The sequence below is a fragment of the Nannobrachium achirus genome (genome assembly GCF_963921795.1).
Source record: "Nannobrachium achirus genome assembly, chromosome: 6".
Classification (NCBI taxonomy): domain Eukaryota; kingdom Metazoa; phylum Chordata; class Actinopteri; order Myctophiformes; family Myctophidae; genus Nannobrachium; species Nannobrachium achirus.
The window spans coordinates 22,850,767-22,922,482 of NC_137815.1; the positions used below are offsets into that span (position 1 = coordinate 22,850,767).

At 42.3% G+C, this 71,716-nt stretch overlaps 4 protein-coding genes across 6 annotated transcripts; 2 read left to right on the forward strand and 2 right to left on the reverse strand.

The window, feature by feature from the left end:
* Positions 1-4,666: 4,666 nt before the first annotated feature.
* Positions 4,667-15,397, forward strand: pck1 (phosphoenolpyruvate carboxykinase 1 (soluble); the record flags this gene model as incomplete). The annotated part of the gene is made up of 10 exons (XM_080728421.1): positions 4,667-4,757; positions 6,212-6,497; positions 7,794-7,978; positions 8,913-9,116; positions 10,048-10,235; positions 10,763-10,925; positions 12,702-12,926; positions 14,220-14,351; positions 14,500-14,595; positions 14,940-15,397. The coding sequence occupies exons 2-10, from the start codon at positions 6,274-6,276 to the stop codon at positions 15,395-15,397; spliced, it is 1,875 nt and encodes a 624-aa protein (XP_080584547.1). The 5' UTR covers positions 4,667-4,757; positions 6,212-6,273.
* Positions 15,398-18,609: 3,212 nt separating this feature from the next.
* On the forward strand, positions 18,610-27,149 carry ccndbp1 (cyclin D-type binding-protein 1). Of its 2 annotated transcripts, XM_080729092.1 has the most exons (11): positions 18,610-18,772; positions 20,108-20,167; positions 21,172-21,251; positions 22,113-22,194; positions 22,302-22,398; positions 22,642-22,715; positions 22,980-23,056; positions 23,560-23,822; positions 25,792-25,852; positions 25,995-26,041; positions 26,832-27,149. In XM_080729092.1, the coding sequence occupies exons 1-11, from the start codon at positions 18,673-18,675 to the stop codon at positions 26,941-26,943; spliced, it is 1,053 nt and encodes a 350-aa protein (XP_080585218.1). In that variant the 5' UTR covers positions 18,610-18,672; the 3' UTR covers positions 26,944-27,149. The 2 variants fall into 2 exon arrangements, with proteins under 2 accessions (XP_080585218.1, XP_080585217.1); XM_080729091.1 differs by lacking the exons at positions 18,610-18,772; positions 20,108-20,167 and having other exon boundaries at positions 20,776-21,251.
* A 559-nt stretch (positions 27,150-27,708) lies between these two features.
* On the reverse strand, positions 27,709-50,797 carry LOC308287807 (nectin-4-like). 2 transcript variants are annotated; one of them, XM_080729090.1, is made up of 9 exons: positions 50,570-50,797; positions 40,227-40,292; positions 37,750-38,094; positions 35,982-36,290; positions 34,760-34,853; positions 32,714-32,868; positions 31,731-31,845; positions 31,517-31,626; positions 27,709-31,359 (listed from the first exon to the last, which is right to left on the reverse strand). In XM_080729090.1, coding segments are annotated over exons 2-9 (1,185 nt in total). In that variant the 5' UTR covers positions 40,282-40,292; positions 50,570-50,797; the 3' UTR covers positions 27,709-31,357. The 2 variants fall into 2 exon arrangements, with proteins under 2 accessions (XP_080585216.1, XP_080585215.1); XM_080729089.1 differs by having other exon boundaries at positions 40,227-40,297.
* A 16,569-nt stretch (positions 50,798-67,366) lies between these two features.
* LOC308286467 (uncharacterized protein) lies at positions 67,367-70,824 on the reverse strand. The gene is made up of 4 exons (XM_080727498.1): positions 70,694-70,824; positions 69,247-69,429; positions 68,453-68,606; positions 67,367-67,890 (listed from the first exon to the last, which is right to left on the reverse strand). The coding sequence occupies exons 1-4, from the start codon at positions 70,808-70,810 to the stop codon at positions 67,448-67,450; spliced, it is 897 nt and encodes a 298-aa protein (XP_080583624.1). The 5' UTR covers positions 70,811-70,824; the 3' UTR covers positions 67,367-67,447.
* Between the last annotated feature and the right edge of the window lie 892 nt (positions 70,825-71,716).

Genomic DNA, 71,716 nt, shown 5'->3' on the forward strand with positions numbered 1-71,716 from the left:
ACAAACTAGTTCACATGGACCTTATCAATGTAACTAAGAGTTACGATTGGGTACATATATTTTAAATGGGCAGAATTACGAAAGCCAGCCTATTATGTGAGGAGAACTATAATCTGGCTGTCATCTTCCTACCCAAGATGCACTGCGCTTTCTCTTTCTATTTCTATTCTCTCTCTGATCCAGAGGATTAAACTAATTAAAACATATATTTTTGGGGGAAAACATATATTTTAGGGGAAACACCCTGTTTTGCAATGTAACTACTGTACCTTTGTCTTCCCTTTTTATTAATATCACCTAGATGTTTTTCCTTTGGTACTTTAAATTGCAATAATGAGGCAATGAAAATACCCTCTCCCCCCATTCACTGCCACTATAAAAACAATCTGCCCAGGGTCATCTGTACCACCATAGTAACAGGGCAGAATGGGCGGGATTTGCAAAGGGGAGAATTACATAAAGGCTTTAATTATTGTTTTAATACACCAGTAAGACTCCCTAAATCGGGAAATAAGTGACCGCCAGGTCGCATACACAAACTTTATAAGGCAATATGGGAAATGGGACAGATCCATGTTGATGACATGACTTTAGAGATACTGTGTACCGCTTTGCGTGATTTTAGAGCAAAATCTGTAGGAGCAGTGTCCAAAAATGTGTGTTGCAAGAATCAGCCTGATGGTGGCGCTAGATGGAACAGATGTATGTTGATGACATGACTCTAGACATAGTGTGTGTACTGCTTTGCGTGATTTTAGGGCAAAATGTGTAGCAGTGTCCAAAAATGTATTTTGCAAGAATCGGCCTCATGGTGGCGCTAGAAGAGGGCCATGAGAGAAATGATCGGTGGTTTGGCAGCCAAGGAGTGTGTGTGCAACGTTTTGCATGGATAGGGGCTACGGTGTGGCAACATGACTATTGCATGCGCGCCTTGACACCAGTCATGTTGCCATACCTTAGCAACAGGCATGATGAATTTATTTTAAGAAGTACATTTAAATGTTTTCCCCTGTAGCCAAGGTATGGCAGCTGCCATACCTTGCCATACCACTAATAGAGCATCTTGTTTTGGGATTTGCACTCTTTGCCAAAAAGACACGCTCCTTTCTTTTGTTTTTCCCCAGTGTTGTGACATGAACCAGTTCAGCTTGTATTGGCTCTTATGGACGATTACCTGTGTTTCTGTGTCTGTGAGCGCTGGCTACTCTGGGGGTTGGGATTGGGAAGAACGTGTTCTGTCACCAAAAGGTCCCACAAGTTCAATCTCCACTGCAGGACATTGTGTCCATCAACAGTCATGTGTCAAAGGTCAAAGGTGTCTCACAGTTGTCTTTGAGCGAGACTCTCTGACTTCTGCCTGCCTATACCTGCACAGTAAACGCCCCACTGTTGTTTAAACCCGCATTATGCTCTGTTTTCTTATTTGTCGTTTGGAGTCACACTGTTTTGCACAGATCTACATCTACAAGCTCACATTTGGGATTTTTCTGTATCTTGTTTGTGCACATGTCACTGCACTGGGCTAATGTAGAATCCCACTAGTTTTTGTTTGCATAATATTCTATTCTTTTTTAAATGTTTTACTTTAACTTGTCAAAATACAGTCATACATCATATTGTAGATAGCCGTTAGAGCCAGTATTGTTTAAAAACAGACAGTTCCATAATATCATCATGATAATTGTAGGCTCTGATTTGATATCTCCTGATAAAGAACTGAAGACAAAGATAACTGCAGATCACTACTACGAGCATCTCTAGATTCTCCATTATCTATACTATAATTTTGCGAATGTCTGTCTGTCTGACTGAGTGAGTGAGTGAGTGAGTGAGTGAGTGTCTGTCTGTCTGTCTGTCTGTCTGTCTGTCTGTCTGAAACAGCGTTTCTCCTCAGTGGCTGGAGCAATTGATCTGAAATCGCATCACAATTAGCATATGAACACACCTAACATAACTGTGAAGCCCGTTTGTCACTTTCACAAATCGTATGCTGTATATTAGCATTTTTATGGTGTATCTACTATCTATTCTGCATCTAGCTTGAGGCTAATCAATTCTGCATCTAGCATGAGGCAACATGTTTAACCAGCTCTGTGTGTGTGTGTGTGTGTGTGCAGGCGGGTGGGCGGGCGGGGGGGGTGTGTGGGGGGGGGAGGTGTGGGGGGGGTTGGAACACAGTATCTATAGCCATTATACGAAGCGGGTATTTCTTACATTGATGCGCCTACATATTATCATGCAAACACCAGTTAAAGTTACTTTCCATCCCTCATATACCCACACACATCCCATAACCCACACACTGCACATCATTTCGGAGCTCATATCTTTGAACGGGTAAGGGCTAGTCAACAGAAATGCATCAAATGTTCCAGACAGATTTGAGTCCTAGTTCAAACCAAAAAGATAAATGATGAGACAAACACGTTTTAATCCCGCTTTACTTCATTGGTGTTACATGTTGAAAATAGTAGACAGAGTTCTACTATTTGCCAGATATAATGCCAGATATAATGGCAGATATCATTTCAAAGTTGTTTGGAGAAAAATGGCAGCAGCCTGAATTAGCCGAGCCATTAAGACTATTACAGTAGGCTATGTACTATTCCTGTAAGTTACTTTAACATCCGTCTCCAAAACATCTATCATCAAAATGAACATTCTATTGGATGTTGTATACAGTTTTTGTCCTTGTTCTATAGGGGTTTTCAACAGTTGTCTGTGAAGATTGCATGTTGTGGTCCCTGACCATGCAATTAGTAAGTGATTCTTTTTTTAATTCCATTTTTATTTTCTTCCATGGAACACTGCACTAAATGACATGGTGACCTATGATGCCGTGTCATGTTGTCAGTTGGGGGATGTGGGATGTCAGAGGTCAAGAATTATTTATCTAATTCGTTGCTCGTAGTATCGTGCAACGATTTAAATCAGACTTAACAGTCTTAATTTAGTTTCAAGCTTTTTCTCCCACACCATGCCTATTAATTCAAATATATTTTTACATTTGATGGACTTGTGAAATATGATTTAAACATATTTTAAGCTGATTTACAAGTTCAAAACGCCTTGCAACAGCTATTTTCACAGTATTTTATCTGTGGTCAATCTGTAATGCCTCAACTTCAACATTCAAGTGCTTGTCAGATATTATGATCATTTTGGGGGTCACTGCCTGAAAAGGTTGAGAACCACTGCTCAATACGATTGTCTTATGCATATACGCTTGGTTTAATTTCAATAATGTCCATATGTGTCCATGACCATGAAGGATTGTTACAAAGGTTTTTGAAGCAGAAAGATTACCGACACAGTGTCATCACATCAGGTATTGTAGCCTACATGTCATACATACAACATTTGTTATATCATTCAAGAATCCCATTAATTATGTAATGTCATCACATCACCTGTAGACTCATTAACATGAAACATTCCATGTGAGAGAGAAAGATCAAAGTCAATATAAACAAAATCCACCCAATAGACAAAAATATATAAGGTAGGAGGCTAAAGAGGATATTACACTTATACTTCCACTCGTTTCTTTTTCTTCTGTTTCTTTGATTGGTTGCAGTATTAATTCTACTGAACTCAAGACAATAAAATACTCCTACAGCCAGCCACAAAACACACACACACACACACACACACACACGCACACGCACACGCACACGCACACGCACACACACACACACACACACACACACACACACACACACACGCATGCACTTGTGCGACCTTTGTCCATGTGGCGGAACGAGCCCCCTTGAGCCAGCCAATGAGTGGGCGGCCGGCCAAGGATGGTCATTACGTCAGTGTGCAGCAGGAGGATGCAATGCATGATGCAGCTGCAGTCCAGATTACATCATATTCACCCTGCCAGTCTACACTCTGCACCATGTGGAACAAAGTTCACTAAACCTGCTGCTAGCCTAATACAGGAGAGACAGTGAATCCCCGATTTATTATAGGCTAATAAAAGCATCAATTAATTAAAACCACATCAAAACTTACAGTTGTAGGCCTGTTCAAGTTCAGATAAGACCTTTTGGTTGGTTGGTTGATTGATTGAAGACTATAAGAAGTTTGCGTAGGAAAAGTTACAGTTTCGTGACAGTATAAAGTAAACTGACAACTTCATCCCTCACACGCCGCGCGCACCCACACACATGCACAGAGAAAGAGTGAGACAGAATTGAAAGACTTCTGCAAAGTAGATGGACAAGTTCTTTGACGATGGGTTCCCAGATTGGGAAAAACTTGACAATGCATTTCAGAGACAATGGAGGGAGGGGGAGAGAGAGGGAGACTGACCAACTATCGTGCACGCGCAGCGAGCCAGCCCGTGTCAGTCAGTCAGGACAGGACAGGACAGTAGAACAGGACAGCTTGCAACACACGGCGTGCTCGCCGCTGCGCTGCTGCTCGATGATTAACCCTTAACGACGCAAATTTGACCGATTAATGATTAACAAAGTTTTTTCCTCCGTATTATTAACGTAAAAGGACGGCAAGTTCATGCAAATAACACGCAGGACGATGTGCACGACGAGTGGAGTGGACGGAGTGGACTCCCCCCCCCGGGGCCCCCCTCCTCTTCTTCAGGGAGATCCCAGCCTATAAAAGCAGAGCGTCTCCCAGAGCTGTTAACATCTCAACTCAAGCATCAAGCAAGCTTGAACAATCCTCCACAAAACAAGCCAAAGAAGGACCTCGACTGATGAGGCACTAATACTACCTCAAACACCAAAAAGGTAATTGTATATTTGTGCATTTATTTGTATTTTTAGGCCTATATATGCATTTCTGTTGCACTTGCACGATATGCACTTGTTGCTTATGTTTTATTGTTCTGCTCTTGAAAGATGCGCGGGAATCTGAGAAGTAGGTTCTCTGAACAGTGATGCTATTTATATTTATTACATTATTATATTGTATTATATTATATTATATTCAGTATGATAACAAATCTCATCATTGCAGCCTCGAGACTGAGGGAGAATAATGCATTCATGTTTGCCATATTAGTCTCTCAATTGAATGAATTAAATCAATTAGAGATGAATGGTCTGTGCAGGGGGGGGGGGGGGTGTTATTGCATCACCCACCTGATGGAACATAATGAACTGTAACGTGAAGATAACTTTAAATTAAAGTCTTCAAAGACACACATGCACAATTGCACACTCATGCACAGACAGACTTGAGACTTCTGCAAAGTAGATGGACAATAGTTGGAATGGAAGAACATTGACAATGCATTGCAGAGACATAATGAACTGTAACGTGTAGATACCTTTACATTAAAGTCCTCAAGGACACAAATGTAAAAATCTTTATTCATTTCTGGTCCTCCTTTACTATACTGTATATGGTTGTCAATGTGGGGTCCAGACAAGCTCCCTGAGGGTCCGGGAGATTCCAAATGGACCCTTTCTGGGTCCACTTGGTTAATTTGTTTATTTTTGTTTATGTGCAATTAGCTGAAGGCAGATAGTCTTCCTGGGGTACAAGACAACAATATATATATTAACAATTCTATGAATACAAAAATGAATGAATGAATGAATGAAATTAATCACATAAGAAAATAGATTAAGCATTTGTGGAGGCTACTCCCAGAGTTATGGGGATCCTTGAAATAAAAAAATAAAATAAAAAAAAGTTTGCGAACCACTAACCTAAAGTATTTGTTTTCGCTCTCATCTCATCAAGGGCTGTCACGATTATGACATGACGATTAATTCTCACCCAAATAATTGCGATTAACGTTTTTTTGTCGTTGACAATTACATTTCTGTTTGGCTTGTAGGCTTTGAAGTTGCACGTGGCAGATATGACACATATAAATAAATAAATATACAAAGAAATGAAGAACATATTTGACAACGTTACACTTTAAAAAGAACATTGATAGTGGAAATAGCCGATCTACAAGCTCACAACGCGTCGCATCGCGACGCGTTGTGAGCTTGTAGATCTGCTATTTCCACTATTTTTTAAATGTTTTAACATAATACAGTATAAACATCTTTCGATTATGACGATGACGATTATCACAAAACAATTACGATTATGTCAAATAATTGCGATTAGACGATTATGTAATAATTGTGACAGCCCTGATCTCATCTACTTCTCTCCCTTGTCCTTTCCTTTCCTTTCCTTTCCCCCTTTCTCAAACCCTCTTCATTCCCCGCCCCCACAGTCTTATCCACTCCAAGCTCTCCTCTCCTCTTTCACACACTCTCTACACCACACAGCTCCAGAATGCCTCCCCAGCTGCAGTCTCAGAACCAGGGCAGTGTCCGGGTGGCACAGGGGGACCTGGGCTCACTGAGCCCGGCCGTGCGGGACTTTGTGGAGGCCAACGTGGCGCTGTGTCAGCCCGACGCCCTGCACATCTGTGACGGCACCGAGGAGGAGAACCGAGCCATCCTGTCCCAGCTGGAGGAGCAGGGCATGATCAAGAAGCTACGCAAATATGAGAACTGGTAAGATTATACATTAGAGTCAACGGACAGTCGAATACAATGAAGCGTTATTCATAGAACCGAATAGAATTAAGCACTTAGCCTCATAGCATAGTTTCCTACTTAATTTGTTTTGCCTAGCTCTACTCTTCTAACACTCAGGGTTCCCACGGTCATGAAATTCCTGGAAATATTTTGAAATTAGAAAAATATTTTTCCAGTACTGGAAAAGCTTTGGAATTGATCAAGGGTCCTGGAAGGTCCTGGATAAAATAGCTATGCACTGTCTTTGGTTATTGATTTTGTTAATACCTCTGAAATGACAAATTAAACATTGGCCAAATTGTCAAATATTAGAGGCAGAAATAGCAGATCTACATGCTCACAACGCCTCGCAACACAATAGAATTCTTAATGTTCGTCAGGGTTGGGGGTCCCCAGTTCAAATATGATTATTTCGGGGGTCACGGCCTGAAAAGGTTGAGAACCACTCTGGCATACACTACCTGTCTTTGGGCATTGCGCATAGGAGTAAGCGACTCGTTATTGAGCTGAATTATTGTTATATCGTCCTGGAAATCGGGTTAAATATTCTGGAAACGTTTTGGAAAAGTTTTGGAAATTAATTGGTAAAGATGTGTGGGAACCCTGAACACTGCGGCATCATGGTGCCTTATTGCCTATGTCCTAAGCCATTCAGAATTCAGAATGCTTGTTACGTTCAAAAAACGACTTAGACAGAAAGTGTTTTAAGTCAACTTCTTGACTTAAGCAGAAAGTGTTTTTGTAACAAGCATTCTGGTAGGCTGAGAACATTGGCAATAAGGCAGGATGAATCAGAAGTGTTAGAAGAGTAGAGTTAGACAGATATAAAGGCAGATAAACATGACTTAGAAAAAACATGTTTTACTTTCTGTTTAACTCATCTACAGTAGGTGACATAGGCAGAAAGTGACACAAGGCTAACGATGCATTTAGCATTTAGAACCAGCTGTTTCAGAAGCTACATTTGAATATATACCCAGTCAGTAGCAGGTTGAAGAAGAATGTACCCCAACCACAAAAACAACATACCTGCAAAGGCCATGCTCAGTGGTTTGTCTGGTTCTGAACGATAATGGTACAATTATGTAACGTTTGCAGCAAGAGGCCGGCGTGTTTTCACTGTACACATGTTATTAAAAAGAAATGTGTCATATGAAAATATTTGACACAGTAAATGAGCACACCTCCTCCTTCCCTCCTTTTTCTCCCTGCTGTTTATTTGTCCCCTTAACTCATTTTTCCCCCCTCCTTCTCTCCTCTCCTCTCCTGCAGTTGGCTGGCGAGGACAGACCCCAGGGACGTGGCGCGGGTGGAGAGCAAAACGGTGATCATCACCCAGGACCAGAGGGATACAGTGCCCCGCCCCCAGGGGGGCGGAGTCAGCCAGCTGGGCCGCTGGATGTCCCAGGAGGAGTTTGACAAAGCCATGGCGGAGAGGTTCCCCGGGTGCATGCGTGGTAAGCATAGTCGGGCATACTGTGGGTGCCCGAGCCCTCGTGCACTGCACCCAATTACAATGGCCAGCACACACTCAGTCGGCTTTAGCACCCAGGGTGGCATAGCTGAATGGTTAGGGAGCCTGCTTGGGGAACCAGTGCTCCTGGTTGTCCTTGGTTCAATTCCAGGCCAGTGTAGCAATGTCGATGTGTGTCCCTGAGCGACTCTTAACCCCTAATTGCTCACACGCTCCTTGTGGGCAGCAAATCAGCTGGGTTGGGCTGAAAATACTGAATTTCCCCCTCAGGAGGAAGTAGGTGACTATTATTATTAAGACTTATGCGAGCACATTCCGTCTTCACACTGACATGCATTTAAGTTCACTGTACGCTTTCTTTTGTTTCTAGAAACCAATGTTTTATTGGTTCGACCACTTTCAACATGGCGTCCCTATTTTGGGCATGTCAATATAGCAGGAGAAACTCTCGCACATTGTCTTCAGATGCAAAACAATTGGAGATTCTTCATTGGGAAAATACAATATCTCAGTCCTGAGAACTTCATCAGATTACATAGTTTGGTCCTCTCTTACGCACCTGTCGCTTTATAGGTGTGCTAAAGCAAACCTTTTTGTTTAAATAGGCATGTCACTATAAAATATTCAAACATAATATAATAATGTTTGGGATACCAATTTTGTCCAATTAGGAGAGAGAACTCAATCATACAAAACAGGATACAGGATAAACAAGTGAAATTGGAAATGAGCAGACAAACTGGAACTGGAACAATACAAAATTGATGATAAATGGCATCCATGGCATGGATGAAACTCCATCAATGATTACTATCAGAACATTATAGAGCCTTAGCTTTTACTACAACAAAGATCACGCACAGCACCTTCAAGGGACATCAAAAGTCTTTATCTCTCTTTCTCTCACCCTCTCTCAGGTCGTACCATGTACGTGATTCCCTACAGCATGGGTCCGGTGGGTTCTCCCCTCTCTAAGATCGGTGTGGAGCTGACGGACTCTCCGTACGTGGTGGCCAGCATGCGGGTCATGACCCGCATGGGGAAAGCCGTGCTCGGCGCCCTGGGAACCGGGGAGTTCGTCCGCTGTCTGCACTCTGTGGGATGCCCGCTGCCTCTCAAGAGTAAGCCAAGGCCTCGTAATGTCTCTTTCCAACCGCTGTTCAATGCCGGACACAAACAGAATGATATCACTTTACAGTTATGTGCATTAGTTGTGTCGGCTCAGAGTCTCGGATTGAGGGATTTTTTACACAATTTTCAGTTATGTATACAACAGACAGAGAAATTAGTTAGTGATTCACAAAATTGTGTTAAGAAAGTTGTAAGTGTTATGCAAGCTGTTATAAAACCTCTTAGCTGGCTGATTCAGGATCTGTCTACAGCTACCACGGGCATCCGGTTAGAGATAAAGACCTAAGATAATATTTACGTTCAGAGTTACATAACTGTATCTTTATGTGTGAGTACAGTATGTGGGGTGTCGTCTGGAAAGAACAAAACAGGCATAACAGTGATTTGTAACATACACATACATATATAATATGTATACATTCTGCATAATTACATTTGACATGAAGCTTGATACAATATTACATTGTGAATTAGTAATCTACATAATTATAAGCTGTAAATATACAGTGTCTAAAATACTGAAGTAAACGATTATATATGGCTCGACACCAGCTTAGCTGAACCAGGTGTGATGCTGAAACAAAGAAATTGGTCTCCATTATAATTAAATTAAGCTACTACTTAGAGATTAGTAGCACTAATTGAGCATTGTTCATTAATTGGACTCAAAGCTACAAATACAGCACTCACTAGAACAGTGGTTGTATTGGGCTGCGGAAACCCATGTCAAACTTATTTTGTCATATGAACATTTGAACATTTGTCCCTGGAAAAAAGACTTGCACAAATGTTCATGTTTTTTGAATAGCAGATTAAAAGGATTGTGATGCTATATTAAACTAATTTAGCTTAGAAATATAAAGATTCTATGAACTGATGAGTTGTTCTGACCCCCATGCCTCTCTCTCTGTGTTCTCTCAGAGCCTCTGGTGAACAACTGGCCGTGTAACCCTGAGCAGACTCTGATCGCTCACATCCCAGACCGCCGGCAGATCGTGTCGTTCGGCAGCGGCTACGGCGGGAACTCGCTGCTGGGGAAGAAGTGCTTCGCTCTGCGCATCGCCTCGCGCATCGCCAAGGAGGAGGGCTGGCTCGCCGAACACATGCTGGTAGGAATGGCTTTATTTCTGTCTGTCTGTCTGTCTGTCTGCCTGTCTATCTACTGCAGTGGTTCGGGGACCACCAGTGGTCCTTGAAGGGATTCCAGGTGGTCCCCAGCTAAATGAAGGAGAGTTCGTAACCGAATGGACCCTTATAGATATTTAACTCTTGAGAAAGTAAAATGAAACCAAATGGTTTCGTTTTACGCTCGCAAGAGTTAAATTATAGTTAAAAATTTACAAGAAGTCTACACAATTAGAGCATGGAATTGTCTTGTGGACAAAATCTTATCCATGGCTCAAATGGTCCATGGCTCAAATGTCGAATAAATAATGGACCTCATATGAAAAAGGTTGAAAACCACCAATCTACTGTCTATCTATATCCATGATTATCTGTCTACGTATTCTCTCCTTCCCTCATTGATCTATCCACCGTTTTATCCGTCTGTCCGCATGTTAATCCTGTCTGCCAATACAATGTCAGAATACTCAGTGAAGGATCACATCTCTCTCTCTCTCTGTGTGTGTTTCAGATCCTGGGCATCACCAACCCAGCCGGTGTAAAGAAGTACATGGCAGCGGCGTTCCCCAGTGCCTGTGGGAAGACCAACCTGGCCATGCTGAGCCCCACCCTGCCCGGGTGGAAGGTGGAGTGTGTGGGAGACGACATCGCCTGGATGAAGTTTGACGAACAGGGTGAGGATCTTTTAACGATTAGAACACTGATTCCCTTTGCGCCGTGAGGATAATTGCAAGTGGGCTTCTAAATCATTTACAAAACACTACAATTTTATTTATCAACATTAAGGCCACATTCTCATAATATAATTCGGTTTAGTCGTGCGAATGGGAGGGGTGAAGTTGCTACATTCTTGCATATTTAATTGATACGTTTGCGCTCGCACTGCACATTGTCATCCGAAACAAGGAATCGTCCACGTCTGTCCATTGGACATGTATGTATCCAAGCTGCATAATATAATGCCTCCTCCATCTCCCTGTGTTTATTAATTCTTCAAGTTGAAGTTCAACTCACAATGTAACTGCAGGACCGCCGCAAAATTGCAGCGCAGGCGTTAGCCTATTTATCTGCGGTTGACGGTCGTAAACGGGCGATCAAAAAATAAAACCAGCGGCGACCGGAGGGACTCTCAAAATCTACCAGCAATAAAGCAGACAGCAAATACTTTAGCAAGATATGAATATTTACGAAGAGGAGAACGTCTCTCTCTCTCTCTCTCTCTCTCTCTCTCTCTCTCTCTCTCGTCTTGGCTGCCCTCCGCTGGCTCCCTCTCTGCGCTCCGCGCAAAGCGTTTCCATTTGGACACGATTTGGCACAGAGAGCGACAGAGAGAGCGCGCGCGCGAGCAAGGGCGAGAGACCCACACATCGGCCTATATTATATTAGGCCTATAGCCTATAATATACAAGTGACTCCAGTGGCACTTTCCTTTTATCTAACTGTGAGCAACTCCTCACAAATAATACACCATGTGCGATCGAGGGAGCGGTGAGCAGAAATTAAATCAATGAGGGGAGGAGGCGGCCAGAATGGTCAGAAATCTAATGAGAGCGGACGGTCTGGAGGGGGATTTAACCTTTTATAAATAACTATGGATTTAACCCGCACATGGCTCTATATTGCCTGTATTTGAGACGGATGGATTCACACCAACAGTGAAGCGTTTGCTGTAGCGAATCGAAACCACCGTTTTTTTGTGGATTTGCATTCGTTTCTTTGTTTCGAAAAAGAATACGGATGCATCTTCACACATGCCCAAACGTTGTGTATTTTCCGACAATACGTTAGAGGATTCGTTTTAATCGCAATAAAACGTGCCTGTGTGAATGCCGCCTAAGAAATGGATGTTTCTTTACAACGTTGGAAAATTTGTTTTCATTATCGTACCGATAAATAGGAACTTAATCACTTTAGTTCCATTGATCCAAGACGAAACACAATTGACCAATAGATCATTAAAACAAACATGCTCTGAAAATGCACACGGCCCAACCATCTGAGCACTTAACAAATGGCCAAATGGCTGCTGTGTTAAGTGGCCAGATGGGTGAGCCTTGAACGCTTTTGAGATTTTCAAGTGGGCTTATCCTGTCCTTTAAAGGGTTGGCTTTGAGTTCAAAACAACACACGTGGTACAATATATATATATATATATATATATATATATATATATATATATATATATATATTTATATATACTAGAAGCTCGGCCGGCCGAGCGTCTAGCGGCGCCCTGGCCAACTCGGGAACAATGTAAATAGGGAATGAATGCCCCGCCCTTTAATGCAAACCCCATTATACCTGTTGTCATAGGATCTGTTTTGACCATCTGTTTGCGTGTGTCCATTTATGCCCATATATGGAGATATCAAAACGAGAAAAAAAATGAAACAAAGGAAATAATAAATTAACTTTGTCTCTCGTTCTTGCTCTTCCTGTTTCGTTGCTAGGCAACCTGCGGGCCATCAACCCAGAGAACGGCTTTTTCGGCGTGGCCCCCGGCACCTCGGCCAAGACCAACCCCAACGCCATGGCCACCATCATCAAGAACACCGTGTTCACCAACGTGGCCGAGACCAGCGACGGGGGCGTGTACTGGGAGGGCATGGACCAATCACTGCCCGAGGGAGTCACCGTCACTTCCTGGAAGAACAAGCCCTGGAGCGCCGAGGATGGTAGGTCCACCTGTCAATCAAACGGGACTCACCGTTTAATATTTTAGACATGATTACATTTGACACAACATCACACATGTAACACTGGCATAGGTTTCAATTCCTGCATCGCAACATCACTGGACATCATGTTAACTCTCCCCACGCTTTGAACGTTAACGTTCGCCCCATTTTTTACAGAACCTCGATGCCAATACGGCGCTCGTTCGGTTCGTTCGTCTGATGACTGTAAGCTGATGAGGGGTCGCGCGGCCGTGTACTATAAACACATTTTCCGCGGTGATGGTGTAAAAAATCCATTATGCGTTAGATCAACGGAGAACAATTCACTTCCTTGTTGATTTCCTCTGGCTGTAAGGCTCTGTGGCCAGTGACTGGTCTTCTTCTTCTTCAACACATAACAGGCAAATTCACATTCATTCTCGCATGACGCCGCCCTCTGCTGCCTGGCAGACCAAAGTGCACTATTGCACAATAAAAAAATAAATAAATAAAAAATAAATAAATGTCTGTCTATCTGCTATAACGTCGCAAAGGTAAGCCGCTTTTTGATGGCACCAGACCCAATAAATAAATAAATAATCTGGCAGTAGGAGAGTTAATGGTCAGATTTGACCATTTCTACTTTGTTCCATTGTGAGACAGACAATTCCTCCACAATCTTTGAATGCTACAGTCTGTAACTCAGCCTAGCAAATGTTGTCAATTGCGTTCAGTCACTTCAATATAGTTTAGATTCTAAACTTTATTTCCATTTCTGCTCAACATTTCACAATATGAAAAACGTGTGAGCCAGCAGTCTGTCTCGAACACTTTTCACTGTGGTTACTCCTCACACTAGGTTTATCTTTATGATTATGGTTATGATTGGAGATATGGATATGGTTACGGTTATGATCGTCCTTTAAGAAGCACACAGAGCCTCAATAACTTAATCACAGCCCATTTTCAAATGTAGCTAAAATAGCCAATCCACAATCTTGGTTTGTGAGCTCATAGATCGACTATTTTAGCTATTTTCGAGAAATATTTGAATTTCTTTTAAATGTCTTTGCCTATAATGCCTAAATACCCAAAATAGGGATGCCAGGTTAAAAACTGATTAATGTCCAGGCAGAATGTGTGTGATCATGAATAGATCAGATACTCTCTCCCTGAAAACTCCAATGAATAAACAAACTATTACTGAAAGCGTCATTCTATCAGCATACCTGTCAATAAAGTGCAGTCAATTGAAGTTCATTATTTCACAAAGCTTAACTCCCCCCACCCCCCTCTCTCTCTCCCCTCCAGGTGAGCCCAGTGCCCACCCCAACTCTCGGTTCTGCACCCCTGCTGGCCAGTGTCCCATCATCGACCCCCTGTGGGAGTCCCCAGAGGGCGTCCCCATCGAGGCCATCATCTTTGGAGGCCGCAGGCCCGAGGGTGAGTAGAGACAAGACAATAGAATATTCAGAACAGTATAGAATAGGATTTTGGGGGGACTGAGGTGTAATTATAGTGGAACGCAGCAGCTTATTCTCAGGTGATATCACAGTCTGACGTGTCCTTATCTCTGTGTATGTGCGTTCAGGAGTTCCTCTGGTGTATGAATCCTTCAGCTGGCAGCATGGAGTGTTCGTGGGAGCAGCAATGAGATCTGAAGCCACCGCTGCAGCAGAACACCAAGGTCAGTACCTGACGCTGAGTCTTCAAATGAGTCTGTAATTCTGACTAGTAAAAGTTCTGCACAGGAAGGTGTCATCGGTTTGTCTATTCCAAAGAATATTTTAAACTAACGGTATGGAATTGTTTCCTTGTTAGAACCAAAACATTGAATCACGAGATACTCAGACTTATTGCTTCTTGAATTCAGATTGGAAGCAGATCTAAACAGAGCCTCAACCGAAGAATATATCGCACAAATCTCAACAAAAACCCATAGGCTAATCTATAGAAATATGATGATAAGAGACCAAAACATGGTCAAACATATCCCAGTATTAACGACCTCTCTCCCTCCGCTCCTCCCAGGCAAGGTCATCATGCACGACCCCTTCGCCATGCGCCCGTTCTTCGGCTACAACTTCGGCCACTACCTCTCCCACTGGCTCAGCATGGCCGAGCGGCCTGGCGCCAAGCTGCCCAAGATCTTCCACGTCAACTGGTTCCGCAAGAGCCCCACCGCCGGCTTCCTGTGGCCGGGCTTCGGCGACAACATCCGCGTCCTGGACTGGATGTTCCGCCGGCTGAGCGGCGAGGCCGGCGCCATGCCCTCCGCCGTGGGCTACCTGCCCGCCGCCCAGTCCCTTAACCTGGAGGGCATGAGGGACGCTGTGGACCTGGAGCAGCTGTTCTCGCTGGACCAGGAGTTCTGGCAGAGGGAGGTGGCGGACGTGAGGAAGTACTTCGACACGCAGGTCAACGACGACCTGCCCAACGAGGTGGCCAGGCAGCTGGACCTGCTGGAGCACCGGGTCGACCAGATGTAGAGAGAGAGAGAGAGAGAGAGAGAGAGAGAGAGAGAGAGAGAGAGAGAGAGAGAGTTTGGATTAGGGCCACTGACCTCCAAGACTCTTGAGAGTGTGCAAATGGAACCAAAGGGACCCTTATGGTTCCATTTGTACAATCTCAGAGTTACAGTAGAGAGCTGTAAAGGTCCATTTGGTTCCTAACTATCAATAATTTAGCTGGGGCCCCAACCGTAACTCCTTCAAGGACGGGTCCTCGAACCCGTCTTTTAGCACCAGGGGTGTAGGAAACATATGACAAATCAGAAAGCCGTCAGCTCTTCTGTGTTGAAGGACAGTAATCTAACTGAAGAAGATTATGTTAACCTATATACAAAATAAAAACGCTGATCTACAGGCTTGTAGATCAGTAGGAAAAGCTTTGGGGGAAAAAAGTGGGCCTAATTAAAAAAGAAAATGCCTGTAATGACAGATAGAATTCTAGGATAGAATGTTGAAAGTTCTAGATGGAATTCAACATTGATAATTGTAGAATATAATGTTCTTGAATCTTGTTAATATTGCTGATATGTTTTTGTTTTGTTTGTTTTGAAAAAAAGGGCTCTATTTTTCAGAGATTCAACTTTCAAACCTTTACTGTGAAAATTAAATGTTTAATATTCACTGACAGAAAACAACATTTTGGCTGCTCTGATAGTGTTTTAATGTAGTGAGTTAGTAAAGGGCTATACATGTTCCTGTCTGATAATCTGAGGGAAAGTGTGTGTCTTACATGAAAAGAGCGTAGAGACAAATCGTCAACTAATGTAGGAACTTAGACGTCTTCTACGGGGTCCATTTTGAGACTGTTCACTGATTCAAACAGATCTGCAGTCAGTGACATGTTTCTGGAACCAAATGAACCTGTTAGGGTTCATTTGGTTTCATTTACACTGTCTGAGTTACAGACTTGTATGGGTCAATTTAGACCCCCCTAAAGGAACCCACAGAGTCCCTGGAATCCACTTTGAGAACCACTGAGGCCTACTTTCTCCAGATGATTTAAGTCTCTCTTTTAGTTATTGTTCCGATGCATTGCTTCACAGTTCAGACCTCAAGCCTGCCGCTATTTAAACATAAACTATTGAAACGCACAGTATTTCTATATCACAACCACATGGATTTATATGGTTGTCAGAGAAATAATAATGCCAAGGGGATCTGGGTTTAAATGTCGAACCTGGAACATTTTTGGTTTTCTTCCTGTTTTCCTGTTGTTGTTATTTTATGTTAATTTATTTTTATATTGCATTGTTTTATTTTGTGTTTCTGTATATGGTTGTAATCGCTAATCTCCAAAGAGGGGGAAGAAAACAAGAATAAACCTTATTTAAATGTATTTGTGACTCTGTTGCGTTTGTCAGTGCCCTTGACTGTGGTTGTGCTTTTGTTGTGTGTACCATGACATGATAGCAAGAGTATTTAAAAGGCCTTATAGGTGGTTATTGGTGTATATTTAGCCTGTTTATGGTCATGTCACTATGCAGGACAATGTGTGACCTACAAAGCTCCTGCCGGCTATGGAACAGCATACACAATTGCTTGTGATTGCAAGTAACCATTTAGAGCAGCCCAGCCAACCTGTTGAACAATATCGTTAGCACTCTGGTCTGCGATTCATACACACACACACACACACACACACATTACTATAACTGTGACATGTCATGTCTTTATGACAACATGTAGGCTATTTTGTCTAAGACTATATTCCCAAGGACCCCCCGGTTTCGTACTGCATTAAAACAGAGTGTACAATATAGAACCATTAGCTATCCATTTGGTTCCATCTTACACTTTCAGAGTCACATACCTGCAAGGATCCATTTGGTTACATACTAGGGGTGTAACGATATAGTAACTGCACCGAAATATTGTTTTTAATTAACAAAATTGATGTATATTGAATTGAAAACAGCTAAAATTGAATCGTATCGTTTGATTTTGTATCGTATCGAATCGGTAGTGCAAATAATTGATTGTATCGATACTTCCTACTTGTGCATTATATTTAGCATTTTTAAGAAGACATTTTTAAAAAGAGGGGTTTCATTACTTTTCCTTTCCATATAGCTACACTGGTCTATCAATAAATGTGTGTAATCTCTGGGTTCATGTCAAGGTGCAGGTTTGTCCACTTGTGTTCAAATACAATGTCCATATATTTGCCAGATAATCACTGTGTTTACTTATTTACCGTATATCCATAATAATACATGTTTCCCTTAAACACCTGCACTATCCACACTTTTCACATAGATTTAATTTCTTTGCTAAATAGTTACTATATCGATTTTAAATCATTGAATCGAATCATTTCGTAGGCCTATCGCCATGAATGAGCCAATATCGTCCATGTATCGTATCGTCAACCATGTATCGTGATATGTATTGAATCGCTATTAAAATGTATCATTACACCCCTATTACATACTAACTATCAATCATTTAGCTGGGGACCCAATGGAACCCTCTCAAGGACCCCGTGGGGACCCTACTTTGAGAAGAATCACTGGCACTGCAGTAGATCATTGGTTGTCAAAGTGGGGTCTGGGGACCTTTAGGGGTCCTTAAGGAGTTCCAGATCGAGGGTCCCCAGCTAAATGATAGTTTGGAACAAAATGGACCCTTGTGGGTATGTAACTCTCTCAGAGATAGTAATACCATTAAATGGGGGGTCGTAGCCAATGCATGTCAAACTGGGGGTCCTTGAAATTAAAATGGTTGAGAATCACTGCTAGAGAGCTGCAATAATATCCTCTTATGTGGGGGTCCCTGGCATCTTTACAAATGGGGGGTCCATGGGCTAATAAGTGTGTTATTATAGTGTGTTATAGTTTGAGAACCACTGCAGTAGGCCTAGATGGTCTCCAAAAGCAAGCAGCTTTAACATAAACCTCTTTCAAATGGCAGTGCCTGAGTTTTACCACACAGTTTGACAGTGTACACATGGAACCAAATGGACCCATTTGAACACTTCCCAAGTTAATGGGAGACCTTAAAATGTCAAAGTTTGAGAACCACTGCTTCAAGCAGCTTTAACTTGAACCTCTTTCAAATGTCAGTGCCTCAGTTTTGACGGCCACACGATGGCAGCAGTGTAGCGCAGTCAAGAATGCCTACGTGTCGCTTTTATTTCCTTCCGACTAGCTGGAGTGTGTAACGCCTGTAACGGTCCCCAATGCGCACAGTTCCACAACAACAACATCCAGCAACACGCAGACACTCATCGTGTGTCTAATGGTTTAACAGTGAGGATGAGTGCTGCTGCTGACGATGAGAATATCCGTGGAGATGTTCGTGTTCCCCTGAGGAACCTGCTCAACTCCATCCAGTGTATCAGAGACACAGTCAGAGGTAGGAGGATACGTTTAGTCACATAGAAACAGCATGGCGTTCATATGCATGCTAATGCTAACCTGCTAACTAACTAACATGGAGGTTTTAGTTCATTTAACAGGGACTGAAATGTCAGTGTGTCTGTTTTTTTTTAGCTGTAGTCTAGCTCAGGGGTCTTCAACGTTTTCAGGCCAAGGACCGCTTAGTTGAGAGAGAGAGAGAGAGAGAGAGAGAGAGATGAAACAGCCACTGCCTTTTGATTCCATATTGTTTGACAGCACAGTCATCAGTGTATTTTGGATTCATGTCAATTTGTGACAGTCAACAAGTAATAAACCTGACCTTTCACTCTGTACTTCTTAAGGCCTGTCTATAGTATAGACAGGCCTTAAAGGAGCTATAGTCAACTTTTTCTTGAAAAACGGAGGCTAAAATAAAAATAATGTTTCGAAAATATTTTATAAAAAAATAAGCTTCATACATGTGTTTCTATTCAAAAATGACCACAAAAAGCGTAAAATAATGATAAAATAATCATTTTGGCCATTGTCAGACCAACACTTTGTTTACATTCTAGTCTATAGACTAGGATGTAAACAAAGTGTCGGCCCTACAATGAAAAAGTTGAATATAGCTCCTTTAAGTCTGCTCTTTTTCCCCTCTACATCAAACCTCTTTGCCGAAAATAGCCGATCTACAAGCTCACAACGCCTTGCTGCTCGAGGGTGTGAGCTTGTAGATGAGATCTGCTATTTTTGGCTAAAGTTCTCAGAATAAGGACACTATGGTTCAAGTGGTTAATATAAAAAAGTAGAAAAAAGGTTTCTATCACACAAAGATTTGGTGCTCGAGGTTGTGAGCTTGTAGATGAGATCTGCTATTTTTGGCTAAAGTTCTCAGAATAAGGACACTATGGTTCAAGTGGTTAATATAAAAAAGGTTTCTATCACACAAAGATTTGGAGGACCCCCCGTAGTAAATTCTGAGGACCCCCTGTTGAAGACCCTTGGTCTAGCTGTCAAAGTATATGTCAATGCTGCTGAATCAAATCTGTAGTAGACCTGTCTTGTCTGTCTGTCTGTCTGTCTGTCTGTCTGTCTGTCTGTCTGTCTGTCTGTCTTAGTTATTTTGTATATTAGTCCCTCCCTCCATAGCAGCAGCATATGACATGATAGTAGCCTATTTAAACAGTTTTTTATCTTTTATTTGTCATGTTGATTCTTGATTTCATTGTTAAAGTATATCCACTCATCCAGGTATAGGACCCATTAAAGTGTTCAAACACTGTGGTTCTCATAACAGTCCTTAATATAATGCCTAGTGTTTTTGTTTTCTGTGTGTCTTTGTCCACAGATGGCGAGTCCAACGAGTCTGATGGAGCGTTCAACCTCTCCAACTTCTGGGACACGCTGAGTTGAGTTGTTCTCCTACCAACATGATCAACCATTACAGTGGTTTTGCTTTGATAATTTGGGCATTTCATTATTGCGACCGGAGGTCGCACTTACTACAGAAAGCTGCTCGAGGTGTCCGTCTGTCCGTCACACACGTCACACGTCACACTTTTGCCCTGCTCATATCTACGCAACCGTTGCCCCGATCCATGCCAGATTTTGCACACACACTCCTTACCTGCCAAACTACAACCTCCAAGGACCCCCGGAGCGACCCCCAAGTGTAAAAAATGAGCACATGTGCAAAAATTACCAAATGACCACCCCAACGGAGCTGCTCACGGGGAATTCCTGGGGACCACCCACTCCTGGTGCTCCAGAACGGATGCAAAAGTGGTGGCGCCCCCAGTGGAGGACCCCCTGCCACTGCAGCTCACATAAAATGCCGTAACTCTGGCTAGGAGCGTCCGGGAGAGCCGGGGCCAGTACCTATTCGTCCGCCAAGGCAACGCGGACACCCCACCCCTCATTTCTCACATGGCCCTCTTCTAGCGCCACCTACAGGCCGATTTTTAAAACACATTTTTGGCCACTGCTCCTACAGTTTTGGCCCTCAAATCACGAAAATCACTACACAGTATGTCTACACTCATCTCATCAACATGGATCAGGAAGTTTTTGGAAGAAAAAATGTTTGCCCTATTTGTGGAGATAAGTGACCTACGGTCGCTTGTCTCCCGATTAGGGAGTCTTACTGGTAGGAGAAAACTGTCCAAAATTGTCAATTTAAACTTTTGCAAACACTTTCGAAATGTTTGCAAGTGCTTTGCGTTGTGATGCGCTGTAGATCTGCGATGTTCGCTACTTGGTCGGCAAAGTATAGGATTTTTTTTTTAATAGAATGTCAACCTGTCATTGTGTTTCTCTATTTTAGTCAGTCGGCTGACAGCCTCGTCCTTTTCTCTGTGTGTCTGTGTTATGTCCTTGTGTACGTCAAAGTAAACGTCTCTCTTCTGTTGTCAGACCAGGCAGTGAAGGCTGTGTCCCAGGAAGCTACTAAACTCAGCCTGGCCTTCTCCAAACCCCCAGTGCCGTCACAAGAGGTCAGAGCAGCAGTATTAATTGTAGTATTAGTTGTTGTTGTACAGGGTTCCCACGGTCATGAAATTCCTGGAAATATTTTGAAATTAGAAAAATATTTTTCCTGTACTGGAAAAGTTTTGGAATTGATCAAGGGTCCTGGAAGGTCCTGGAAGAATAGCTATGCATTGTCTTTGGTTATTGATTTTGTTAATACCTCTGAAATGACATTGGCCAAATTGTCAAATATTAGAGGCAGAAATTGTGAAAATAGCAGATCTACATGCTCACAACGCCTCGCTGTGAGCATGTAGATCGGCTATTTTCACAATAAAACCGTGTTATACAAAATTCCTCTACTCTTAGTGCTCGTCAGGGTGCCGGGGTCCCCAGTTCACATATGATTATTTCGGGGGTCATGGCCTGAAAAGGTTGAGAACCACTGGCATACACTACCTGTCTTTGGGCATTGCACATAGGAGTAAGCAACTCGTTATTGAGCTGAATTATTGTTATATAGTCCTGGAAAAGTTTTGGAAAAGTTTTGAAAATTAATTGGTAAAGATGTGTGGGAACCCTGGTTGTAGTAGTAGTATTGTTTAAATGTAATTTGTGATCGCAGTTAGTAATACAAGTTAAATTATCCAGTACAATTTGCCATTGTCTTTGGCTGGCACCAGATTGTTCGATCATTGATTGTGCTGAGTGTGGCTTGATACCGCTGTAGTACAGTACTAGAGCATTGAGTTCAGCAACGAGTGATTACTATTCAAATTAAATGTCCAATTTTCCTTGTTTTCATTCTCTCTACCTCCCTCATCCCCCCTACATCCATCTCTTCCTTTCCTCCCTCCCTCCATCTCTCTCTCTCTCTCTCGCTCCAGGATGGAGAGAGGTTGTCAGAGTCCATTCAGAAGAGCATTCTAACTTTGTCCACTGTTTACTATTGGCTTCCCAAAAGTCAAGGTACAGTGACAGCTCTGTATACAGTACTTATCTGTAGCTATACAACCCAGTGTTCATCACAATAAGTTGATTCCACGCGCACGCGCGCGCGTTTGTGTTTATTTCAGGTATTAGTCTGCGCCGAGCGATCAGAAACGCCACGGTAAACGTACTGCGGGGAGTCATACAGCTAGTAGAGGTCATACTGAGTTCACCCCTACAGAGGTACACACACACACACACACACACACACACACACACACACACACACACACACACACACACACACACACACACACACACACACACACACACACACACACACACACACACACACACACACACACAGAATTCATGTGGTGGAATGACATGCTTTAATTTACTCATCTCTTATCATTGTGTTAGTTAGTTGGAAAGCACTTAAACTTTGTTTTCAAAATTGCTTTCTATCTGCCTGCCTGCCTCCAGTCTGTCTCAGGAGCAGTTGAATACAACAGGAACTGTGTGGTCAGCATGTGACCGCATTGGTCACCTACCCCAAGGTAAGTACATCCAACACAAGGTCGTACATCCAACAGACCAGAACATGTTGTTATTTAGTTAATTCTTCCATGAAAGTCATTGTATATAATATAATATTACGTTGACATTAAATATGCTTTAGTCCAGGGTCTACTTCTGTTGTTGGTACCATCAAATAAACATTTGTGTGTGTGTGTGTGTGTGTGTGTGTGTGTGTGTGTGTGTGTGTGTGTGTGTGTGTGTGTGTGTGTGTGTGTGTGTGTGTGTGTGTTCGTTTTCTCCAGATAACAAGGCAGCAGTGTTGCTGGTCCTTTCTTCTCACATAGGAGTGGTCAAAGATGCCATAGAGGAGATTGAACAGGTGTGTGTATACTGTATGTAAAAAAGAAAGAAAGAGAGAAAAGATATATTCACTGTTTTTAAAAATGTAGACTACAGCAGTGGTTCTCAACCTTTTCAGGCAGAGAACCCCAAATAATCATATTTTAACTGGGGACCCCCTCACCCTGACGAGCACTAAGAGTTGAGGCATTATATTTTGTGTAACACGGTTCTATTGTGAAAATAGCAGATCTACATGCTCACAACGCCTTGCGTTTTGTGAGCATGTAGATCGGCTATAATAATGCCTCTAATATTTGACAATTTGACCAATGTTTAATTCAAATTGTCACTTTTGAAAAGTACAGATACCCTCTATACACTTACTTAAACATTATGTTGGTTTGTTTATTGTTGAGTGCGAAAACCCCCAAAATATCCCTGCTGGGGGTCCCGACCCACAGGTTGAGAACCACTGGACTACAGTTAGAGAAAACCAATGGGTCTTGGTCGATAAAAATAACGGCCACTCTTCCTCCCCAGGCTCTACTAGAGGTCAACGACCCCTTCGGCAACGTCATGGACGACGACATCCAGGAGGGGGCGGAGCCCCGAGACAACCAGGACACCTATTGGTCGGAGCAGGACCGGCGTGTCATTGGTCCGTGCCAGGGCCTGATGAAGGCGTCGGCCGCCTGTCTGAGGAAGCTGACGGCGGCGGTGAGGAGTAACGGTGACGTCACCACCGCCCAGAACATAGAGCAGCTGGACGACCTCGCCGATGTCACCAACGACATCAGTCCTGCGTGGGTGCCACACACACGTGCGCGCGCGCACACACACACACACACACACACACACACACACACTAGGCATTCACCAAATATTCGAATATCAAAGTCACTATTCGACGTTGTTCACCAAAGTCCAATATTCGCTTATTATTATTATTATTATTTTTTTATTGTTTTCTCTTTAAAAATATATAGGGGTCCATTCGGTTCCATTTGTACAATGTCAGAGTTACAGACTTGTATGGGTCAATTTAGACCCCTCTAAAGGAAATGGTTAATGGTGCATTTATGTGGCGCCTTTATCCAAGGCGCTTTACAGAGATTGTGCATTACATTCACCAATTCACACACCCATTCATACTAGAGATGTTACCGATCAATCGGCAATGGATCGGATCGGGCCGATCAAAGCGTGATCGGCGATAATCGGTGGTTTAGATCAAAAGGTAAATTCTCCGATCCGATCGGTGCATCCGATCAACCAGCCGTTCAGTATGCCCACTTGAGGCCATTTTGGGGTATTGATTTCCACAGTGCTGAAGGAATAATTAGTTACTGCTATGATAATAAATACATAGTAATGCTGGTAAATAACTATAAGGCAAATATATAAATGAATTCATGAGTGAATTAATTAATTAAAGTTAAAACATTAACACATCGGGTGCCCACGTGGTGCCCACGCGCCAATCTCTTTGATGTTTACGTGTGCCCACGACGCGTTCGACGCGTTGTACAGTAAACTATACTGTACTGTAGCTACTGCACTTGGCTACCGCGGTGATGAAACAAACTCCATTTCCCAACATGCAGCGCGAAATTACGTCACCCGGACGTGCTGTCTGTCTCGTTCCTGTTTAGCGGCTGCACAAAAATGCTGTTTTCTCCGGATTCTCTTCCTTTTTTCTTTTTTTTCTCAAAACGGCAGCCTCTTCTACCGGCCGTAACACAAACACTGTGGCTTAGAATTGATAAAAAACGGTCCTGACTGAAATAAAAGATTTTCGCGAAATAAACAGGACATACTTGGATTACATTTACTCGGATTACTTTTCTCGCCAGTACTTCGAAGGTAGGTAAAATGGCGGGTTGCCATGGGCACCAGCAAATTAAACGTTGATTAATTCTGGGCACCCGATGTGTTAACATTTAGAAAATATAAATAATATATAAATAATAACTTGATTGGATCGGTGATTGATCGGTATCGGGTGATCAAACTTTTGTGATCGGTGCTCGGTTCCAAAAAACCTGATCGGACCATCCCTAATTCATACACCGATGGCGGAGGAAACCATGCAAGGCACCAACCTGCTCACCGGGAGCAACCAGGGGTTCAGAGTCTTGCTCAAGGACTCTTCGACATTAACTCAGGGGGAGCCCGGATTCGAACTGGGAACCCTTCGTGCTCTATATGACGGTTTCTCTACCCCTGAGCTATGCCGCCCCCAACCAGTTTTGGCACAAGGCACGCCGACAGACAGGCCAACTTCTCCCCGGGCCATCGACTCGAAAACTGGTCTAAAGTAAAACATTAAACAGTGCCCTATTCAACTTGTTTATCATGGCTGTAAAACACAGGCTGTCTCTTACTTCTGTTCTGTTGCCAGCTGTGAGTGCAGACAGGATACTCCTTACTAGCCTTATCTAAACCGATAACAGTCTAAAGGCCTGTCCATACTTTGACCGAAACCGCAGTTTTCGGTCAAAAGGTCCTTTTCTACCATAAAATTATATCCCCCGGGACTTCTGAAAAGCATTGGACCGAACGAGAGTTCGGAAATTTGCACGTCGGAAAACACAACTCACCGAACATTTCGGTCGAAGTATGGAGAGGCCTTAAGCCGTTTCTCAGCTCACAGTTTAGGAAAACAAGCTGATCAACGCTAAAGCAATATAATTATATAATTAAATGAAATGAATTAATTAATTGGTTAGTGGAAAAAATGCAATGTGAATTCTCTCTCTCTCTCTCTTTCAGTGTTGATGACCTGGCACTGAGTTTGTATCCTCCCATGGAGTACAGTGGAGTGGAGAACAACGTATGTATACGAGCACGCACGCACGCACGCACGCACACACACACACACACACACACACACACACACAGTTGCACAAGATTCAAGAATAGTAACCTTGATGCCGTCGAGTGTTCTCCAACCTGAAATGTGTTTCTGTCCACAGGCTTCTAAAGTGGCATCAGTGTTGAAGAAGGTTCTGGGCATCACCAGGTGAGGGCGCTGGATTGTTTACAGGACGGCTGTTAACTCATACAGTGCCAAACGACTTTCAGATCAACTTTCTCACTATGGACTTCCCTGCCAGACGACTTAAATTGTCTGGCAATTCTTTTTTTTGATTTTTTTAATTTTTCTTTTTTAAATTTTTTTTTTTGGACCCCATTAAATCTAGTAAACATGATTTCAATCGCGATTTTGCATGTTCCACCCCCATACAACCCCATCTTTCATACAGGGTAGCCATCTTTGCTTACATAACATGTAAAACATAATGGCTATTATCTCAAGAATGCCTGAACGGATTTCCAATCTGTTTTTTTTGTTTGAAAGCTGTGAACAGCCTGCACAAACATGGTGCATGATCTGTGCATGGGCGTGCATGATCTGTGCACTATAAATTACATGGAAGTCTATGGAGAGGGCTGGCAGGGAGAACCCAAAGAAGGCATATTTAATTGGCAGTAACTGAGTTAATGATCATGACATTTTAGTTGACAATGAATTGTCCTAAAAACGATTGTGATTTAATTGTGTGGGGGCTTTTTGTCATGGGGGAACATACTAAATATAACATTACATTCCTGTTTCCCCTTTAAAACTTTGGTAAAGAAAAAATTGCACGGGGCAGATATGACAAATAACTTAAATATACAAAGAAATGACATTGACTGGTACCAATAATTCCCTTTTATAGTGGACAGTGGATTAAAGGTCTCACCTGCCACCTTGAAGCAAGTTGCTAGTCATGTTAAAGGTCTCTCTCTCTCTCTCTGTGTCTCAGGGCCAGTCATGTGTGTGGAGAGTCAGAGCTGACCTGGATTCAGTTCCTAGAAGGAGCCGTCGACCACAATCTGCAGAAGACCAGACTCCTCATCCAACAACCAGACAGCTAGTCAGAGTGTGTGTGTGTGTGTGTGTGTGTGTGTGCGTGTGTGCGTGTGTGTGTGTGTGTGTGTGTGTGTGTGTGTGTGTGTGCACGTGTGTGCACGTGTGTGAGCGCATGTGCAAAAGCAAGCCAAGTGCATTAATACAGGAGTAGAAATGTGTTTGTATGTGGGGTATGCTGAGGAATGTGAATAAAAGTGTATTTCTCAAGTTATATACTGATGTGGAAATCCTTACTAATTCATGAACAGACTTCCAGTCTTAATTATTTCTTGCCGAAACAAAAACTCTCAAATGATTCAGATAAAACACCTTGACTCAGGTTTCAGTAATAATGACTTAGAAATATTTATTTAGCAGTGTTGTAACATACAACATACCAATGCACAACGATGACATGATTAAAATAGATGTAGAGGGAGAGCGAGTGCATTCTCCGGCAGGGCCGTCATTCAGTGGCTGACGCCTTCTGTACAGGGTTCCCACGGTCATGAAATTCCTTGAAATATTTTGAAATTAGAAAAATATTTTTCCACTACTGGAAAAGTTTTGGAATTGATCAAGGGTCCTGGAAGGTCATGGAAAAAATATCTATGCATTGTCTTTGGTTATTGATTTTGTTAATACCTCTGAAATGACAAATTAAACATGGGCAAAATTGTCAAATATATAGAGGCAGAAATTGTGAAAATAGCCGATCTACATGCTCAAAACGCCTCGCAACGCGAGGCGTTGTGAGCATGTAGATCTGCTATTTTCACAATAGAACCGTGTTATACAAAATTCCTCAACTCTTATTGCTCGTCAGGGTGCCGGGTTCCCCAGTTCAAATATGATTATTTCGGGGGTCACGGCCTGAAAAGGTTGAGAACCACTGGCATACACTACCTGTCTTTGGGCATTGCGCATAGGATAAGCGACCTGTTATTGAGCTGAATTATTGTTATATAGTCCTGGAAATTGGGTTAAATATTCTGGAAAAGTTTTGGAAATTAATTGGTAAAATGTGTGGGAACCCTGTCTGTAGAATGTAGATATAGCTTTTTGCAGGCTAGGGATGGGACGATATGAAAATTTCATGTCACGATTATTGTGACCGGAAAAATTTACGATACCGCAATAATCAAAATATCCCCAACATCCATAATCCTGATGCGGAACGTTTGCCAAAAAATAGCAGATCTACAAGCTTGAGACGCGTTGTGAGCTTGGTTATTTTTTGGCAAAGAGATTTGGTAGAGAGTGAATTATATGTATTAAGTACGTTATTTCCAGGTCCGTTTTAACAATTCTAGAGGGTTTAAAACTTTAAATGGTACTGGATATGCAGTTTGGCAAATAAAAGCTGAATTGATCCCAGGGCATGACGGAGGACAATTCCTCAATAAATGTAAATCTCCACAGTTTACAGTTTAGGCATCCAAAGCGACTTACAATAAGCAGATAAAACATCACAATAATAAACAAGATAATATGTCAGTACACATCAACAGCAATATAACAAATGCAAATGGATATCTATCTAGAAAAAACACAATATAATCAGTAAAGAAAAAAAGGTTCTAAAAACCTAAAAAACAGATGCTAACTAGCTTCATGTATGGTCATTGATTTTCAGTAGTGCTAAGGGTTTAGGTGGAGTCTGAAAAGGTGAGTCTTCAGTCCACGGCGAAAGCTAGCGAGTGAGTCCGTTGTTCTAAGTGCGACAGGGAGTTTATTCCACAACTTGGGGGCCAGGAGGGCAAACTGTCTCGGACTAGTGGATTTTTGCCCTGGCGTTTTTAGCGAGGGTTCTGTCAGCATCCCTGTGTTGGCTGATCTAAGTATACGGGTGGGGGTGTAGGGGTTGATCAGGTTTTGGAGGTATGGAGGAGCCATACCTTTGGCTGCTTTGAAGGTCAGCATCAGTGTTTTGTATTCAGTGCGGGCCGCAACCGGGAGCCAGTGGAGGCTGCGGAGAAGGGGAGAGACATGTGAGAACTTAGGCTGGTTGAAGACCAGCCGTGCTAATGCATTTTGGATAAGTTGGAGAGGTTTAAGTGCACATGCCGGGAGACCAGTGAGGAGAGAGTTACAATAGTCAAGTTTTGATATGAGAGATGTCTGGATGAGGCCTCCTGGGAGAGGAAGGGTCTGATTTTACGGATGTTATAGAGTGTGAACCTACAGGACCGGGTGACTGATGCAATGTGTGCCTTGAATGATAGCTGGCTGTCCAGGACCACTCTGAGGTTTCTAGCAGTAGGAACTGAAGTCACTAATGCATTATCTATGGAAATAGTGAGATCTTGCATGGGGCAAGACTTAGCTGGGAAGAAGAGTAGCTCCGTCTTGTTCGGGTTCAGCTTGAGGTAGTGGGCTGACATCCACTGTGAGATGTCGGCCAGACATGCACGATAGGATTATCGTGAGGGTTTTTTATCACTATATAATTTATCATTAATCAATAAAGATTATCGTCCCATCCCTGCGCTAAACCAAAAAGGCCTGGGAAAGCCTATATGTTATACATTTAAAACCGGGAAAGCATGAGTTTATTTTTTGAATAATAAACTACATGTTTTTATGAAAACTCTGTACTATAAGTACAGTTTGATGCAAACCCTGGTATGGAACTTCTGCTGTTTTAGTATGAGAAATTGGTTAATTATTTTACTCTATTAAACTTAGACAATTTCAATTGGGTCTATTAGACTTAGACAATTTCAATTGGGCGTTAGACCTTCTACTTTTAGCAGTTTACCATGTTCATGAGTTTAATTTGTCATTTTAGAGGTAATAAAAAGTCCTTAAATTGTCACTTTAGAAATGTGCATATACCCGAGTCTATACCATACATGGGCAACTGACGGCCCGGGGTCACGTGGCCCGCTTTCGCTTAATGCGGCCCGCAGGTTAATATCGTAATACTGATATATATTAGCCTATTGATTTCAACTGTTCCAATTGCAAACGTGCAAACAGACCTGCTTAATTACTTCAGTCTATATTAGCAGCTTAATGACAAGTATTACAAAATAGTCTATTATGTCAAATGTATTTTTAATTAAGTTCATAAAGTTAACATAAGTATAACTAAATGCTTTTGAAATGAAAATGTTACTTTCAGGATTCCAATTCAAATAGCAAAAAATGATTCAGGAATCCCATTTGAAAAATTGCAGATCTACAAGCTCAAAACGCGTCACACTTTTGAGCTTGTAGACCGGCTATTCTTGCTACTTTTGTAGAATATGAATGTAGAATGATGGAGTAGGGCATTCATTTAAGAAAAAAGTTAAAATATCAGATAACTGCCCGATAGTATATGCAATGTGGCCCTCTGGAGAGAGTGTGGACATAATGTGGCCTTCTCCATCTTTTCAGTTGCCCACCTCTGCTCTATACACTTAAACGTTATGTTGGTTTGTTTACTGTTGAGTGAGAAAACAATGTTGCACATTAAGTTTATCATCTGGGGACCTCCCTGAAATAATTTTGGGTCCCGACCCACAGGTTAATTTACTGTTGATAACCACTGCAGTAGGCTACAGTACAGGTAGATGTCTGATAGTCATGTTTGGTACTAGGGTGTAGTATTTGCCTGGCGTTGCCAGCCTCTATCACACACTTCTACCGCCAGGGGGTATTGTTGTGTTCGGTCTGGTTTATTAACCAGGCAAGTGTAGTATGTTATCAGGCTGACAGCTAGTCTGGTAGGATTCACCTCAAAACAAGGGCTGCAGATTGTTGTTGTGTTAAATGGTAAATGGTGCATTTATATAGCGCTTTTATCCAAAGCGCTTTACAGAGATTGTGCATTACATTCACCCATTCACGCACACATTCATACACCGGTGGCGGAGGAAACCATGCAAGGCACCAACCTGCTCACCGGGAGCAACGTGGGGTTCAGAGTCTTGCTCAAGGACCCTTCGACATTCAGGGGGGGCCCGGATTCGAACTGGGAACCCTTCGGGAACCCTTCGTGCTCTAATAATGGTTTCTCTACCCCTGAGCTATGCCGCCCCACAGTGTTGTTGTTTGGTTTCTATTTTGTGAATGTTTTGAAGGTTTGCACAGGGCTCTACATCCGGTATTGTCCCAACTCAGATTCTAAGCCTGGGACAACTTCCTGGCCAGGAATATCATAGTTTTTGCCCAGAAGTTCTTCTCGCCCCCCTAGTGGCGAAAGAAATAACTTCTGGGAACCCAGATTAGCTGACAGGTAATCACAAGCCACTAGGTGGTGCCATTTTAAAAGAATCAAGTCAAGAAACACTTTACAACATTCAGATATTCAGATACCAACAGCTCGTCTGCTTCTGTCCACAGAGTAGGCTACAGGACCGTGTTGAATGATGTTAAGAGAATGAGACGCTACTGTATCCATGTTGTCCAAACGTGGCACCGCTCTATCTTCCTTTTGGACTTTCCAGAGATCTCTAAGATAAATCAATCAAGCAATGGTTCAGAAGAAAGTATTATTTATGAATGCATCCATCGGCAAAATAAAACTACAAAAGAAACAAACAAACTCATTTCTTGAAATGATTAAGTTTGATGTCAAATAAAATAAATACATAAATAAAAATGGCTTACATGATTGTGTCTCTCGATCTTCTTCTTCTTCTTCTTCTCCTTCTCTTCTCTGGTTCTCATGTAGGTCACTAGGAGGTCTTGTGGAGTGACGCAGAGGCCTCGCTTCTCTCCTGGTTGAGTAATCGTCAAGTTATTTTAAAAAGAAACGTCATGGATTTATTTTGGGCATTTCTCAGAGTATCTAAAATACAAATAACGTGCTACTGATAGTTACCCCGGTGAAGCTCTGAGTCTTTGCTTGTAGAACCACAACGCAACACCAGCAGCAACAACAACAAGATTAATCACAAAACTAATTATAAATAGAGTCCAACAGGTCGTGCAGGGCCCTAAAGGAGCAGAAAACAGAGGTAAACACTCAAAATGGTCATAATAATAGTGGTTCTCAACCTTTTCAGGCCGTGACCCCCAAACTAATCATAGTTTAACTGAGGACCCCCCACCCTACGAGCACTAAGAGTTGAGGCATTACATTTTGTATAACCTGGTTCTATTGTGAAAATAGCAGATCTTCATGCACACGCCAATGCTCTTCATGCTCACGACGCTTCTGCCTCTAATATTTGACAATTTGGCCAATGTTTAATTTGTCATTTTAGAGGTATTAAAAAGTTCTTAAATTGTCGCTTTAGAAATGTGCAGATACCCTCTATACACTTAAACTTTACGTTGGTTTGTTTACAGTTGAGTGAGAAAACAATGTTGCACATTAAGTTAATCATCTGGGGACCCACCAAAATAATTTGGGGGCCGCTGGGGGTCCCGACCCACAGGTTGAGAATCAGTGATTTATAACATAAAAAGGCATGTTGGGACTTTTAGGCGTTCAGTGTCTTGCTCATGAACCCTTTGACACACATTCAAACACGTTTGGTAGAGCAGAGGTCTGCGTTCAAAATGCTCTCCATGGTAACCGTTTAATCACCTCTGAAATGTAAGTAAACCATGACCGCTTCCCACAGCTGCATATAGTTGTGTTTCTGTTTCTCATCTGTATCTTTATCTTTAGCATGCTTTCTCACGGATATAAAAGTGATAAGGGCAAGCTTGTCGCTTTTGGCCGCTCAAATTACAGTTCCTCCGGAACTGGCTAGGCTAAAACAGGTACAACGTAAATGATCTCTTCCTCCACAACACTCTCAACTTCCCCCGTGATTTAAGGTCTCTCGCTCTCGCTATTAAAGCATAATTTCTCACCTGTGTCATGGTACACATAGAGAGATGCGTTTTTTTGTCCATAAGGGTTGGATGCCTCACAGACGTACAGACCTCCCATGTCAGAGGCGAGGCTGATGAACTGCAGCCTGCCTCCCTCTGCACTGATCCCAGACCTGGTCAGTGACTGGTTCATTCTACAACAGAGACACACACAGAGGAACACTACAGATGAATGAATCCCACACAGAACATAATGCCACACTGTCACACTGTGGAATAGAACACCGTTTCCCAAACACTGGGTCATGACCCATTTGTGGGTCACAGAGACATTTTTATGGCTCCCTTTCACACACACAAAAAAAAACATTCCCAGAAAAGCTAAGATCTTCATGAATAAAAAAATGCAATGTTTTTTCTAAGTCAATTCATTAATAAATAAAAGAAGAATCTAGGAAATTCCATGAATCAGAAAACAAATGTCTTAAGCAGGTTGCACACTGCTGCGTTTTCCGGGCCGAATATCGGAGTGAATTGCGCAAATAAAAAATCAACCTCACGTTATGTCAGTCACGTTTGCACACTGCCGCCCGTTTCGCGCACCACTCGGTCCCTTGCTCTCTCTATCTCTCTCTCTCTCCTTGCCCTGAAAAACGCATTTCGCAACGAAAAACGCAGCAGTGTGCAAAGACCTTAAGAGTGTAGTGAAAATAGCCAATCTACAAGCTCATAATGTGGCACGAAGTGACGTATTGTTAGCTTGTAGATCTGTGTTTTCACTAGTTTGGGTCCCCGGCAAACGTTTAATTTCTCTTTTGGGTCATGGGTTTGGGAACCACTGGAATAGAATGTTTGCGAAAATAAGACAATGAATATGTTTTGAGCGGCCATACTATATTGTGAAAATGTATTTCCAAGGTTACATTTTGGTCTACCGTGGGGTTGGGAACCTAAGCTATTATATGGCAAGCTCAAGAGGAAATGTGGTTACATGTGGGGACATTTTGAGACAGACAGAACAAGAAAGAGCTCTTTCATAGAACTAAGGCTCTTACATAGTTCAAGGTCACTTCTTTGATAAGGAGAGAAACAGTGGGCTATTCACACTGAATATAGTGTTCTAGCTAAAAGTTAAGTGGATGGCAGTGTTCACACCGACTATAAAAAAATAAAATGGTGAATTACATAGTTATAGTTATCTTTATAGTTATCTTTATAGTTGTCGTGCCTGGTGGGAATGGAGGTGATGGCTTATGAAAAAACGTTTTTTCTTTTTTCCACAAGAGAAGGGTTTTATTCAAAAGTTAACAGAGCATTCATATAAGAACAGAAAAACTTAACTACACGTTCATCCTCCCCTATTACAAAGCCTCATTCATTATTGTGCCTGGCATTCAGTATCATGTTAACATGGATAAAAGTATAATAACGTTAGGAGGTGTTTGATTCTCTATTTGCTATAATACAGTAACAGCCTATTGTATATGTGGGACTAAGTAAATTATTTACAAAATACTACCGAACGTTGTCATCTTGACATTAAGAAATTAAGTCTTTTGGTCCAATGGCATTCAGTGAGTGTTAATACCACTAGTTATTTGGCGGCAGTCTAGCTCAGTGTTTCTCTAAGTGGATTCTAGGGACTAAATTGACTGTAACTCTAACAACATACAAATGGAACCAAATGGACCCTGACTGGTTACATTTGTGTACTGTCAGAGTTAAGGGGAGAACTTGAAATGTAAAAGTTTGAGAAACACTGGACTAGCTGATGTTGTGTGTATTTGGTCACATTTGTGTTCAGGGATACAAAATGAACTAAAAAAATAAATCATTAATTACATCAGACAGCCTGTGGCCATTTCAACCTTTGAGTGTGTGTGTGTGTGTGTGTGTGTGTGTGTGTGTGTGTGTGTGTGTGTGTGTGTGTGTGTGTGTGTGTGTGTGTGTGTGTGTGTGTGTGTGAGAGAGAGAGAGAGAGAGAGAGAGAGAGCATTCAGGTTTAACAAATGTAAACATGTGATGTAAATGTAAATATGTGTGCCAAGACTAACATTTGCATTTGAACTGGTCTGTTGAAACTACCTGCTCCAGGTGTACGTAGATTTCGGACTGGAGTCAGACACACATTCAAACACATGTCTGGATGTTTCATGGATGTTCACTGACAGAGGTGCATCTGTGAGAAAGAAGATGACATTGACATGCAGTAAAGCTGGTTGCACACTGCACTGCGTTTTCTCGTTGCGTTTTGGAAATCCGAAATCCTCGAAAGCATTTTTCAGGCCAAGAAGAGAGAGAGGAGAGAGAGAGCAAAGGAACAGTGGCGACACTTGTGAAAACCGGGAAAAATCAACCCTGGTCCGAAAATAAATACGAAACGGGCGGCAGTGTGCAAACGTGACTGACATAAAGTGAGATTGATTTTTTTATTTACGTGCTCCGAAATTCACCCCAATATTCGGCCTGAAAAACGCAGACAATAGTTATGAATGATGTCAGTAACACATAAACGGGAGATAATGGCACCCATGTAGATAAGCTGCAATGTACTGTGCAACTGGCACCCACGATTATCAATAATAGCCAAATGCTGAACTGGAGATAATAGCATTATTATACAAATAATGCTGCAACTGACTTTAAGATGAATGGTTCTTTTGAATGTCCAGACTGAGACTGACTCCTGCTTGATGGATTGTTTAGCAAATCATTTACTGCTCCACCAGGTTACAGTTCTCTGGTTTATATATAGACACTCAGGAATGTGGAATGTGTCCTTAAGAAAACTACAGATGCAAGTGACACACATGGTTTCACACGGTGGAATCTACCCACACCTATAATAATACATTGTGACTGTATTGTGACAAATAGATGTGATTAATAAGATATGCTATAGCAAGGGTTCCCAAACTTTTCAGGCCCTGTCCCCCAAAATTTGAACTGACAAGCACTTGGAATTGTAAGCATTACGTTAAGTTTGACTCGGTTCCACAATTATTATGAAAATAGCCAATCTATAAGCTCACAACACCTCGCACTTCGAGGCGTTGTGAACTTGTCGTTCGGCTATTTTCACAATATTTGCCTCTTTCTTACATCATATTTGACACTTTGGAATTAAAGAGGTCTTAAAAGTAATTAAGTTGTCACTTACATACTGTATACCCTGTATACACTGTTGAGGGAGAAAACAATCATGCACATTAAGCTAATCATCTTCCCCCCCAAATAAATTGTGAACCCCCCTGGGCCCAGTTTGGGAACCACTATACTGTAGGTCAAACGATGAAGGTATACCCACGGTGGACCATGATGGTGAAGGCCAGGGTGTCTGCTGTTGCCAGGGCTTGTTGCTTGACCACACACTGGACGAGGAGGCGGTTGGTGTTAATGGTAGGTATGCCGACCAGACGGCTAACTGTGGTGGTGGTGCCGTTGGCATGTTGAGTGGAGTTGGTCTCGACCCTCAGGGACTCCCCAGAAGAGCCAGTGTCCCAGGTCACCTCTGCGGGAGGTTTGGCACCAGCAGCTATGCAGCTCGCATACGTGACCCAACCGTCACCCACAACGGGAGCAGGAACTTCACCTTCCAGGCTGGTGACTGGAGGGACTAGTTGCACAAAACATGTAGAAGGTCAAGTTGCAACAGTAGACTGTCCAATGTTATGTTGCAAACCTTATTAAAGTATTTGATCCAGCCACAGTTTATCCTGTGAAAAAAAATTAGAATATGTATAATCTCAAATGGCTATCATGTAGAATAGGGCTATCATATAGCATCATAAAGAGAATATCAAGCTAAACACCAATTGATTTCCAAATCTAATTTGTCAAATGTTAACATTGGTTTATTAGCAATGAATGAAAAATCAAGAAGTTCCCTTTGATCTGTCTGTCTATCTATCTACATTGGTGTGTGTAACTGTATAGCTGAGGACCCATGGATGTGGCGATGTGCAATGTCCAATTCACCCTTTGTCAAATCCCGCCTGTTGTCCCGCCCCTCTTCACACTCATTGGTTGCTGTGCCTTGGTGGGACATTCGGTGGGACACTCCATCCACTACCATTGTAATTCAGTTGCTTCGTATTGCTATTATGTGTGTCCAATTCTAATTTCAAACTTGGTTTCAGTAAAATGGAGCTACTCAGTGGCAGTATTGTGACTCAGCATGTTTTTAGAGTAGATGACAGAGTACAGCAACTTGCAATGGGCCTGGTGTACAAGATACACTACACCACTATGATACCCAAGTACCTGTCAAAATACTTTATAAACGTTAAGGATGTCCATAATTACAACACCAGAGGCAGTGCCACAGATCACGTTCAACCCAGAGTCAACTCAAAGAAAGGGTCGAACTCGTTCTTCTGCTACACCACAAAAATGTGGAATGCCTTACCGAAGGCCATAAAGGAGTGTGGATCACTAGCATCCTTTAAAATTGCCCTAAAAAAACACTTACAGGCAGCAGCCGTTCACAACTGGTAAAAACCTAGCCCAACCCTACCCTCCCTGCCCCTTCCTTGTATATACTGTACATACCGATTGTTTTAGACTTACTGTTACCTGCCCCTTCCTTGTATATATTGTATATACTGTACTTACTGATTGTATAGACCTACTGTTTTCTTTTTTTCTTTACATATCTACTGCATAGTACTGTGTTCTATTTGTCTGTCATTCAATGTTATATGAGATACTTTAATGGTTTCCTGTTGAAATAAGCTTAGTCTTTTCATGGATCTCCTTTTAGTAGACCTTGTACCAGTGAACTGTACCGTCATGAATCTGTACATTTTCCTATGCAAACTTCTAATAAAGCCTTCAATCAATCAATTAAATGTTTTTATTTCCCTAAAACTTATGTTTCAGCAAATTCAACATAAAAAAGGCGGAACCAGGGCGGGACAAGGCAGATAGAGCCTGCTGGTTGGTCAGTCAGGGACCAACCAGAAGGCTAACAAAGGGTGAAGCCTGCTCATATGGACAAACATGAGTTATCTTCATTATACAACAGAGAACTTCAATATATGCCAATTTGACCGTGTTATAAAAAAGGTTTATACCAAGCACTGTCAATGGTATGTCTGTCCTGTAGGATCCACTTGGGAAGAGAGTGAAGATGCAGGTGTAGACTCCTTCGTCTGACAACTTGACATCAGATAAAAGGATAGTTCCATTGTTGTCTTTTAAACTCCCGATGAAACTGAATCTATTGTCCCTACCATTGACAAGCTCCGGCCCATACTCAGGTGAAATGGTGAAGAAGTCCACTACCGGCTTTTGTCCGGTTTTCTTCTTCCAGAAGATCTGAGAGATGTCATCAGCTGCAGGTTTCCCAGTCAGTGTGCAGGGCAAGGAGATATTATGTCCTTGTACTGCTGATTGCTTTCCTCCAATCACCTTGATACCTGAACAACATTAAGGATGTTTTATTAAAGGAAAATGACTTTATTTCTATTGATTAGTCACGCCATGGAGACTAGAGTTCAATAATATTTTTAGTTTTTTGTCACATTCCTAAGACAAAAATGTGATAACAATAAATTTACCCCCATTCGTTCCGGATGGGGACCCGTTTCGAAACGGGTCCCCAATTTACTCGAATCAAATTTTTGTCTTAGGAATGTGACAAAAAACAAAAAATATTATTGAACTCTACTCTCCATGGCATGAGTAATCAATAGAAAAAAGTCATTTTGGAGTGAACTACTCCTTTAAGGTCTGTTATGGATCTAGGATGGAACACACTATGAACACTACTATGAAAATGTGCTTGATTTGTGGAACTTTTAGTGACAGTACAACCTACAGCCATAGGTTGGTGCCGTAAAATTAAACAATATATACAGTATGTATGTCTCTGCTGTCAGGCAGAAACCAGCTAACTACAAAATGTTAGGGAAATGAAAAAACATTGAGCTCAAGTGGAGTTAGGAGGTTTTGTCCATCATTGATAAGAGCTGACAGTGGATTTCCAAGCTAAACCTTGCCTCTGCAGCTGCTCTGTCGCAAGGGAGAGGGCTAAACCAGCTAACTCCATCCCCTCTGGTGGAATTAGCTGGTTTGGCAGACAGTTTGAGGATGCAATGGAGTTGGCTGGTATTGTTAGAAGCGTCTTTTGATACTTTTCATTGGTTCAATACTTATTTTAACCAACATACAGACGTAAAGGGTGTTCAATATAGCACTAATTCAAAAAAAAAGAAAAAAAAAAGAAATGGAAACTGAGTTAGCTGGTTTCTGTGGCACAGGGACGATATATATATATATATATATATATATATATACACACAACTTTCCAACGTCCCATTGTGCATTGCGCAGAAGGTGTGCGGCAGCTTCCGAGTGTGATTTACATGCTCACAACGGTTGCCAATGTCCAATGTTTCTCTAATATACACGCATGCTGACATCACTGATACTATACAGTGCCCAAATTTGGAGATGACTGACATCACTGACGATAGCCTACGTCTGGGTTCTCCAACATTACTTCTGAGACTCCTACATTCAATCCCTAATATAGGCCTACTGTGCACACCCCATAACCCAAATTGCTCAATATCTTCAAACTAGTCATAATGGACTGACCAAATTGTTCCACATGTTATTATTGGGACAAGTTGGCTGGCTACACGAGGCCGGTGCTGTGTGCCCATTGAAATCATGATAGGAAAAAGAAAGTCATTTTCTCTCAATAGTGTGTTGCCTTTGAGCGCTGCTTCCTCATTGGCTAAAAGTTGAAGTGAAGATGATACTGATGATGACAAGAAGAAGAAGAAGAAGAACAACAACAATAACAACAGATGTGGCTAGTGATGGAGACAAGGATGCATGCAAGGAAAGCAGCCATGAAGTGGATTTGTCATTATCAGTGACATGCTGGGCTCCTGATTCAACCCGGGAAAAAGAGGCCCTCATTGCGCGCTATAGAGAGATTTCTCTCTCCATAGCGCTGCTGCTACTCAAAGATTTGCCATTTCAGATCATGACAAGTGACAAGCCAGTGGGCCAATTACATGAGTTATATTTCGTTGTTCTCGGGTAGAAACCTTGTATGTCCAAAACCGTTTGTTTTGTATTTATCATTTTAAAAATGATTTAAACTAGTGAAAACAGCCAATCTACAAGCACACAACGCCTCGCACCGCGAGGCGTTGTGTGCTTGTAGATCTGCGTGCGTGCTTGTGTGCGTGTGTGCTTGTAGATCTGCTGTTTTCACTACTTTTGTGCAACGGCCTATGATGAAGCAGGGCTTTGCTTTGCCAAAAAATTGACAAATTTGAAACTTGGAGATACAAGGTTACTGGCCGACAGTGACAATTTACTTTGTTGGCCGCCCAGCCCCCAAAATGGAACGAAGGCCGACATTTTATTTTTTTCCTAATGGCCGGCCTGGACCGGCCGGGAATGAACCGGCCGTTTGGGAGTTGTCCCGCTTTTCCCAATGGCCAGCACGTCCCTGGTCATCATGGAATTTCCCCTTGAGCAAGAGGCCAAAGAAGGGAAGAAGCAGAGGAGAAGTGGAATAGAAGCATACTTTGGACGGTCTTCCACGGCATCAACATCCACAGCAGTGCAACGTAAAACGCCATGGTACCATAGGCTGTTCTGTCAGGACACAAAAATGGAAAGTGATGATGATTAGTGTCGACACACTTTTAATGGAACTGTTAAATTGTTAGATTATCTAAACACAAACACCAAACATATCAGACGTTTCCCATGAGAAAGCTCACAAATGCTTCCTGGTCAGGTTTTTTTCTCGCCCTCTCTCGTTTTTTGTTTGGTTAATGAATAATTCAAAAGTTATCTTTTGAATGATTCATTAACCCAACGAAAAATCCTGACCAGAAAGCTGACCTCTCCTCTGGGTGTCTACACCGGTTGTTCTCAACCAGTGGTCCGGGGACCACCAGCGGTAACCAAATGGACCCTTATTAGAACAAAGGAGGACAGATCCGAGCACTCAAAAAAGTTTAAAAAAGGAGGAGAGGGGGCGTAAAAACTGGGTACTTTATTTCATAATAATAAAAGCCCTCTTGGCTTTTATTATTATTCTTACAGGCAATTAAATTAATTGCCTGTAAGAATTTTTAAGAATACATTGAACAAACTATGTTACTTGTGCGCCAGCAGAGCACGCCATTAGGAGCGCTCACCACTGGCGATGCCAGTGCTATCACCACTGGCATCACCAGGAATGCTGGTACACACATAGCTACCTAACTACCTACCTACAGTACCTACCTACCTACCTACCTACCTACCTACCTACCTACATACGCAGCCCAACACAGTACTTGCACACTCTGCTGGTGCAAGTAACCAGTAAGACTCCCTAAATCGAGACCGCCAGGTCGCATGTAAAAATCAGCCTGAAGGTGGCGCCAAATGTGACAGATCCATGTTGATGACATGACTCTAGACATACTGTGTAACGCTTTGCGTGATTTTAGGGCAAAATCTGTCCAAAAATGTGTTTTGCAAGAATCGGCCTCATGGTGGCGCTAGAAGAGGGGCATGTGAGAAATGGGGGGTGGGGGTAGTGGTTTGGCAGGCAAGGAGTGTGTGTGCAAATTTTGGCATGGATTGGGGCAACGGTGGCGGGGATATGAGAAGGGCAAAAGTGTGACGTGTGACAGACTGACTGACAGACTGACAGCCGGTGGAGGTTTTGATAGTAACTGCGACCCGACGGTCGCAATTAGAAATTGTAATCATAACGCACGTTACATTTGAAGCAAATCAAAGTCAAGTGCTATGGTTGTATCACACGCACATATGAACCACCAGCAAATTAGATCGAAAGAGTGTCTTTCCTAGCCTGACATTCAGCCTGAATTGACATTTCGTTAAAATTTGGCTAGCGATTCAGGGTCTGGAACTAGGCTAAGTCTTTCCCCCTACAGTTTAAAGTTTGTGAATGTTTAAAATGTGTCCATTTGAGAATAAAATTAGGCCTACATTAAAACTGTATTTTGTATTTCAAATACAGAAAATACCACACCTGAAAGTATTTTGATACAAATTACATCCCAGCCAAATACAAATTACAAAATACAAAAAAGTATTTCAAAAACGTATTTCAAATACATGTATTTCAAATACTGCCCATCTCTGTAGCCTCGTAAACCAGTCTCTCCCGGATATCTACATGTCATTTGCTTTCAGGTGAGCAAATAGAATGGCTACAATAGCTCTAGGACAGCTTTACCACAGCTTTCACCAGTAGGCCTAAACCCCAGCTGCAAGGCTGAAAATAGCATCTGACACAAGATAAACATAACATTCAACTGAACTCTGTCCAACAAAAATACTTTTTTTGTGAGAGGCTAAATCTCACAGGCAGGGCTTATATCTGGGGCATTGGTGGCAGAACAATACGCACATTGTGCTGTACTGTATAGGCTAAACTTACCTTTGGGGTATTTTAAAATACCTTTGGGTATTTTTTGAGAGGTTACACCTCACAGGCAAGGCAGGGCTGGACTGGGACATAAATTCGGCCCTGGCATCTTGGCCCAGACTGGCCCAACAACCGGCGTGAACCGAACATATGATCTACAAGCCTTGTGGACTTGTATCAGCTGGTAAATGTTTTGTGGGACTCCTGCATGGGCCACATCAGTAGCCTGTGATTGGGCTACTAGGTCAGTATTCAGATGATGGACAAACCAATCATGTTACGTCTCTCTGCTCTGTGGGTCAGTGCAACTGAAGGATTGAAAAAAAAAGAACGAAAAAAAGGCCCACAAGCCCACTTGTATAGTCGGCATTGTTACAATAGGTGTCCTATTGTTGTCTAGGTAGGAACGTTCCTTTTACAGGTGGCGCACAGGCGGCACCTGTTGTTGGTTACACCTGGCGGGAATAGGCACTGTACTGTTTACGTGAGCTGGAGCTGTAATAAACTATTGCCGGTTGGGCTGAAGATATATAAATTCTGTGTTGCTTATTAAGAAATATAACAGAATTTAACATGGTGGCAGCGGTTGTGAACCAAGCCTGAAGAAGCTACACTTTGTATAAAAAGAAACGGCGGTGATTTCCGAGGAACGACAGAACTGTTTGTACCTGACTTGATATGGATGGATTGAAACCACCACAGACCCTGTGTCTGGATGCGGGTAATCTGTCCCGTTCGTGGAAGACATGGAGGGACGAATTCATGCTGTATGTGGATTTAACGTTTGACAGCGAGGAAGATGACGGCGGCGCAAAGAAGAAAGTGAAGCTGTTTTGTTACCTCGTCGGCGAAAGTGGCAGAGAGCTACTGGACACGTTGATGGGAGATACGGCCAGAGCTGACTGGAAGTTGGATGATATCATTAAAAAGTTTGATGAGCACTGCAACCCTAGCATCAACGAGACAGTGGAACGTTATCGTTTTTTCACGAGGAACCAGGGCGGTGGTGAGACAATGGACAGTTATGTCACGGAACTGAAGCTGTTAGCGAGGACGTGCAACTTTGAGCAATTGAGAGACTCGCTCATCCGCGATCGGATTGTATGTGGACTCAATGACGCAAGCATGGGAGAGAGACTGCTTCGTGAAAAGAATTTGCAACTGGATACGTGCATTCAACTGTGCAGAGCAGCGGAGCTGTTGCGGGAAAACAGCAAAACCATCTCTGGACCGGTGATGGAGGAGGAGGTGCACGTTGTGGGCAGAGGCGGAGCTACGCGCCAAAACTACACAAAGAGCACAGTGGAGTGCAAGTTTTGCAGCAAAACACATGAACGTGACAAGCGAAGGTGCCCAGCATTCGGTAAGAAATGCAAAGCATGTGGAAAAGACAACCACTTTTCAGCTGTATGTAGAGCAAGCCCAGACAAATTTAAGAAACGGGTGCATAATGTAGCAGGCACTGAGTGTGACAGTGATGAGGAATATGAAGATGTCCTCTGTGTTACTGCAACAGAGACTGATAATGTGAATGCAGTAGACACGAAGAAAGTTAATGATACACAGCTATTTGCAGGCATGCTACTGGGCAAAAGTAATGATGTAGTGAAATTCCAAATAGTTTGTGGTGCTAGTTGCAATATAATTCCACTCTACCTGCTAAACCCTGACACCAAACTCGAGGAGACCAAGACAGTTCTAGTGATGTACAATAAGAGCAAACTGAGGCCACTGGGAAAATGCAAAATTAAATTGAGAAACCCAAGAAACCAGAAACTCTACCAGGTGCAGTTTGAAGTTGTGGATAATGACTGCAGTGTACCACTGCTGGGAAAAAGAGCCAGTGAGGCTATGAAACTGATAAAGGTGCATTATGAGAACATAATGGCAATAGACGGTATTGTGACCTCAGACAAGCCCACTAGTGGACAGTGGACACTGGGACAGATCAAATCAGAGTTTGCAGACGTGTTCACTGGGGACGGCTGTCTGGAGGGGGAATATAAAATAGAGATTGATGACACAGTGAGACCTGTACAGTTGCCAAAAAGACGTGTTCCAGTCGCTATGATGAAACCCCTGAAAGCAGAACTGCAGGACCTGCAACGCAGAGGAATTATCGCACCAGTCGAGTGCAGTACAGATTGGATCAGCGGGATGGTAGTCGTACAGAAACCAAACGGGAAGCTGAGAGTGTGTATTGATCCAAGGCCCTTAAACAAGGCACTAAAGCGCAGTCACTTCCCACTACAGGCCATCGAGGACATACTCCCTGACCTGTCCAAAGCCAGGGTCTTCACTGTGTGTGACGTCAAGAGCGGATTCTGGCACGTCAAGCTGGAAACTGAGTCGAGTCACTTGACAACATTTTCGAGCCCATTTGGACGGTACCGATGGCTGAGGATGCCAATGGGTATAAGCCCGGCACCAGAGATCTTTCAAAGAAAGCTGACACAAGCATTAGAGGACCTGCCTGGTCTCTACATAATAGCAGATGATGTGCTGATTACAGGTCAAGGTGAAACACAGGAGGCAGCTGAGCGTGACCACAATGAAAAGCTGAGACTGTTCCTGGCCCGATGCAGACAAAAAGGCATAAAACTGAACGGAGACAAATTCAAACTGAGACAAAAGGAGACTAAGTACATAGGACATTGTCTGACGGCTGAAGGCCTCAAAATTGATCCTGAAAAGGTGCGTGCTGTCAAACAGATGCCACGGCCAACAGATGTCAAAGGCATACAGAGGCTGTTGGGAATGGCTAATTACCTGGCCAAGTTCTGCCCGCATCTCTCTGACCAGTGTGAGATGTTGAGGCAATTGACACATAAGGACTGTAAGTGGGACTGGACAGCACAGCATGAGGAATCATTCATCAATCTGAAAGAGACTATTACAAATGCACCTGTGCTGAAATACTACAACCCAGAGGACGAGCTAACTGTACAGTGTGATGCATCAGACACCGGTTTCGGTTTGGGTGCAGCGCTTATGCAGAATGGAAGACCAGTCGCATTTGCGAGCAGAGCACTCACGAAGACGGAGCGTGGCTATGCCCAAATAGAAAAAGAATTCTTAGCAATGGTTTTCAGCATGGAAAAGTTCCACCAGTACACCTATGGCAGAAATGTTACTGTGCAAAGTGACCACAAGCCCTTGGAAAACATTGTAAGAAAACAGGGTACTGAGCGCGCCTAAGAGACTGCAAAGAATGATGTTGCGCATTCAGAAATACGATTTGGAGGTGGTGTATGTGCCCGGAAAACATATGTTGCTGGCAGACACATTAAGCAGAGCCTATCTTCCTGAGTGTTCATCCGTTGGCTCAGTGGAAGCTGAAATAGAGACTGTTAATATGGTGCAACACTTGCCTATCTCTGAAGACAGGCTCCATGCAATCCGCACAGCAACAAAAGAGGACAAAACACTACAGGTGCTGATTGAAACAATGTTCCAAGGATGGCCAAAAGACAAGGCAATGACACCTAGTGAAGTCAGACCATACTTCTCATTCCAAGACGAGCTGACATTTCAGGATGGAATAGTGTTCAGAGGCGAACGTGCTGTTGTTCCTGATTGACTGAGGAGAGAGCTCACTCAGCGTCTACACTCCTCTCATCTGGGTGTTGAAGGATGCCTGCGGAGGGCTAGAGAGTGTGTCTACTGGCAGGGCATGAACGACCAGATCAAGACCTATGTAGCGAAGTGTGACATCTGCAGGTCAGTGGACAATAAACAACAGAAGGAAACACTGATTCCACACGAGATTCCGGGCAGACCCTGGGCAAAGGTGGGCACAGATCTGTTCTTATTTGATAACAAAGACTACCTGATCACTGTAGACTATTATTCAAACTTCTGGGAAATAGACTATCTACCTGACACCAAGTCTACAACAGTAATAAAGAAGCTAAAAGCCCATTTCTCTCGTCAAGGTATTCCAGATATCATAATTAGTGACAACGCCCCACAGTACTCATCGCAAGAGTTCCAGAGATTCAGCAAAAGAGCCTCATGTACAAAGCCAAAGCGTCTGGAAGGGACCCTTATTTGGCAATTCTAGATCATCGCAACACACCGTCACAGGGAATGGACACCAGTCCAGCACAGAGACTACTCAGCCGGCGTACTAAAACGCTACTCCCAACCAAAGCAAGTCTTCTTCAGCCGAAAGTCACAGAGGTAGAGAAGGAGCTGCAAATGAAACAGTATCGTCAGCGTCTCTACTATGACAGGTCAGCAAAGGACCTTGACACGCTGAAAACAGGTGACTGTGTGAGAGTACAGCCCTTTGCACCTTATACTGTCTGGCGAGTAGGCAAGGTGCTTAGGCCCATTGATGCACGGTCCTATGAGGTCCAGTTGGATAATGGCAGAGTGCTCAGGAGGAATCGCAGGCACCTCAGGCGTGCTCCTGGCAGGGCCCCGATGGACACAGAGACTGTTGACCTCAGTCACCCAGGGATTACTTCTGCGCAGACGGACACACAGACTGTCCCTGAGAGACACACAGAGACACACGCTGTCCCTGAGAGAAACACCACCACAAGCACTGAGGACAGCGACACACCAGTTACCACCAGAGCTGGTCGCACGGTTGTGAAGCCACAACGTTACAGGGACTTTGTGTCCTAAAGCACTGTATGGCCTTTGGGGGGGTATATATATAAAAAAAAGAAAGAAAAAAGAAGGGGGAAACGGAGTTTATTGAAAAGTTATCTTTGCATTGAAATATGTATGTCATGTGCTAAAGAAAATCGTTTGAAATGTTTAAGAGTGATTTGTAAGAGACATACTGTATTGCACTCAATTTCATAGCTTTGCACTTAATCTCATAGCTGTGGAAGATACACATTTTGAAATGTCCATTTTGCAATATTGTGTTGACAATAGTGTTGTTGAAAAAAAAAAGAATCAAAAGAGAAAAGATGTTACAATAGGTGGAACGTTCCTTTTACAGGTGGCGCACAGGCGGCACCTGTTGTTGGTTACACCTGGCGGGAATAGGCACTGTACTGTTTACGTGAGCTGGAGCTGTAATAAACTATTGCCGGTTGGGCTGAAGATATATAAATTCTGTGTTGCTTATTAAGAAATATAACAGAATTTAACAGGCATATGTATGCCAGATGCCAAGTTCACCCCTGCTGCCAGGGATGTAGTGGGACAAAGCACACTGGACACTGGGTAAAACAAACAGAGGTCATAGTCATAGTGACATGCCTATATATGGGCATATCAGGTTTGTTTATGATAGCCTACATCAGAGTGACGTGGCTGCGGTCCGCTGGCCCTCCCAGTAGGCTAACTTGTATCATAGCTCATTGCCTTAATACCACAAAAACATGATCAGATGGAATCAACTGAGCCTATGTGTGAGCCAATCAGATTTCAGCAAGGCCGGTTGGGGCCGCTCATATCCCCCTCAACAAATGAAAGTAGTTTGTTTGTCCCACTGAGCCTTGCAGAGAGCTCTGAGGGGCAGGTGCTCAGGGCCATAAAAAAACTTCCCTTTTTTGAGGCAAAAGGACAGGTGCCCAAGTACCCAAAGACCCCCTCCCTCTGTGCGTGCCTGTACAGTCTGTCAGGCACTGGCTATCCCGAGGCTAGGCAGGCACTGGCAGGTCTAGCCTAACCTCGCCTACCAGGCTTTCTCCCGGGAGAGAGCCTGGTGCTCGTTCACAACAGACCGTTTGGTTTCCGCCTAAAGCGCGGAAACCACTAGAAGAAGCGGCGTCGCTTTGATTTGGTTACCACCGTTTGTTTCCCCAATCCCTATTAAAATGCTCGAGTAGCCTAGTGTGGTTTTGCCGGTCGCTAAAAGTTGGACTAAAACATGCATATACCAAACTAATTTTTCAAAAGCAAAACTACTCCGCATCGAGGAGTTTATTAGGTAGGCCATAAAAGTATGTCCTTGAGCGCAGGGGAATTATTTTGGGTTAAAACTGTTTCCGGTGGATAGTTCAAATTGTAGTCCTTGAGTACTACAACATGACGTTTTGTGGTTTCCGCTCCAGACCGGTTACAAACCCGAAAAGTGAAGTGATCCCAGACTAGGTCTAGCCTGGCTCCAGCCCATAGACCCCGCCCACTCTCTGACAGACAAGAACAGTTTCTGCACCTGTTAATTGCGACCGTCAGGTCGCAGTTACTACCAAAACCTCCACCGGCTGTCTGTCAGTCTGTCAGTCTGTCCGTCACGTCACACTTTTCCCCAACTCATATCTCCGCCACCGTCGCCCCAATCCATGCCAAACTTTGCACACACACTTCTTGCCTGCCAATCCACAACCTCCACTCCACCAGGGACCCCCGGAGCACCAGGGACCCCCAGGGACCCCCTTCCGCCGCCGCCAAAAAGTGCAAAAATGACCACCCAAACGGGGCTGTTCACAGGGAATTCCAGGGGACCACCGACTCCTGGTGCTCCAGCATGGATGCCCCTAGTGGAGGACCCCCGCCATTGCAGCGCACATAAAATGCCGTAACTCGGGCTAGGAGCGACCGGGAGAGCCGGGGCCGGTACCCACGCGTCCGCCTCGGCGGCGCCAAGAGAGCCGTCAACATGAATCTGTCCCATATAGCACCACCATCAGGCCCATTTTTTCAAACACATTTTTGGACACTGCTCCTACAGATTTTGCCCTAAGATCACGCAAATCGGTACACAGTATGTCTACACTCATGTCATCAACATGGATCTGCCCCATATAGCGCCACCATCAGGCCGATTTTTTCAAAAACATTTTTGGACACTGCTCCGACAGATTTTGCCCTAAAATCACGCAAATCGGTACACAGTATGTCTACAATCATGTCATCAACATGGATCTGTCCCATATAGCGCCACCATCTGGCCGATTTTTTCAAACACATTTTTGGACACTGCTCCTACACATTTTGCGCTAAAATCACGCTGCGACCTGGCGGTCGCTTATCTCCCGATTAGGGAGTCTTACTGGTGTAAATGCTGCACCAATCAGAAAACATGAACAGTGCTTTGCATATTTCAATTCAATGAGCTAGTGTCAGTTGTTGTTACCTGTATGTGCGTATAGCCTACACATGTGCGTGTCCTGTCCTGTCCTGTGCATCTTATATGAAATACATAAAGTGGTTCCTGTGTAAATAAGCCGAAAACCTTACTATCTCTTTTTAGTTGACCTTGTACCAGTGATTTGTAGCCTGCTGTCATGAAACTGTACTTTTTCCTATATGCAACCTTCTAATAAATCCTTCAATCAATCAATGTGCATTATGTGCCTGTGCGTGCATGAAGAGGCATTGTCACAGTGCTGTGTTACATTGTAATCCACCTGTCACAATAATAATAGGCCTAAGGAGAAAATAATAACGGTTTACCACATAGTTAGTGTCTCTCTCTCTCTCTCTCTCTCTCTCTCTCTCTCTCTCTCGGAAAAGAAAAGCTTTTAGTGGAAAGTGCGCTAGCCTACCTTATTCGTTCTTCTTTGTCTATTTAAACTATGTTCTGCTTTTATTTTCTTGCATCGTCTAGCTGTTTAACTTGATCTTTAATTTAATTTAATTCGTATAAATGTGCTATAGCCTACAAATGAACGTATACCTTGGCTTAGCCCTAGAATGTCTCCAATATTCGGTCGATTGACTCTCCGAGTAATCCCTCAGATGTGGAGCCATAGAACGCTCCCATGGCGCGGCGGTTAGCAACTAATCTGCGCGGCACTAAAGTGCTGCGCGCTACTTGTGTACTCACCCAATAATTAATTCCTCAGCCTGGGAGAAAGACATTGTCCTATAGTGTCATATCCATTTGAAAGTTCTGGCTGAAAACATGTACTTTGTAAAATATCACCACTTATCACGAGCCAACACGGACGACTTACACGACCGGGCGAGGGGCTCGGAATGACTGCTGGACTGAATATATGGAAACATCCTATTGGAAGCACAAAACGTACTGGGCACACAATTGACAGGTGCTTGTGATTGACGTGGGGTGACTAATCACACCACCTGCGTGATTGTGTGCCCCGTACTTTTGTGCTTCCAAAAGGATGTTTCCATATATTCAGTCCAGCAGTCATTTCGGGCCCCTGGCCCGGTCGTGTAAGTCGTCCGTGTTGGCTCGAGATAAGTGGAGATATTTTACAAAGTACACGTTTTCAGCCAGAACTTTCAAATGGATATGACACTACAGGACAATATCTTTCTCCCAGGCTGAGGAATTAATTATTGGGTGAGTACACAAGAAGCGCGCACCACTTTAGTGCCGCGGAGATTTCGTGCTAACCGCCGCGACATGGGAGCGTTCTATGGCTCCACATCTGAGGGATTACTCGGAGAGTCAATCGACCGAATATTGGAGACATTCTAGGGCTAACCTTGGCTTAGATCGTAAGCCAAAAACAATCTCTTGTTTGTAGTACAAACAAGAGATTCTGACGGATGACCGATCTTACACAAATATGTAGCCTATTTCTATCACTTACCATTGCTTTAGGAGACTTTGGTGCAATTGGTTGTGACTCATGGACCGTCTTTAAGCTTTACATCCTCGGACTGTCTTGAATATTGGCGAGGCGACATGGCTACGAATGTGTACACAAATGTGTTACTTGAGTAAAAGTATAAATAATAGGCTACTGCAATGCAAAAATACTCTGTTACCGGGGTGCACACACACCAAAAATATGGTCGCCAGCGGATAAACTCTTTTAGGTGCACGGCTGACTAAACGCAGAGAGCGCATTCGGTCCCAAAGCCGCGACGCACCTGCCAGTCACTTCCAGACCCCTCCCCATTCTGTGCCTTCGGAGCTGCTGCATAAACGCAAGGTCGGCGCTGCGCGGCAGTGCGCGCAGATATCCTCAACTCACTGACATGAAAACGCCTCTTTCCCTTTGAAATGCATTGGCAGAACGCGGATTCCAATCTCAGGTATTTTTGGTGTGTGTTCCAACTTGTGGCTGCACTCACACTGGAACGCACTAAGTTGTGTGAGTTGTGTCAAAGTTCTGTGCTTGTCAAAGTTGCATCAAAGTTAGGGTGACCATATTTTCAGCCACTCAAACCGGGACGCGAAACACTGTTGCCTAAAACCGGGACCCTAAAAGCAATGCGCACATTTCCGCGCACGCGTTTGCCCATTCTCTAAAGTTCGTGCACGCGCACACACGCACCGCAGGGTTGCAAACAGGCAGTGAGTGATTGACAAACAGCCTCAGCGTTGAATTCAGACACGCAATGAATTTGTTCATGTTTTCTGATTGGTTAGGTGAGCATGTTTTCATGAAAAGAACATGATAAATGTCTATGCAACCTCTGAAAACAGCTACTATTATTTTAATTCTGGCGAAAACCGGGACAATTTTGCAGTGAATGTTGAAAACCGGGACATATTAGTGTTTTAGAGATATTTGTCGGGACACTGGGACACGCAGCTTGAAAACGGGACTGTCCCGGGTAAAACGGGACGTCTGGTCACCCTAATCAAAGTCTCTTCCAAAAAATAATACATTTCCCACAATGCTTTGTGGGAAGTGGGCGGTTCCGCTTGAGGAGGAAGCAGATATGGTATTTGGCCATGTAGTTCTTTTGGAGTTGTCATCGGGTGAAGGCAGAGTACCTGCTGCTTTTTGGTGACACATAAAATGGATTTACAAGCTCACAGCGTGCCACCATGCGACACGTTGTGAATTTTGAATTCCAGGCTTTTACTTGTAACAAAGTATTTGTATGTTTCAGTATTGATACTTTTATTTAAAGGAGTAGTTCACCCCCAAAATGACTTTTTTTCTATTGATTACTCATGCCATGGAGAGTAGAGTTCAATAATATTTTATTGTTTTTTGTCACATTCCTAAGACAAAAATTTGATTTGAATAAATTTACCCCCATTGATTCCGGATGGTGACCCGTTTCGAAACGGGTCACCATCCGGAATGAATGGGGGTAAATTTATTGTTATCACATTTTTGTCTTAGGAATGTGACAAAAACCAAAAAATATTATTGAATTCTACTCTCCATGGCATGAGTAATCAATAGAAAAAAAGTCATTTTGGGGGTGAACTACTCCTTTAAGCAATGAATTTGAGTATTTTTTCCACCACTGTATAAAGCTTACATTTTATTATGAATAGCACATTCAATCAATTGCATCTGTGTAGGCATCACTGTCTGCATATATGACATGTAAAGAAATATTTGTAATATTCATTGTTATTGTCGAATGCTTACTGTGACACACACTTAACTTTAATGTGTTTATAATATTTTTCATTCTGAAATGGAGGTTTCATGTCACTGCAGTGCAGACAGACTCTGCTGCTGTGGAGTACAAACTACAAGTGAACACAGCTGTGTGGGATTGCATCATGGCCTTTCTTTCCTATTGGTTGGCAGTTGAACCCTGCCCTTAATTCTGTTTCATCAAGTGCAGCTTGTCTGCCCTCTACTGCATGCCTACAACTGTCCCTGTGCGTGTTGAGTGCGTGTTGTGTGCTTGTTGGATGGTGCTCTGTGCAACCACAGGACTCTCACTAGACTTCAAACCATGTGACTTCCATCCGCAATGCATTGTGCTGTCTCTGCCCCCCGCCTCCCCCACACAACTCTCACTCAACTTTGTGCTTAAATGTCTGTAGCCAGCCTAAGGGTGCACTGAGTAAAAGTACAAAAGTGTTGGCATCAAAATGTAGTTAAAGTGTAACGATGATAAAGGCACTCTGTTCCATTGTTTGTGGACATGTCCCAAAATAAAGGAGTTTTGGGAGGAGGTTAGAAAGGAGTTACAACGGATACTACTTATTAATATTGAGCTAGACCCAAAACTCTTCCTATTAGGCCTTAAGATAAAAAATTGCGAGATAAAATTTCTGGACCTTGGGTTCCTACAAGCCAAAAGGGTTATCGCCCTTTCATGGAAAATGACAGGGAAACCCAGTATCGCTCAGTGGTTTAGGGAACTATCTTTGTGCCTTCCCTTGGAAAGAATCACATACACTCTCAAAAACAAACAAGAGTTATTTGAGAAAATGGGGAATTTTATTCATTATGTCAAGGGCAACGATCTTTCGCATTTGATGGAGGAACCGGGAGTGGGGTAGACGTTTTCCCTCTGCAGCCAATTATACGGCCTTGTGGCATGGGAACCTGGGTGTTGTTGGTATGTGTGCTCTGTATGTCAAAAGAAAATATGTAAATTGTTATTATTGTTTTTTTTTTGTAATTGTGTTGTTTTTCTTTATATTGTGTTGTGGTTTTGTTACGGGATTGTTTTTGTTTTTGTTTTATGTTTGTAAAAAATATGTTTGATGTTCTCTGTTAAAAAAAAAAGAAAACTCAATAAATATATTGTTAAAAAAAATGTAGTTAAAGTAGCCTACCAAAAGTAAATGTACTCATTTCAAGTTTTTACACTATTAAATAAAAATCTTTTGAAAATAGCAGATCTACAAGTTCACAATGTGTCGCCTTGCAAGGCTTATGTTGTGAGTTTGTAGATTGGCTATTTTCAAATGGCCTATAGGGCTGAAATGTTAATGTAGGCCTATGTTTTGTAAACTAAAGTTCTAGTAACTTTATAAAGTTTGTAGTATAGAGTAGCCTAATGTGCCTCTGAGATGTAGTGGGGTATAAAAGTATACCTCTGTGAAGTTGGCACCCCATATGTTGAAAACATATATAAAAATGGTGTCATTCTTTAGTGCTGGATTTGTTCTGAATTGCGCCGTACATTTTATAATTTGTGCTGCTATCATTATTGAGATATTCTACACAACACCACTGTTCTGCTGCTATCTTCTACAATGAAATACTGCTACTCTACACCGCCCTCTGTAGGGCAATCACTATACTGCTGCTAAATCTGCTAATTCATAACCATATAAATATTTATATATAAATAACAAATCAGAAATATGTCAGAATTTTGATCATGTGTCATTAAAATGTATGTTGACATGGCACACTGACTCTAAAAACATGGCACCTCATTTCAAAAAGGTTGCTGACCCCTGCTTTAGTCTATAGGGTTCTGGTGGTTCCATAGGGGATAAAGTCGATAAAGCTGACACTGTTTCAAATCCTGGGATGTTTGGGACTAGACTACACAGTGAATCAGGGAGAAAAACAAACTCTGTCCTACATCAACAGTTTGTTCATTCGTGGGTGTACTGTATAAATAAAGGCTACACAGGCAATAGAGTCATCAGCCAGGAAGTGGTAACGTCATTCAGTTCAATAAGGCCAAACCAGAAAAAATAATGGGTGTTTTTGAAGCTGTGAAAGCCGCTTCCAAGGAGTGGCTTTGTGTGTCCCGACTCCCGTACATGTCCATATATGGTCATTCCAGTCCAGAATGAACAGGTTTTATCTGTCCCGTACATCCAGAATATGTGTGTCCCATCCGTCCCGGTCTGATGATTGGATGATTAAAAATGTCCAATGAGACCATACTTTGAAGCTTCAAATGACAATTTTTTTTTTTTTTTTTTTTTTTTTGAAAGATGTGTGTCCCGTGCATCCAGAATTGAGGATTGGTCAAGCTTCACATGACAATTCGGCCCTCCAGATAAAATCATTCATTCATTCAGAATTCATAAAAATATAGAACTAAAGCACAGAAAGTATAGATCTAGAACACAGAAGAATGTATAGATCTAGAACACAGAGTTCATAGCTCTAGAACACATAGAATAAAAGTTCACCGCTTCACTTCGAACCGAGGTTTGATTTTTAATGAATCTATCATGGTTAAAATGGAGTTTGAAGTTGGAAAGTTTGGTGGTCGGAGACAGTATGGACAGGCCTTTAAGTTAAGACAAGCTGGTACTTAAAGGAGTACTTAAAGGAGTAGTTCACTCCCAAAATGACTTATTTTCTATTGATTACTCATGCCATGGAGACTTGAGTTCAATGATATTTTTTTGTTTTAGTCACATAACTAAGACAATATGTCTGCATTTGGGTCCCCATCCGGAATCATGGGAGTACATTTACTATAATCATTTGTTTTGTCTTTATAGGAATGCGAAAAATACCAAAAAATAAACATATATATATATTAGGGATGTAACGATAGTAACTGTATCGAAATATCGTTTTTAACTTAAAAAATCGAAGTAGATCGAAATGAAAACAGCTAAAATCGAATCGTATCGTTTTATTTTGTATCGTATCGAATCGGCAGTGCAAATAATCGATTGTATCGATACTACCTACTTGTGCATTGTATTTAGCATTTTCAAGAAGAAAAATTTAAAAGGAGGGATTTAATTACTTTTCCTTTCCATATAGCTACACTGGTCTATTGATAAATGTGTATAATCTCTGGGTTCATGTCAAGGTGCAGGTTTGTCAATATACAATGTCCATGTATTTGGGAGATAATCACTGTGTTTACTTATTTATATCCATAATAATACAAGTTTCCCTTGGAAACCTGCACTATCCACACCTTTCACACAGATTTAATTTCTTTGCTAAATAGTTACTATATCGACTTTAAATCATTAAATCGAATCGTATCGTATCACCATGAATGAACCAATATCGTCCATGTATCGTATCGTCAACCATGTATCGTGATATGTATCGGATCGCTATTAAAATGTATCGTTACACCCCTAATATATATATATATATATATATACATATATATATATATATATATATATTGAACAGAAGTCTCCATTGGGTGAGTAATCGATAGGAAAAAAGTCATTTTGGGGGTGAACTACTCCTTTAAGACAATCAAAATGTAGCCCAGTGTTTTGGACCAGGATGGTCCCACATACTATGGCTAAGCCTAACCCCTCTCAAACCAGAAAAAAAAAAAAAAAAAAAAAAAAACCCTACCTGAACTTGTACCTGCCTCTGTGCCTGCTTTTGGGTTTGTTTACAGTTAACTGTCTGTCGGTAAATGAGAGAGAGATAAGAGCCAGCTGCGTGGGCGTGGGAAGAGAAGAAAGACAGAGTACAATAATCTTTTTTTTTTTCTTCTCTTTTTTGTACTTCACTCATTATTTTCAACCTATCTTCACCTAATTGGTCCTCACTAATTAAGCAATATTACACGAGAGGGTGTGGGTGTAATTATTGTACCGCCTGCGTTGCCGCAGGCACGAGAAGGTACAATAATTACGATACACCACACCCTCTCGTGTAATATTGCTATACAACTGTTGCCCTAAAAAAAACATGTTAACTTCATTTCATTCTATTTAAGATATTCAATTGGAATTTGTAATATTTTAATGCCACATTAGCTACTATGTTTAGTAGCTAAATGTGTAGTTACTAACTTCACATGAAAACTGCTAGCCTAGCCGCCTAGCATAGTGTGGGGAGAGAGGAGCGCTTGCTCTCTTTCGTGACCAACGCAGCTGATTTATTTATTTGATGAGACAGTGCAGTAGTGCTCATTACATGCACGGTTGGAGAGCCTGTTTTTCATTGAGAGCCTGACTACCTGTTGTATAATGCTCATTCTAAAACGGCTAGTTCCATTCAATTGATTCTGATTGGCTGGTTGCAATGGTATATAAGACTATAACCCACATCTTGAATCAGTTTATATCAAACCCAGGTGCGTTATTTCTTTCCAGTGTTCCACAGTGCATCAATTATCTGCACCTGTGTTGTTTCTGCCGCCTGGCCAAGGAAGATCAAAGAAGGAATGGACACCGACGTCATTTTAGGCTCCATGGCCATCCGCCATGACACTTTGGGTGGTGGAACTGGCACCGGAGGTTCGGTGAATAACGTTGGAGTATATGAGCGCCTGCTGGGGCAGCTCATGAACAAAAAATAATTCTGAACGATAGAGACCTTTATAAAACACTCAGCTCAGGAATATAAAAGAAAACATGTCACACATTGTTTTGTGCTGTGTTGCTTTTCGGTGAGTACACTGTATAACATTATAGAGGCATCTAAAGAGCACGATTTACGTTTCTGAACTAGATAGTATCGCGAGACTCTCCACCATTCCCTGTTTGGAATCCAAATCTTGCGATAGCTCCGAGACAGAAACAGCCGCCGCCGCTGTTTAGCTGCCTTAATAACATTATGTACCGTGCACATCGAAAAGCAAGTGATTGTAAAAATACCTGTGATGTGTCTTCTTTTATAATCCTGGAGCGATTATACAACAAAGGTCTCAATCGTTCAGAATTATTTTTTGTTCATGAGCTGTCCCAGCCGAAGCTCATAGACACCAATGTTATTCATCGAGCTTCCGTTGCTAGTTCCGCCACCCAAATTGTCATGGCGCATGGACCGTGGTGTGCCAACTTCCGGGTGGGTGTCTTCTCCTTCTTTGAGCCTTCTTGAGCCTGGCCAGGAACTACTTTCTTGTAGCTGGGGACTACTTTCTTGCAAAGCAGACCTTATTGTGTATTATTAGTGAAATAGAACAGTTTTAATTGGTACATGTCTATGATTTTGAGGGTGAGGCTGAGGGTTGGAGACACTCGGCTGTGCCTCGTGTCTCCCTACGCCTCTCAGCCGGTGTAAAATACCAGGTAACCACTCACCTCTTGCGGCTTATTGCTTCAATATAATATGGTACAATATTTGTCTACTGGGTCTGTGCCTTAGAGGAGGGCTAGCTGTGCCTTGGACAATCGGGGACGTGCTGGCCATTGGGAAAATCGGGACAAACTCCCATAAGGCCGGTCCATTCCCGGCCAGTCCAGGCCGGCCATTAAAAAAAATGGCCAGCCCACAAAGTAAATATAACTCATGTAATTGGCCCACTGGCTTGTCTCTCATGATCTGAAATGGCCAATCTTTGAGTAGCAGCAGCCCACGGAGCCATCACATTGGCCCCACTGGCTTGTATATCATCTGAATTCTGTCCCACTCCCTAGCTTCCTTGACTACTCCTGGATGGTCTACAACATCATTAGACTCCTTATACCAGAAAAACGATGAGACCTAAAATCACAGTAACCGTTCATCGTTTAGAATTTGGGGCCTTGCGGTGCGCCCGGAAGGCGAAAAAATCTGGTGTGCGGCCGATGCCCACGCGCATTCCGCGCAATGAGGGCCTCTCCAAGTCCTTTTCCCGGGCTGAATCAGGGGCCCAGTACGTTCCTGCCCCGTGTACAGCACACACCATACACTGCATTGCAGGTCACATACCTACAATTTTAGTACACTATTCACTTTAACACCCCATTTATTGAGATAAGCATAGAGCAGTGTTTCTCAAACTTTCAAATTTCAAGGTCTCCCCTTAACTCTGACAGCGTACAAACAGGTTTATTTGGTTCCATTTGTACACTGTCAGAGTTACAGACTTGTATGGGTCAATTTAGGCCCACAGAGTCCCTGGAATCCACCGTGAGAACCACTGAGCATTCACTTCTGGGCATTTCTTTTCACAGGAGAATGGGCATAATCATAGAATAAGGCCTAGGCTACACAGATCTCCACTAGTAGGGGGACAAGCACACACACACACAGTAAAGTCTTCAGAGATATCCGTGTTCCATATGCCATGGATCCAGTGAATTGGATATTTTTCAATGTCTTCACTTATTTATCCGGTTTCGGTTTAAAAAATATCCAGTTTCACAGACGAAATATCCAGCTTTGTGTGGCTACAAGCCCCAATCGCATAAAGAAATGTCTAGCTTCAGAAATATCCAGCTCTGTGTGGCAGTCTGTGTGGCAGTCAGTAATGTAATAATAAAACCTAACAAAGAGTAATACAAGTTTTTTTAATCAACATGTTGATCACCCAATACAATCTCATAAACCGGTGGCCCCCACCCTTGCAAAAACATAAAACATTATGAAGAAATAGGTTCGGCAGAATTAAAGGAGTAGTTCACCCCCAAAATGACTTATTTTCTATTGATTACTCACGCCATGGAGACTTGAGTTCAATAATACTTTTTTGTATTTGTCGCATTCGTAAGACAAAAAATAGATTATAGTAAATGTGGGGGACCGAAATGCATTTGGGTCCCCAATCCCCATCCAGAATGAATGGGGGTACATTTGTTGTATAAATTATTGTCCTTTAGGAATATGACAAAAAACTAAAAATATTATTGAACTCAAGTCTCCATGGTGTACGTAATCAATAGAAAAGAAGTCATTTTGGGGGTGAACTACTCCTTTAAGTTAGCCTTTTGGGGTGCTAGTGTGTGGAAAATGTGTTAGCTACTTACTTGCTACAGCATCATGTTGTTAAGTTTATCCTGATGTTTTGCAGTGTGACTTTGCTCAGTGCTCTCGGCAGAAGAGCATCCTTTGTTCAACGAACAAAGGCTCTGCTCTCGCAGCTTGTCATTCAACACGCGGTTTCCGGGGAGTTATCCAACAGGTGGGTGAGCAGGTGTGACATGAGGGGATTTTTTCCCTTCTTTTTTTTATCTGGTGGAAACCAGATCAGTAATCACCTCACTTTCTTTGACGACCATTGAGTACCTCTTCTGGATAGGCTATTCATGTCACATGGTAGAGCTAAGGGCCAATCGCAGGACAGTACCCCAGGAGTGCCCTCCCAGACAATGGGGGCAGGACTCCAGGCTATGGGGGAAATTAGCAGTGTTGGAAAAAGTACTCAAATGTTTTACTTAAGTAAAAGTATCGTAAGAGTATCAATACTGCACTGTAGATGTACTCAGTTATAAGTAAAAGTCCAGAATTCTAAATGTACTTGAGTAAAAGTATGAAAGTATTGTCATCAAAATGTACTTAAAGTAGCAAAAGTACAGATGCGACACGTTGTGAGCTTGTAGATCGGCTATTTTCAAAAAGCCTAGGTATGAATTAGGACGGCCGAGTGAGACACACGATCTAATTAGCTGCTACAACTCTCAGCTGCGAGTGCGCACTGCCTGTGCAAGTGTGTATGCTTCTACTTGCCGGGTGTCACGCAGCCAATATCAAAGGATGCGCGCTGCCCGGTGCCTGGCTGTCTGACCTGAGAATGAACTGGGATGATGGGTCAGTCCACTTAATGAGCTTGAGTGTTTGACACGGGGGGAGACTGGTGATACCCCCGTTACCTTGGAATAGTCCAAAATTTAGCTGAAATCTGATTGGCTCGAGGGGTTCCACCCAATCATATTACAGGTTTTGCAGCTGATCTACAAGCTCATAACGTGTCAAATCAGTGATCCGATATGGGCTTGTAGATCAGCTTTTTCGGCACAGACGTTGAGCAGACAGGGAGAGAGGGAAAAACAACAAAACATACACAGCGCTACATTTGAGATAGTAACGTTACCCTCAAGGAAGAAAGTGATGTATGATAACTTGGGGATCAGGTGCACCATGTGGGTGAGCAAGCAACAGAACATCTTCTTCCTGGCTTTCTTCTTTCTTATCCAACATCATTATTAAAGCATAGGTAACTTTTCAAGCACAAACTAGTGACACATGATAGCACTTTATGAATGTCATGTGTGGGCTCCCAAATCAATATGAAGAATGGTTTGGTGTGTTGCAACAATGTGTCTAGTTATCTAAAGTATGGAAATTAGTCATATGATTATGTCATGCAAAAATAATCTAAAAGCTAGCAAGTCAAAAAGTCTAGATTTACTTCCATTATAGCAATGATGCTCCCCTCAAATCCCCCAAACCAGGACACCAGAGTTAAAGTGGTTAAGTGTTATGCATCTTGCCTGGTGCTCATTGGGGCTTAAAGGACATGTATAACAATATGTAGGCATCACAATATTATTGTTTCAGAAATTCAGTCCTAGTTCTCAAAATGTTCACAGGATCATAGATGTAGTTAAAAACTCTGAATTGCTGTTGAAACAAGAATTTCCTGTATAGCGGGGCAGTTAAGGAGAACAATACTTCAGTTCTGGAAAGAAGCACCAAAATTTGACAGAGTGTACCTCTTGGGTCATTCTTTAGAAAAATCACATTAGACACTTAATTTTCAAAATGGCCGCCAGTTTTAAAGATGGCCGCCTTTTCGGATATGTTTTACAGTACGCCAGCCAGTTAATATTGAATTTTCATAATATTAGAGTTGTTTTGTAGGTTTTAAAACATCCTGAGTTGATTTATTACACTTTTAAAGCAGCCAGAATAACCTTTCTGACTTTTGGTTGGGGTCTTTCCTCACCTGGGACCCCCCAGACAGACCCCTGAGCCTATTTCAGTAATCGCTCTGCTCCTGCTCCAGAACAATGTTAAATTAGATCTGAAGTATGCTCTGAAATCAAAAATGACTAGTAGCAAATAACAGAGGTCTTCCACGGGGGGTCCGGGACACCTGGGGGGGGGGGGTGGGGGGTGGGGGTGGGGGGGGTCCTCAGAGCTACTACAGGGGGCCTGTCAAATCTCGATTAGATCTTTTATTTGAAACTTCGAATGTTTTTATGTATCCTGATTTTATTTATTGTACTTTGATGATTTATTAGTATTCTCAGTATTATTTATAATGTTTTTGTGTTAAACAGTTATGGTTGACAGCTGTTACTGCAGGGATTGCAATAATGAAGGTATTGCAACATTTCGCAGAACATTTCCACACTGACCACACACACACACACACACACACACACACACACACACACACACACACACACACACACACACACACGCACACACTTTGTTATAGTCACCCCAAAACCCTCACCTTATCCTCTTATAGAGCCCATGGTCAATTACGCCCAAAGAGATTCACTACAATACAGTAATTTCAGACATGCAGTATATATTCGTCTTCTTCATCATCATCATCTTCAATGTCCAACCTAATCATGTTGACACAGTCTTCACCATAGCATAGAGTGAAAGGCCGGTTATTTGAGCAGCTGCACCGTCCCTTACAACCTGCTTTGCAGACACATTTGATGAGCTCAAGTACTGCCTTTGGAGCAGGGAGAGCAAGAAACCTGACTGGAATATACCCTCCACTCTCTGAATTCCATCTATTTTCTTCGATTGGTGGAAGCTCAGGGCAATTTGTCAGGTATGATTTATCCTGCATTGTGACATAGTTGGCACGGAGGTAATGTGGTAGCAGTGCAGCATGAGTTGGAGGTAGCATCTCACCTCCAAGTTCTTTGACAGAAATAGTTCCCATCTGAGTAATCCAAGGGTTGTTGGACCTTTTGAACTGTAAATATGGCATGCAAAATGTTCCGACTGCAATGTTGATGGAAGCTCACCATTTATAAGCTCAGGAGGAATGGCCAATGACCTTGCCAAGGTCCTTGAAGCAGTTAATGGCTTGGTCATTATCATCATCATCAAGTAGGCATTGACCCATGTCTTTTTGGTGATTCCAACAAATGTTCTTCCCCAGTCAGCACCTGAAAAACTATGTACGCAAAGGAACCCTTGACATTTGAAACATCCAATAACTTGAACTCACTCGAATATATCAATTTCCTTTTTTTGTACCGGAGGCAAGGACTTGATAAGGAATCTGGGTATCAGCCTCTTCATGTGTTTGCACTTCCTCAAAATCATGTCCCTTGATGAAGGTATCGTATTATGATGCCTATTTTGTTATACCTGACAAATTGCCCTGAGCTTCCATCAATTGAAAAAAAATAAAAAATAGATGGAATTCAGAGAGTGGAAGGTATGTTCCCGTCAGGTTTCTTGCCCTCCCTGCTGCAAAGGCAGTACTTGAGGGACGGTGCAGCTGCTCGAACAATAACCTGCCTTTCACTCTCCTCCCTGCAAATGCTATAGTGGAAACTGTCAACACTATTAGGGAGGACATGTATAGTAGTGAATTTCTTTGGGTACAATTGACCGTGAGCTCTTTAAAGGACAACTTTAGTTTTTTACAACAAGGGTTCATATTTTAGATTGTAATTAAAGAATATAAAAGATGAGTGTTAAAATGATTTAATTTACTTTTTTCTATTGTTTTAGAGATTCTTATTTCAGTGGTTGGGGGCAAGTGGTTGGGGGCAAGTGGCTAAATATGTCATTTTACACAGAATAAGCCCATTCCCAAGATACAACGCAACCTTTCATGGTTGGATGTGACTTATGGGGCTAAAAGTGTTACTGTAAACAACAATAAAGAAACTGCTGGCTTATTGTGTCTAAAAAGACATATTTAGCCACTTGTACGCATGCCCCCATGCGTACGCATGCCCCACATTTTAGCACGGTAAACGCGATAAAACAATAGAACGAAGCAAATTAAAACATTTTAACACTCACTTTTTCTTTTCTCTAATTACAATCTAAAATATGAACCCTTGTTGTAAGAGGATAGGGTGCGGGTTTTGGGGTGACGATAACAAAGAGGTGTGTGTGTGTGTTGTGTTGTGTTGTCAGTGTGAGCGCAGTGCAATAAATGGTTAGATAATGAATGTTAGACTGCGTGCCCAAAGTGAGAAGTTGCAATACCTTAATTCTTGCAATCCCTGCAGTAACACCTGTGAACCTGTCTGTCTAACACAAAAATGTTATAAATAATACTGAGAATACTAATAAAAACTGTTTCAAATGTAAAAAGAAAAAAAAAACTTCCCCATCAAGATTCGGCAGGCCCCCTGTAGTAACTCTGAGGACCCCCTAGGGGTCCCGGACCCCCTGTGGAAGACCCCTCGGTATTTGCTACTACTCATTTTTGCTTTCAGAGCCCAGTTACAACAACTTTAATGCTTCAGTTATGATTTAATTTAACATTGCTCTGGAGCAGGAGCAAAGCGATTACTGAGATAGGCTCAGGGGTCTGTTTGGGGGATCCCAGGTGAGGAAAGACCCCAACTAAAAGTCAGAAAGGTTATTCTGGCTGCTTTAAAAGTGTAATAAATGAACTCAGGATGTTTTAAAACCTACAAAACAACTCTAATATTATGAAAATTGTACATTAACTGGCTGGCGTACTGTTCAGAGGCAGCCATCTTGGAAACATGGCAGCCATTTTGATTTTTCAGTGTCTAACGTGTTTTATCATAGGAACAACCCCTAAGGAGTACTTGTGAAAGGTTTTAGGTTTCTTTCCACTTGTGAAGTATTTTAGTGCAAAAATGCATTTATCTGCCCCGCTAGTAATGCCAATCTCATATAGCCTATAGATCTAGCCTGTTTGTACAGTAGATGTATTATCAGACAGAACGCTTAATTGTTTTCAATACTTTAGCTAACTAAACAAAGTTCTGATTGCATGCACTCATTTTTGTATGTAATCATGTTCATTCTTCACCCATTCATAATAGCCCTACTGCTTCTTTTTTCCTTTCTATTTCCTATTCCATTTCTATGTACACATGCTTGACTCTTATTGCACATTTGCTTGAGCACTGCTGCTATTGATTAGTGATTGTATATTCTGCACAACATCTCCACATATTTAAGCTGCTATTTTTAAGGTAGTGTTTGATTGTTACTGTTTTGGCTCAAGTCAGAGTAGACTATGTTGTCTCATTCACTTGCTGGTGATGATGGTGGTCTGCATGTTTTATTTGCTCATTTATCCATAGGACTGTTGTGGATTATACTGTACTAGCCCTTACCCGTTCAAAGATATGAGCTCCGAAATGATGTGCAGTGTGTGGGTTATGGGATGTGTGCACATGAGGGATGGAAAGTAACTTTAACTGGTGCTGGCATGATAATATGTAGGAGCATCAATGTAAGAAATACCCGTTTAATGGCTACAGAGATACCGACCTGCATGATTTTTGGACAACATCTGTAAACCCCCCCCGCCCACACACACACACACACACACACACACACACACACACACACACACACACACACACACACACACACACACACACACAGAGAGAGCTGGTTAAACATGTTGCCTCAAGCTAGATGCAGAATAGATATGCCTCATGCTAGATGCAGAATAGATAGATACACCATAAAAATGCTAATATACAGCATATGATTTGTGAAAGTGACAAATGGGCTTCACAGTTATGTCAGGTGTGTTCATATGCTAATGGTGATGCGATTTCAGATCAATTGCTCCAGCCATTGAGGAGAAACGCTGTGACAGACACTCACTCAGACATTCGGAAAATTATAGTATAGATTGAAAGTGCATATCTGTGCATGTATGTGATTATGTAGTGATCTTGGTTAGATCAAGCTAGAATTCATCTAAACACTACAGTGTAGTGTATAGTAAGTACTATTGCAATTTGTTTTAGGTTTTTTCATATAATGACTGGACTATTAGCTGTGTACAGCAGATGCTCCGCAAGCTTCGTAGCCGACATTAAAGAGTACACTGTAAACACTTTCTTTTGTAATAGACTTTTTTAGTGAAAAATAAAAACTACAAAAAGGAGAAAATGACAGGATGAGCATATAAGGAGGGGAGGAGGTAGAAAAGACCACTGGCCACTATTTCTGACATGGCTGCAAGCACTATAGCACAATATATTACCACAGGTCTACTACTAAATTCAGTTTTAAATAATTGTAGTTCACCACACCATTCCACCAGATTTTATATTGACTGTGTCAATTCTTGTTTTCTGTATTAAAGCCAAACATGTCTGCTTAGAGCAGTGGTTCTCAACCTCTGGGTCGGGACCCCCGGGGGGTCCCCACATTATTTTTGGGGGGTCCCCAGATGATTAACTTAATGTGCAACATTGTTTTCTCACTCAACAGTAAACAAACCAACATAAGGTTTAAGTGCGTAGAGGGTACATGCACATTTCTTAAGTGACAATTTATGGACTTTTTTATACAAAAAATGACAAATTAAACAAAAATTGTGAAAATAGCCGATCTACATGCTCACAACGCCTCGCGTTTGCTCACAATGCCTCGCGTTGTGAGCATGTAGATCGGCTATTTTCACAATAGAACCGTGTACAATATCCTCAAAATGTAATGCCTCAACTCTTAGTGCTCATCAGAGTGGGGGGTCCCCCAGTTAAAATATGATTATGTGATATAATATGATTTGGGGGTTGCGGCCTGAAAAGGTTGAGAACCACTGGTTTAGAGCACTGGAAACTGATGTGTTTCTTTGCGACATCTGGTGGACACAGAATGTCTCAACATTAAACAACCAGTGTTGTCTGTTGCAGGGTTGGCCACTGCTAGAAGCAATATAAGCAGTCGCTTAGAGCCAAGGGCCACACCCACTACTACGGGGCCACATGGCCCACAAATAAATAATGGTTTATTTTTGCTTAGGGCCACCAGAATCCTAGGGCCGGCCCTGGTCTGTTGTGCCAAAATTGTGTTCCCCCTTCAAAGGAGTGTGATGTGAGCTATAAGTAGGCTAAATCACAATATAACCATTCAAGGTTTCAAACCGTCAAGTCATGACATGAAAAATCTCAGCTGAATGTTTTCATGGCGGTTATTTATGATGGTTATTCAATTTCTATGAATTCATGTTTAGACATACAATATCCTCTCAGTCAAAGCTATCTCTGTCACCTGTGGACAACTGCACTCATTCTGCTCTCACTGCCAATCCCTACTTAAACCATTGCATCTGAGGCGAGCTTACCCAATTTGTTTTAACTTTGCATGATTTTCTTTTGTTTTGATGCCGTTTTAACCATGTAGGCAGCTGGCGGCTGCAGCACTTTGGTCAGCTTGTGCTGGTGCTTTATACATAGTTTGATTTGATTTGATTTGAGTTGTTACTTCAACTCAACGTTAATTAAATGTTACTTTTTTAACTCATGAATGGATAAAGACAACTAATGAACTGTTAGAATATATTTTATTGAATATAACATGAACAATACTACAATAGCCTATATTTATTATGGTTTGTTGATGAATTGGATTTGTTTGATTGAATATACTTACTTTATTACAAGTTTGCATATCCAGAGCTGCACTCCTGCACTGAAGGTCTTGAGTCCTCAATCTGTCTACTTCGCAGATTGTCTGCAATGGACTCCACCTGACTAAACTCCCCCAATTCTTTGTAAAGGAAGGCTGTTTGTCTTTATGAAAATCAAAGGATAAAATATTATTAAATATTATACATGTACTTTGTTTGTTTTTATGTTAAGTAACTGTACATAGAATTTAATTGAATTTCTTCTTTATTTACATGATTACATTAATTTACTTTTTTCTTGTCTTTTTATTTACATATTCCAAGAAAATAAAATATTTAAGAACGGTCTACATTTTCTGACGGTGAACTACTGGTAAGATCCTTGATTTGGAGATCAATGGATATCCATATGGGGAGTCGCTCTCCATTCTGACATGTCGCCACTCCGAAATTGACTTCTTATTGTCGGAGTGGTTTAGGGTTAGGGTTAGAGATAGGGTTAGTGTCGGAATGGAGACATGTCGGAAAGGAGACATGTCGGAGTGGCGGGGTGTAACCATCAATATGACACGTTGACTGTGGAAGGAAGGTGGTGTAGAAAGAAGGATTTTTAGGAGGAGTCTTTTCATGGCTACCACTCAGCTATCGATCATGTCTGAGAGCTCCTGAAGCAGGTCGTCCTCTCCCATGGCCGGGTCCATGTCATCCTCCAGGTAGTCATCTGTGAACTCGTTCATCAGCTCTTCAAAGTCGTCCACTGCCGCGGGGGTGGATGTTGGAGACGGCACACGGGACGCAGCCAAACTGGGTCCACGTGACGTCGATTCGGTCGGAGTCTTCACTACGGGACTCTGAGGGAGGTTACAGTTCTCTCTGGCTGCACCCGTAGAGTTGGCAGCAGTGATGGCAGGCAGGACTTGGACAGGGCTCTTCTGCTGGATTACAGGGACTGCCTGGAGGTCCTCTCTCACCGCGCTGGTGTCTGGGCCTGAGCTCAACAAGCTTGTAGAACTCGTGGGCCTCTGGGTCTGTATACCTGGATTAGAAAGGCTGCTGTGTGTTCTCCTTGGTGCAGATGGTCCTGTAGATGACAGACGTGAAAGCCTTTATTGCAGTGTTTACACATTATTAGGGGAGAAAATGCCCCATTCTGGGATTTGGGATCCTTCCTATGTGAAAGTGGCACATGACTTTTTAAAGCAGATTTGAAATGTAATGCTGTCTATGGTCACATATGGTTAATCCCCAAAATTACAGAGAAATAACAGTATGCATCAGGTGAAATCCACAAGAAAAGTGAGAAGCAGCATACAGGTAGAAGTCAGGGAGCACTGACAGGAGAGTTCCTTGTGAGCCAAGCAACCCCAGTTGTGATTATCTCTTTAACAGATTTCTAGATTTCTAGATTTCTCTTCTAGATTGAAAGCATCAAATACAACATCCCATATTGGATTTCAACAACAGATGGAAATTCTAGTTACTAACTCTGGCAGCCTATTTGTCTCAGGCTATTGCCACATGTTGATGGGGTAGGAGAAGGAAGGGGTTGTAGAAACTAAGATTGAAAAGCCCCAAGAGGGAAGGGGGCTGAGGATGTATTATTATTATTACAATTATTATACATTAAAAAATATCGATGTCACCTTTTTGATCTTTCGCTACGTCAGGCGGTTTCCTTATATCGTGTTTCCCCTCTTTGGGCTCCCTGCTGTCATGTTGAAACATCTCATCATCTTCACCAGCCAGCTTCCTCCTCTTACATGCACTCTCCTGACGCTCTTCAGACTTGGTTGGTTCCTTTGAATTAAGAATTATGATCACCAAAATGACTTAGTTATGCATTTGATCTAAATGTGACATACACGGATTTGACCAAAAGGACAGACTAGCTCTACCAAAAAGGGCAAACATGACCAGCAATTGGGTGCGGCACGGTCTTCCTCAGCATAATCCGTAAATGACACCAGCTTTCTCTAATTTGTTTTCTCTCTGGTTGATTGTCTGTGCTAATCAGTAAAATCCCCTAGTGTAGTGGTCTCTTAAAATGAAAACCTTTATACATTCTGCCCTCATGAGTGGACATTACCAGCTTAAAGCCCCCTACAGCTTTTTTTTCTTTTCGTTTTTATATATTTTTTTTCTTCAGTTGTTTAATGTTTTCCTGTGCCAATGTAGTGCTATACATTGAGGCATCGTATACATTCTCTTTACAAATAAATACATTTTAAAACAAAGTTTCAACATTTTAATCTCATCTTAAAATGGTATTTAACTAAATGTGATGCAGTTGGTTTCAAACCTAGGCTCTACCGTTACATTACAATCATGACTATGTTAAGACAAAATGCAACCTCATGCGGTTTGGTGGGAGAAGCAGCACGTACTATCGGCTTAAATCTGTTAAATCTAAATACCCAGGCTGTCTAGACCATCATACCACGGTAGCTGTATTTGTGAGCGCTGTCCTGATGCTGCCCGAGGTGGGGCCGGGGGGCAACCAGACCCCGATGGTGGTGTTGTGTGCTGTCGGAGGCACCATTATAGGCCCGGGGGACGTCTTCGGGTTTGTTCGAGACTGATGGTTGTTGAGCAGGGATTGGCGTAGGGCAGGGAGGCCTTTCTGTGGGGCAGGGAATCAGTCACGGGTTTAGTAGATCATGATAATGTATTACGAACTCATTTGCTGCCAAAAACGAGGAACCCGAGAATTTCGCAATGTACCTCCCTGCCATGCCCGAGGAACCCGAGAATTTTGAAAAAAAATAAAAAAAAAAATTTCAAAAAAAATTGTTTGACCCCAAAAACGATAGTAGGCATGATAGCGATCGCGAAATCGCATGTTTAACCCCCATAGCAACCCCATCTTTCAAGCATGGCAGCCATTTTTGTTTACATTATAGGAAAACATAGTGGCTGTTAACTCATGAATGCCTGAACGGATTTCCATTCTGATTTTTTTGTTTGAAAGCTGTGAGCAATGTGGACACACGTGGTGCATGATCTAGGCATGGGTGTGCATTATCCGTGCACTACTGATTACATGGAAGTCTATGGAGACTCATGGCAGGATTGGAGTACGAAGGTATTGTTAAATGGCAGCAAGTGAGTTAAGGTTGTAATTATGTCCAGTTTATTACAGAGAGTCTGTCTTAGCACTTGAAAAGAGAGTTCATAAATAAATGGTTTCAGATCTCACCTACCCTATTAGTCATATTTAGTCTGGTTGCCCCGCAGGGTTAGGGTTAGAACAGGAAACAAACGTGCAAATGGAAGGTGAATTAAAATACCCACCAGTTATTTCCTTTTTTTTTTTTTACTTTCTGATCTTAACTGTATTACTGCCTGATGTTATTTATTTATTGGGTTTTGTGCCAGCAAAAGCACCTTACCTTTGCGATGTTATAGACAAAGATGTATTCATTTTCTTTTTCATCATTATTATTTTATTTTCTCCTTAAATAGGTGTACTTTGGCTATACTAGCAGTAGAGGGCAGCCTCGTGCAAGAATTAATGTGAAATGGGCCGCTGCAGCTTCCATACATTCAGGGCGCAGAGTCGCATCAGAGCAATAGAACGACAGCTAGCAGCCAAGAAGTGAATTTGGACATTATTGATGTTTACGTGAGGTGGAGATTTCAAAGCAGGATTACAGGAGATGCTTATACTGTACACACCCGCGCGACCCCTCATAAGTTTACAGACATCAAAACAAGGTACAAAAGAACGAGCCAAAGAACGTACTATTGGCAACGCGCCACCGGAAAAAATGGGGCGAACGGGAACGTCCAAAGCGGTAAAAGAGTTAATTGCTTTTATCTGCATAATGTGTTCTCTGTAAATCGCTTCGAGACTTAAAGTGTTTTGGCCGGAATTTTGCACAAACCTGCGACACCAGTGTGGTTCTGACGGCTGGGGTGGAGACTGTGGCCGCTGTACCACTATTCATGGCAAGGTTGCTTTGAAGAGTGCCAGGCTTGGCCATGGTCTGTCCTACCGTCATCACCGTCTGGGCCTTCTGAGGGACACTCTTCTTCACTGACATTGCCGTCCCCACATGAGCCACTGTGATGGCCTTCTAGAGAAACACGGCAATATTTCATGTTAACATTTAGGTATTTAGTTGACAGTATTATCAAGGGTACTTTACTAATACTTTAATGACCCATGAGAAAGATTCAATAACAATAGGATATAACATATTCATATTATTTGATGTATTATTATTTTAATGCAGATGGATATAGTAGACTAGTGAAAGTGAATGGTGAACATTCAGAATTTACAAGCCACTCGTCTTGTCAGTACCAATTTAAAACAGACTGTAACGTAACACCTAAACACAGCCTGAATGGTGTTTTTGACACTAATTTAGAACTTCAATACCAAAACGAAATACCTGTTATGCTAACTAGGGTCTTAACAGCGCAGAAACCGATGGCCTGCATGCGGCATTGGGCAGTAATATAAACAGATACATTCTGGCAAGGCAGCTGTTTAAGTGTTTAGCTTATTAGCTTCCTTCTCTGATTATGACTAGGGTTGGGTATCGTCTGCGATACTTTTAATGGTATCGATTCACTGACGTCGATACTATCGTGTATCGGTTCACGTAAAAACTAACGATACCTTGTTTTGATACTTTTGAATGCACCCCTTTGCCGGTCGCATCTGTAACAGTTGGGCTACTGAAAGTTTAATGACCGCTTTAGTAGGCTACACTCGTTACTGTGAAAATTATTATGATAATGATCCAACGTCTATAAAATAGCCCATAGAAAAAGGCAAATAATAAGTATAATAATAATAATAAATAAAAAGTATCGAAAATGGTATCGAAAAAGGTATCGTATCGATTCCCAGGTATCGAAAAAGGTATCGTATCGATTAAAAGGTGAACGATACCCAT

What these genes read in the sequence shown, in the direction of transcription:
- ccndbp1 (XM_080729091.1), top strand. Translation starts at nt 20,985, where the DNA reads ATGCGCTGTAGATCTGCGATGTTCGCTACTTGGTCGGCAAAGTATAGG. An exon ending in CCCCAGTGCCGTCACAAGAG is followed by an intron (nt 21,252 to 22,112) that starts GTCAGAGCAGCA and finishes CTCTCGCTCCAG; the next exon opens with GATGGAGAGAGGTTGTCAGA. An exon ending in CCATAGAGGAGATTGAACAG is followed by an intron (nt 23,057 to 23,559) that starts GTGTGTGTATAC and finishes CTTCCTCCCCAG; the next exon opens with GCTCTACTAGAGGTCAACGA.
- LOC308287807 (XM_080729090.1), bottom strand. Translation starts at nt 40,281, where the DNA reads ATGGCGTTTTACGTTGCACTGCTGTGGATGTTGATGCCGTGGAAGACC. An exon ending in TCTACGTACACCTGGAGCAG is followed by an intron (nt 32,869 to 34,759) that starts GTAGTTTCAACA and finishes TCTCTGTTGTAG; the next exon opens with AATGAACCAGTCACTGACCA. An exon ending in CTATGTGTACCATGACACAG is followed by an intron (nt 31,846 to 32,713) that starts GTGAGAAATTAT and finishes CTGCTCCTTTAG; the next exon opens with GGCCCTGCACGACCTGTTGG.
- LOC308286467 (XM_080727498.1), bottom strand. Translation starts at nt 70,810, where the DNA reads ATGACGGTAGGACAGACCATGGCCAAGCCTGGCACTCTTCAAAGCAAC. An exon ending in GAACCACACTGGTGTCGCAG is followed by an intron (nt 69,430 to 70,693) that starts GTTTGTGCAAAA and finishes CCTGCCCCACAG; the next exon opens with AAAGGCCTCCCTGCCCTACG. An exon ending in TCACAAATACAGCTACCGTG is followed by an intron (nt 68,607 to 69,246) that starts GTATGATGGTCT and finishes CTTAATTCAAAG; the next exon opens with GAACCAACCAAGTCTGAAGA.